Here is a 72,089-nt window from a genome sequence, read left to right as displayed (position 1 = left end):
CTGATCACCAGGTTAATCTGAATTAACACCACCATGCATAGCCTACTAATTAGACTCACAAGCTTACTCCTCCTTAATCAATGATAACAGCTTGAATTTCTCATTAGTTTTCTCCCACTCCCTATGGACACCACCACTGATTTTAACTACATGGTTATGACCCCTTATACTAATAGTCAACACCAAGTATTAAAAGAATCTCTGCCAGAAAAAGAAATATTGTCACTGCTAGTCATACTATAATTACTTTAATTATAACATTTACTGCCATAAAAATAGTTCTTTTATATATTCTATTTGGAGAAACACTAGTTTCAACACTCATTATCATTACCCAAAGAGGAAATCAAGCAGAACATGTTAATGCAGGTCTCTATTTATTTTATACCCTAGTAAGGTCTCTGGCCCTCTTAGGAATACTTGTCTACATTCAAAATACAGTAGGACCTTAAAATATTCTAGTGCTGAGCCCAATCAGTATCCAACTCTTGATCCAACGGTTTCATAGGGTTAGTATGCATAGTTGCCTTTATAGTAAAAACACCATCTTATGGCCTCCACCTTTGACTACCTAAAGCACATGAAGAGGCCCCTATTGCAGGCTTCATAGTTCTGGCTATGCTGCCAGCACTACTAAACTTTGGATGCTATGGTATACTACGAATTTCGAATTACAATAATTTGAAACCCACCAACAGACTTCATAGGGTATCCACTCATTCTATTTTCTTTATGAGGCATAATTATACCCAGCTCCATTTGCTTATGCCAGACAGACCTAAAATCACTCACTGCATACTCTTCTGTCAGCCACATAGCACTTTGCCATCCTTACCCACACACCTTGAAGTGGTATAGGAGCCACAGCCCTAATAATTGCCCATAGTCTTACATCCTCTGTATTGTTCTGCCTGGCAAATTCAAATTACCAGGTCCACCGCCAAACAATAATCCTAGCCTAAAGCCTACAAATACTCCTACTAATAGCAACCTGATGATTACCAGCAAGTTAAACAAACCTAGCTCTACCCCCAACTATTAACTTGATTGGAGAGCTATCTGTAGCAATATCCTTCTCGTGATCAAACATTGCAGTTATTTGAATAGGAATTCATATAGTAATTGTTGCCCTATACTCTTTATATATACTCATTACAACACAGTGAGGCAAATACACACACCACATAAACAGTATCTCTCCATCTTTTACATGAGAAAATGCTCTCATATCATTACCCATCCTACCTCTTCTACTCTTATCCTTAAACCCAAAAATCATTCTAGGCCCCCTATACTGTATATATAGTTTAGAAAAAAACACTTGATTGTGAATCTAGTAAGAGAAGACAATACCTTCTTATTTACAATAGAAGTATATAAGAATTGCTGATTCTATATTCCCATGACTAACAGCATGGCTTTTTCAAACTTTTATCCATTGGTGTTAGGAATCAAATAATTGGTGCAACTCCAAATAAAAATAATAAATTAAATTTCCTCTTTCACTCTAGCCTCACTATTTATATCATCCATCATAAAAACAAGCACTAACACTTATAAGACCACCACATACCTTCTATATGTAAGATTATCTCATATGCCTTCACCATTAGTTTAGTTCCAACAATAATATTCACATATACAGGCCAAGTGATAATTATCTCAAACTGGCACTGAATCACACTACAAACCCATAATCTATCATTCAGTTCTAAAATAGATTATTTCTCAATAATGTGTGCTGGTGGCCCTATTTGTCACATGATCAATTATAGACTTCTCAATATGATCCATTCACTCAGACCCCAACATGAACTGATTCTTCAAACACTCCTTTTCCTTGTTACAATACTAATTCTTGTTACCACTAATAATCTCTTCCAATTACTCACTGGCTGAGAAGGAGCAGGGATTATGTCCTTCCTGCTCATTGGATGATGGTGTGGATGGCAGATGCAAACACAGCGGCACTACAGACAATTTTGTATAACTCCTCAGTCACTCAGCTGTGTCTGCGTCTTTGCGACCCCAAGGACTGTAGCCCACCAGGCCCCCCAGTCCATGGGATTTTCCAGGCAAGAATCCTGGAGTGGGTTGCCATTTCCTTCCCCAGGGCCAAAACACCTCAGCGAAGCCCAATGACTGACTGGAAAGAGGAGGCAGACTGCTGGCTTGCGCTGCGTGGATGTGGGGATGCAGGGCACGGGGCGTGGATATGAGAAAGCGGGGCCGGGGGTGTGTGGACCTGTTTCGTATAACCCCGTGCTGCTGCTGCTGCTGCTAAGTCGCTTCAGTCGTGTCCGACTCTGTGCAACCCCATAGACGGCAGCCCACCAGGCTCCTCCGTCCCTGGGATTCTTCGGGCAACTACACTGGAGTGGGTTGCCATTTCCTTCTCCAATGCGTGAAAGAGAAAAGTGAAAGTGAAGTCACTCCGTCGTGTCTGATTCTTCGCGACCCCATGGACCACAGCCTACCAGGCTCCTCCATTCATGGGATTTTCCAGGCAAGAGTACTAGAGTGGGGTGCCATTGCCTTCTCCAAACCCTAGGCTGATACAGGTTTTATTAAAACAACAGCATGATTCTTATTTAACTTCAGTGCATGACACTTACAACTAATTTTTATCCTCAGTTCAGTTCAGTTGCTCAGTCGTGTCCAACTTTTTGCGACCCCAAAACCTCAGCACGCCAGGCCTCGTCGTCCATCACCACCTCCCAGAGTTTACTCAACCTCATGTCCATTGAGTTGGTGATGCCATCCAACCATCTCATCCTTTGCCGTCCCCTTCTCCTCCTGCCCCCAATCCCTCCCAGCATCAGGGTCTTTACCAATGAGTCAGCTCTTCCCATCAGGTGGCCAAAGGATTGGAGTTTAAGCTTCAACATCAGTCCTTCAAATGAACACCCAGTGCTTACTTCCTTCAGGATGGAATGGTTGGATCTCCTTGCAGTCCAAGGGACTCTCAAGAGTCTTCTCCAACACCACAGTTCAAAAGCATCAATTCTTCAGTGCTCAGCTTTCTTTATAGTCCAACTCTCACATCCACACATGACTGCTGAAAAAACCATAGCCTTGTCTAGACGGACCTTTGTTGGCAATGTAATGTCTCTGCTTTTTAATATGCTGTCTTGGTTGCCCATAACTTTCCTTCCAAGGAGCAAGCATCTCTTAATTTCATGGCTGCAATCACCATCTGCAGTGATTTTGGAGCCCTGTTTCCACTGTTTCCCCAACTATTTGCCATGAAGTGATAGGACCAGATGGCATGATCTTAGTTTTCTGAATGTTGAGTTTTAAGCCAACTTGTTCACTCTCCTCTTTCATTTTCATCAACACGCTCTTTAGTTCTACTTCACTTTCTGCCATAAAGGTGGTGTCATCTGCATATCTGAGGTTATTGATGTTTCTCCCGGTAATCTTGATTCCAGTTTGTACTTCTTCCAGCCCAGCATTTCTCATGATGTACTCTGCATATAAGTTAAATAAGCAGGGTGACAATATACAGCCTTGACATTCCTCTTTTCCTATTTGGAACCAGTCTGTTGTTCGAAGTCCACTTTTAACAGTTGCATCCTGACCTGCATACAGGTTTCTCAACAGGCAGGTAAGGTGGTTTGGTATTCCCATCTCTTTCAGAATTGTTCACAGTTTATTGTGATCCACACAGTCAAAGGCTTTGGTATAGTCAATAAAGCAGAAATAGATGTTTTTCTGGAACTCTCTTGCTCAACTTAATTCAAATTTGCCTATATTAGTTTTAGTATTAGCTGCAATGGGAAAATTTGCCAATTTGGGCTACACCCACAATTACCCTCAGCAATAGAGGGCCCACATCAGTCTCAGCCCTACTCCACTCAAGCACAATAGTAGTAGCAGATATGTTCCTACTCATCCACCTCTAGCCTCTGACAGAAAGCTATAAATGTACCCCATCGGTTACATTATGCCTAGGGGCTATCACAACATTTATAGCAATATGTGCCATTACCGAGAATGATATCAAAATAAACCAATGCTTTCTCCACCTCCAACCAATTAGGCCTCAGTATAGTAACAATTGGCATCAACCAACTCTACCCAGCACTCCTCTTTCTCCAAAACAATGCTCTTGCCTTTTTCAAGGCCATTCTATTTATGTAACCCAGATTATTCACAACCTAAATGATGAACAAGATATTCAAAAAATAGGAGGCCTGTTTAAAGCTATGCCTTTTACTACAACTGCACTTATCATTGGCAGCTTAGCATTGACAGGAATGCCTTTCCTCACTGGATTCTACTCTAAAGACCTAAATATTGAAACTGTGAATATGCCTTATACCAATGCCTGATCCCCTGCACAAACTGCCACCTCACTCACAGCCGTCTCCAGCATCCTCACTATCTTCTTCATGCTACTAGGACGGCCTCAATTTTCTACTCTGATTATCATTAACAAGAACAACCCCCTCCTCATCAATTAAATGCCTACTAGTTGGAAGTATTTTTGCTGGCTTTATTATCTCCAACAATATTCCCCCAACAACAATTCCACAAATAACCATACCTTACTACCTCAAAAGAACTGCCCTGGCCCTGAATGTTCTAGGCTTCATCGTGGCACTCAAAACTATCAGTAACACGAAACCTGAAGTTCAGCTATTCAAATGTATTCAAGGATACTTTCCCACTATCATACACTGCCTGACCCCTTATTTAAACTTAACCAGCCAAAAGTCAGCATCCCCCTTCTAGACTAAATCTGAGGAGAGGATATTTTGCCAAAAGCACATCCCTTATTCAAATAAAAATGTCTATATTACTATCAGATCAAAAGGGGCTAATCACACTGTATTTCCTCTTTCCTTATCACCTTACTCATCAGCATAATGTAAATTTCCACAAGTAATTTCTGTAATAACAATTAATTATGACCAACTAGTAACATGGTTGGTTCCCCTTCTCTACAAGCTCATTTATTGCAGCACTTACTATACTCCACTTACTATCTCTCCATGAAACAGGATCAAATAACTCAGTCGGAATTTCATCTGATATAGACAAGATCCCATTTCATCTATATTATACATTTAAAGACATCTTGGGTGCCTTGCTACTAGTTCTGGGGTTAAAAATACTAGTCCTATTTTCACCTGACCTACTAGGAGACCCAGATAGCCACACCCCGGCAAACCTCTCAACACACCTTCACACATCAAGCAAGAATGATACTTCTTATTCACATATGCAGTCCTACGATCAAGCCCTAGCAAACTAGGCAGAATTTTAGCCTGAATCTTTTCTATCCTAATCTTAGTATTAATGCCATTACTTCATACATGCAAACAACAAAGCATGACATTCTCAACATTCAGCCAGTGCCTGTTCTGAATTCTGGTAGTGAACCTCTTAACACTCGCATGAATTGGAGGACAACCAGTAGAACATCCCTTTATCATCACTGGACAACTAGCATCTATTATATGTTTTTCCTTATCCTACTATCAATGCCAGTAACTAGCATTATCTAAAATAATCTAAAATGAAGAGACGTCTTCGTAGTATATCCATGCTTCCGGTCTTGTAAACCTGAAAAGGAAAACAATAAAACTCCCTAAGACTCCTTGCACAACTTTGTGTCAGCAACTAGTATTATTCCTTGATGGTGAAGAGTAAATAAAAATAAACTAATATTAGATTATTAATTGCACTGTTAACCCAACAGAGAGAGGCATTTACTCAAGCAAAGATGAAAAGAGGTAAAAGAACTCGGCAAACATAAACCCTCCTGTTTACCAAAAACATCATCTCTGTCATCACTAGTATTAGAGGCACTGCGTGCCCAGTGACATCGTTAAACAGCTGTGGTGTCCTGACCGTGCAAATGCAGCCTAATCATTGGTTCTCTAAATAAGGACTTGTATAAATGGCCGCACAAGGGTTTTACACTTACTTCTCATCAGTGAAACTGCCCTTCCCATGAAGTCAGGGGAAAAAAACCAATGAGACGAGAAGACCCTATGGAACTTCAATAAATTAGCCCCCCAAATAAAGTTAAACCAAGGGATAACAGAACTTTTAATGAGCTAATGATTTTCATTGGGGTGACCTTGGAGAACTAAAGATCCCCCAAGTGACTTTTAAAGCCAAGACCACCCAGTCAAATCAAATTATCACTTATTGATCCGAGAAATTGATCAATGGGACAAGTAACCCTAGGGATAATAGCACAGTCCTATTTTAGAGTTCATATTAACAACAGTGTTTACAACCTTGATGTTGGACCAGGACACCTGAATGGTGTGACCAGTATTAAAGGCTTGTTTTGTTCAACAATTAAAGTTCTATATGATCTGAGTTCAGACCAGAGTCATTCAGGTCGGTTTCCATCTATTATACAATTTTCCCAGTAGGAAAAGACAAGAGAAATAAGGCCAACGTTAAATAAGTGCCTTAAAACAATGAATAATTTTATCTTAATGGATAAGTAAAACATTTCCACCCAAAAACAGGCCTTATTTAAGGTGGAAGAACCTGATAATTGCATAAAACTTGAACCTGTATGATCAGAGATTTAAATCCTATCCTTAACAAACTGTTCATAATATTCTAATAGTTATTATGCCCATCCTCCTAGCTATAGCATTCTTGACACTAGTAGAATGAAAAGTTCTAGGCTATACACAATTCTGAAAAGGCCCAAATGTTGTAGGGCCATACAGCCTACTCCAAACTATTGGTGATGTAGTCAAACTACTTATTAAAGAAGCCCTATGACCAGCCACATCCTCAGTTTCTGTACTTATCCATGAACCTATCTTTGCCTTGAGCCTAGCTTTAACCATATGAATTCCTCTACCCAAACCATCACTTAAGTCGTTCAGTCATATCTGACTCTTTGTGACCCCATGAACTGCAGCACGCCAGGCCTCCCTGTCCACCACCAACTCCTGGAGTTTGCTCAAACTCATGTCCATGGAGTCAGTGATGCCGTCTAACCCTCTCATCCTCTGTTGCCCCTTTCTCCTGCCGCCTTCAATCATTCCCAGCATCAGGGTCTTTTCCAATGAGTCACTTCCTCACATCAGGTGGCCAAAGTATGGGAGTTTCAGCTTTAGCATCAGTCCTTCCAATGGATATTCAGGACTGATTTCCTTTAGGATGGACTGGTTAGATCTCCTTGCAGTCCAAGGGACTCTCAAGAGTCTTCTCCAACAACACAGTTCAAAAGCATCAATTCTTCAGCTCTCAGCTTACTTTATAGTCCAATTCTTACATCCATACATGACTACTCTATAGTCCAACTCGCACACCCATACATACATGAAAAACCATAGTTTTGACTAGACGGACCTTTGTTAGCAAAGTAATATTTCTGCTTTTTAATATGCTATCTAGGGATTCTTTTCTTCTTTTCTTTTCTTTCTTTTCCTCCAAGGAGCAAGCGTCTCTGAATTTCACAGCTGCACTCACCATCTACAGTGATTTAGAAGCCCAAAAATATAAAGTCAGCCACTGTTTCCACTGTTTCCCCATCTACTTGCATGAAGTGATGGGACCAGATGCCATGATCTTAGTTTTCTGAATGTTGAGTTTTAAGCCAACTTGTTCACTCTCCTCTTTCACTTTCATCAAGAGGTTTTTTAGTTCTTCTTCACTTTCTGCCATAAAGGTGGTGTCATCTGCATATCTGAGGTTATTGATATTTCTCCCAGCAATCTCGATTCCAGTTTGTCCTTCATCCAGTCCAGCATTTCTCATAACGTACTCTGCATATAAGTTAAATAAGCAGGGTGACAATATACAGCCTTGACGTACTCCTTTTCCTATTTGGAACCAGTCTGTTATTCCATGTCCAGTTATAACTGTTGCTTCCTAACCTGCATACAGATTTCTCAGGAGGCAGGTCAGGTGGTCTGGTATTCCCATCTCTTGAAGAATTTTCCACACTTTGTTGTAATCCACACAGTCAAAAGTTTTGGCATAGTCAATAAAGCAGAAATAAATGTTTTTCTGACATTCTCTTGCTTTTTTGATGATCCAATGGTTGTTGGCAATTTCATTTCTGGTTCCTCTGGCTTCTCGAAATTCAGCTTGAACATCTGGAAGTTCATGGTTCATGCTCCATTGAAGCCTGACTTGGAGAATTTTGAGCATTAATTTGCCAGCATGTGGATGAGTGCAGTTGTACCGTAGTTTGAGCATTCTTTGGCATTGTCTTTCTTTGGGATTGGAATGAAAACTGACCTTTTCCAGTCTTGTGGCCACTCCTAAGTTTTGTAAATTGGCTGGAACATTGAGTGCAGCACTTTCACAGCATCATCTTTTAAGATTTGAAATAGCTCAACTGGAATTTCATCACCTTCACTAGCTTTGTTCATAGTGATGCTTCCTAAGGCCCACTTGATTTCACATTCCAGGATGTCTGGCTCTAGGTGCGTGATCACACCATCGTGATTATCTGGGTCGGGAAGATCTTTTTTGTACAGTTCTTCTGTGTATTCTTGCCATCTCTTCTTAATATCTTCTCCTTCTGTTAGGTCCCTACCATTCCTGTCCTTTATTGTGCCCATCTTTGCATGAAATGTTCCCTTGGTATCTCTGATTTTCTTGAAGAGATCTCTAGGCTTTCCCATTCTATTGTTTTCCTCTATTTCTTTGCACTGATCACTGAGAAAGGCTTATCTCTCCTGGCTCTTCTTTGGAACTCTGCATTCAAATGGGTATATCTCTCTTTTTCTCTTTGCCTTTCACATGTCTTCTCTTCAGAGCTATTTGTAAAGCCTCCTCAGACATCCATTTTGCCATCTTGCATTTCTTTTTCTTGGGGATGGTCTTGATCACTGCCTCCTCTACAATGTCACAAAGCTCCATCCATAGTTATTCACACAGTCTGTCTAGCAGATATAATCCCTTGAATCTATTTGTCACTTCCACTATATAGTCATAAGGGTTTTGATTTAGGTCATACCTGAATGGTCTAGTGGTTTTTCCTATTTTCTTCTATTTAAGTCTGAATTTGGCATTAAGGAGTTCATGGTCTGAGCCACAGTCAGCCCCCAGTCTTCTTTTTGCTGAGTGTATAGAGCTTCTCCATCTTTGGCTGCAAAGAATATAATCAACCTGATTTCGGTATTGACCATCTGGTGATGTCCATGTGTAGAGTCTTCTCTTGTGTTGTTGGAAGAGGGTGTTTGCTATGATGAATGCATTCTTTTGGCAAAACTCTATTAGGGTTTGCCCTGCTTCACTCTGTACTCCAAGGCCAAATTTGCCCATTACTCCAGGTATTTCTTGATTTCCTGCTTTTACATTCCAGACCCCTTTAATGAAAAGGACACCTTTTTTGGGTTTTAGTTCTTGAAGGTCTTGTAGGCCTTCATAGAACCATTCAATTTCAGCTTCTTCAGCCTTATTGGTCGGGGCATAGACTTGGATTACTGTGATACTGAATGGTTCACCTTGGAAATGAACAGAGATCATTCTGTTTTTTTTGAGATTGCATGCAAGTACTGCATCGGACTCTTTTGTTGACTATCGGGGCTACTTCATTTCTTCTAAGGAATTCTTGCCCAAAAGACATAATGGTCATCTGAATTATACTCACGCATTCTCATCCATTTTATTTTGATGATTCCTGAAATATCAATGTTCACTCTTGCCATCTCCTGTTTGACCGCTTCTAATTTGCCTTGATTCATGGACCTAACGTTCCAGGTTCCTATGCAATATTGCTCTTTACAGCATCGGACTTTACTTCCATCACCAGTCACATCCACAACTGGGTGTTACTTTTGCTTTGGCTCTCCCTCTTCATTCTTTCTAAAGTTAGTTTCCACTGATCTCCAGGAGAATACTGGGTACTTACCGACCTGGGGAGCTTATCTTTCAGTGTCCTATCTTTTTGCCTTTTCATACGGCTCATGAGGTTCTCAAAGTAAGAATACTGAAGTGGTTTGCCATTCCCTTCTCCAGTGGCCCATGCATTGTCAGAAATCTCCACCAGGACCCTTTCATCTTGGCTGGCTCTACACAGCACGGTTCATAGTTTCACTGACTTAGACAAGGCTGCGGTCCATGTGATCAGATTGGTTAGTTTTCTGTGATTGTGGTTTTCAGTCTGTCTGCCCTCTGATGGAAATCCAATTTTCTGTTGAAGGGTGAGGCTGTGTTCCCTCTCTGTTTTTTGACCTGAGGCCAGACTATGGTGGAGGTGATGAAGATAACGGCGACCTCCTTCAAAAGATGCCATGCGGGCCCTGCTACAGTCAGGGCCTCCAGTCCTGCAGCAGGCCACCACCAACCCACGCCTCCAGCAGAGACTCCTGCACACTCACGGGCACGTCTTGGTCAGTCTCCTGTGGGTCACTGCTCCTTTCTCCTGGGTCCTGGTGTGCACTAGGTTCTGTTGTGCCCTCCAAGAGTCTGTTTCCCCAGTCCTGTGGACGTCCTGGCGGCTCTGTGGTGGGTTAACGGTGTACTTCTCCCAGAGGGCTTATGCCATACCCAGGTCTACTGCACCCAGAGTCCCTCATCCTGCAGCAGTCCACCTCTGACCCGTATCTCCTCAGGACACACCCAGACACAGTTCTGTCTCAGTCTCTGTGTGGCTGAGGTCCTGGTGTGCACAGGGTGCGTTTGAGCCTCTGAGTGTCTCTGGCAGGTGTGGGATTTGATTCTGAATGTGACTGTGCCCCTCGTACCATCTTTCTGGGGCTTCTCCTTTGCCCCTGGACGTGGGGTATCTCCTCAGAGTCACTCGAGTGTGACGCAGTTGCTGCTCCAGCATATGATAGAAACATCAGTCAGTTCAGTTCAGTCGCTCAGTCATGTCCGACTCTTTGCGATCCCATGGACTCTAGCACACCAGGCCTCCCTATCCATCACCAACTCCCGGAGTTTACTCAAATTCATTTCCATTGAGTCGGTGATGCCATCCAACCATCTCATCCTCTGTCGTCCCGTTCTCCTCCTGCCTTCAGTCTTTCCCAGCATCAGGGTCTTTTCCAGTGAGTCAGTTCTTCACATCAGGTGGCCAAAGTATTGGAGTTTCAGCTTCAACATCAGTCCCTCCAATGAACATTCAGGACTGATTATGTTTAGGATGGACTGGTTGGATCTCCTTGCAGTCCAAGGGACTCTCAAGAGTCTTCTCCAACACCACAGTTCAAAAGCATCAATTCTTTGATACTCAGCTTTCATTATAGTCCAACTCTCACATTCATGCAGGATTACTGGAAAAACAATACCCTTGACTAGACGGATCTTTGTTGGCAAAGTAATGTCTCTGCTTTTTAACATGCTGTCCAGGTTGGTCATACCTTCTCTTAACAGCAGTAAGCGTCATTTTATTTCATGGCTGCAATCACCATCTGCAGTGATTTTGGAGCACAAGAAAATAAAGTCAGCCACTGTTTCCACTGTTTCTCCATCTATTTGCCATGAAGGGATGGGACCAGATGCCATGATCTTAGTTTTCTGAATAGTGCTGCTACTGCTGCTAAGTCACTTCAGTCGTGTCCAACTCTGTGCAACCCCATAGACGGAAGCCCACCAGGCTCCCACATCCCTGGGATTCTCCAGGCAAGAACACTGGAGTGGGTTGCCATTTCCTTCTCCAATGAATGAAAGTGAAAAGTGAAACTGAAGTCGCTCAGTTGTGTCCAACTTTTCGCGACCCCATGGACTGCAGCCTACCAGGCTCCTCCAACCATGGGATTTTCCAGGCAAGAGTACTGGAGTGGGGTGCCATTGCCTTCTCTTCTAAATATTGAGCATTGAGCAAACTTTTTCACTCTCCTCTTTCAGTTTCATCAAGAGGCTCTTTAGTTCTACTTCACTTTCTGCCATAAGGGTGGTGTCATCTGCATTTCTGAGGTTATTGATATTGCTCCCAGCAATCTCGATTCCAGCTTGTGCTTCCAGCGTTTCTCATGATGTATTCTGCATATAAGTTAAATAAGCAGGCTGACAATATACAGCCTTGACATGCTTCTTTCAAATTTGGAACCAGTCTGCTGTTCCATGTCCAGTTCTAACAGTTGTTTCCTGACCTGCATACAGGTTTCTCAAGTGGCAGGTCAGGTGGTCTGGCATTCCCATCTCTTTCAGAAATTTCCACAATTTATTGTGATTCACAGTCAAAGGCTTTGGCATAGTCAATACAGCAGAAATAGATATTTTTCTGGAACTCTCTTGTTTTCAATGGTCCAGTGGATGTTGGAAATCTGGTCTCTGGTTCCTCTGCCTTTTCTAAAACCAGCTTGAACATCTTGATGTTCACAGTTCACGTATTATTGAAACTATTATATCTACTACTGTGGGCAAGAATCCCTTAGAAGAAATGGAGTAGCCATCATAGTCAACAAGAGAGTCTGAAATGCAGTACGTGGATGCAGTCTCAAAAACGACAGAAGGATTTCTGTTCATTTCCAAGGCAAACCATTCAATATCACAGTAATCCAAGTCTATGCCCTCACCAGTATTGCTGAAGAAGCTGAAGTTGAACAGTTCTATGAAGACCTGCAAGACTAGAATGCAAAAGAAGGAAGTCAAGAAACACCTGGAGTAACAGGCAAATTGGGCCTTGGAGTACAGAATGAAGCAAGGCAAAGGCTAATAGAGTTCTGCCAAGTGAATGCACTGGTAAAAGCAAACACCCTCTTTGGAAAAAAGTGTACTTAAAACTCAACAATCAGAAAACTAAGGTCATGGCAAAGAGTCCCATCACTTCATGGCAAATAGATGGGAAAACAACGGAAACAGTGACAGAATTTATTTGGGGGCAGGGGGTGCTCCGCCAGGATTCAGCAATACATAAACTGTGAAATTTCAGATGGTCAAGCTGGTTTTAGAAAAGACAGAGGAACCAGAGATCCAATTGCCAACATCTGCTGGATCATCAAAAAAGCAAGAGAGTTCCAGAAAAACATATATTTCTGTTTTATTGACTATTTGAAAGCCTTTGACTGTGTGGATCACAATAAACTATTGAAAATTTTGAAAGAGATGGGAATACCAGACCACTTGACCTGCCTCCTGAGAAACCTGTATGCAGGTCAGGAAGCAACAGTTAGAATTGGACATAGAACAACAGACTGGTTCCAAACATGAAATGGAGTACATCAAGGCTGTATATTATCGCCCTGCTTATTTAATTTATATGCAGAGTACACCATGAGAAACCCTGGGCTGGAGGAAGCACAAGTTGGAATTGAGATTGCCAGGAGTAATAACTATAACCTCAGATATGCAGATGACATCACCCTTATGGCAGAAAGTGAAGTAGAACTAAAGAGCCTCTTGATGAAAGTGAAAGAGGAGAGTGAAAAAGTTGGCTTAAATCTCAACATTCAGAAAACCAAGATCATGGCATCTGGTCCCATCACTTCTTGTCAAATAGATGGGGAAACATTGGAAACAGTGACAGACTATTTGGGGGGACTCCAAAATCACTACAGATGGTGACTGCAGCCATGAAATTAAAAGATGCTTACTATTTGGGAAAAAAACTATGACACATCTAGACAGCATATTAAAAAGCAGTGACATTACTTTGCCAACAAAGGTCCGTCTAGTCAAGGCTGTGGTTTTTCCAGTGTTCATATATGGATGTGAGAGTTGGACTATAAAGAATGCTGAGTGCTGAAGAACAGATGCTTTTGAACTGTGGCGTTGGAGAAGACTCTTGAAGAGTCCCTTGGACTGCAAGGAGGTCCAACCAGTCCATCCTAAAGGAGATCAGCCCTGTATGTTCATTGGAAGGACTGATGCTAAAGCTGAAACTCCAATACTTTGGCCTCCTGATGCGTAGAGCTGACTTATTTGAAAAGACCCTGATGCTGGGAAAGGTTGAAGGCAGGAGGAGAAGGGGACAACAGAGGATGAGATGGTGGGATGGCATCACCAACTCAATGGACCATGGGTCTGGATTGACTCCAGGAGTTGGTGATGGACAGGAAGGCCTGGTGAGCTGCAGTGTATCGGGTCACAAAGAGTCGGATAGTACTGAGCAACTGAACTGAACCAAATCACTGTTATTAACAGTCTCCTTCCTATCAATTTGAGCATTAGACCCCTGATTCCAATATGACCAATGAATACATTTACTCTCAAATATTTTCAATCCCTAACAATAAGCCCTATGCATATGACACATATCCATATCCATCCTATTATCAAGACTCTTCCACAAGCATAAGAAATGTGTCTGACTAGAGTTACTTTGAGAGAGTAAATAATAGGGATTTAAATCCTCTTATATCTAGAATCATAGAAATTGAACAGACCCCTAAGACTCCAAAGTTCTTTGTGCTACCAAATTACACCACATTCTATAAGTAAGGTCAGCTAATTAAACTATTGGGCCTGTACCCCAAAAATGTTCATTTATACCCTTTCTGTACTAATAAGTCCCATCATCTTTATCATTATCCTATCAACTATTTTCTCAGGATTTATTGTCACTACAATTATCTCCATTGATTACTTATCTATTTGGCTTTGAAATAAATATATTAGGCATCATCCCCATCATAATAAATAAATTTTACCCAGGAGCAACAGAAGCATCAACTAAATACTTGACACAATCCACCACATCAATATTACTCATAATAACTGTCATTGTTTATTATTCTCAGGCCAATGGAGTGTCACAAAACTATTTAATCCAACAGCATCCATTTTAATAACAATAGCCTTATGAAAACTGGAAATATCTGCATTTCACATTGCAGTACCAGAAGGTATACAAGACATTTTACTAATATCTGGCTTCATCCTATGAACATGACAAAAACTTGCACCCATGTCTGTGCTATACCAAACTTCACCATCAATTAATTTAATAGTGTACCGTGTGCTGGGCTTAGTCGCTCAGCTGTGTCTGACTCTTTTTGACCCCAGGGACTGTATTCCACCAGGCTCTTCTGCTATGGGCATTCTCCAGGCAGGAATACTGGAGCTGGTTGCCATGCTCTCCTTCAGGGGATCTTCCCAAGCCAGAGATCAAACCCAGGTCTTCCACATTGCAGGCAGATTCTCTATCATCTGAGCCAGCAGGGAAGCCCAAGTTGATACAAGCTATATCTACATTACCCATTATAATTGAAGGCTGAGGATGGTGAAATCAGATGCAGTATGAAAGATCACAGCCTAGTCATCAACGGCCCACATAGGATGTATAAACGCCATCCTATTATGTAATTCCACTCTGACAGCACTAAACATGGTTGCTGCTGCTGCTGCTAAGTTGCTTCAGCCGTGTCCGACTCTGCAGTCCCATAGACGGCAGCCCACCAGGCTCTGCCGTCTCTGGGATTCTCCAGGCAAGAACACTGGAGTGGGTTGCCATTTCCTTCTCCAATGCATGAAAGTGAAAAGTGAAAGTGAAGTCACTCCATCGTGTCTGATTCTTCGCGACCCCATAGACCACAGCCTACCAGGCTCCTCCAACCATGGGATTTTCCAGGCAAGAGTACTGGAGTAGGTTGCCATTGCCTTCTCCACTAAACCTGGTTATATTATCTTAACTTCCACCATATTCAGAATGTCCATAACCAACTCCACCACCACCACATTATCACTATCACATACATGCAACAAGATACCAATCATAACAACCCTTATCCTCATCATTTTATTATCAATAGGAGGCCTCCCACCACTATTAGGATTCAGACCCAAGTGAACAATTATTGAAAAAATAACAACAACCAAAAAGAGCATCCTTTTACCAACAGTAATAGCAATCATGGCACTAATATACTTCAACATATGACTCACACCCTCCACGGCGCTAACCTTATTCCTCTCCACAAATAACAGAGAAAACATGATGATTCTACACTATGAAACAAATAACACTGTTATCCACAATAACTGTAATAGCCACAACAATTCTACCCATAACACCAATTCTCTCAGTGCGGGAATAGGAATTTAGGTTAACTAGACCAAGAGCCTTCCATGCCCTGTGTGCTGTGGGTTTAGTCGCTCAGTCATGTCCGACTCTTTACGATCCCATAGACTGTAGCCCACCAGGCTCCTCTGTCCATGGGTTTCTCCAGGCAAGAATCCTGGAGTGGATTGCCATTCCCTTCTCCAGAGGATCTTCCCAACTCACAGATGCAACCCAGGTCTCCTGCATTGCAAGCAGATTCGTTATTGTATGAACTACAGGAAAATTCCTGTACTACAGGGATGTTCCTTATACTTCAAAGCCCTAAGCAAGTATAATTTACTTAATTCCTGTTCATAAGGTTTGCAAGATTATATCTTACATCAATTGAATGCAAACCAGCCACTTCAAGCTAAACCCTCTCTAGACTGGTGGACTATAACCCCATGAACTTTTAGTTAACAGCTAAATACCCTGGTCAACTGACTTCAAGCTACTTCTATTGCAAAAGGAAAAAAGAAAAAAAAAGCGGTATAAGTCATAGCAAATTGAACCGGCTTCTTTGAATTTGCAATTCAACGTGAAATATTCATCACAGGACTTAGTAAAAAGAAAAAGTGGATTAAACTCCTGTCTTTAGATTTACAATCTAAAGCTTACTCAGCCATTCTGCCTATGTTCATTAACTGCCTATTATTTTCAACTAACCGTAAAGATATCTGTACTATATACTTACTATTTGGTGCTTGAGCCAGGAAGGCAGTGTTGCAGTGAAAGGGAAAAAGGAGGAATGAGTTTTTCTCCTTTCTTTTCTGACAACAAAGAAGATAAAGAGAAGAGTGAGCAGGCCTGAACATTCCTAACTTTTCTTTTTCCTGTAACTGCTCCTCACGCTGAATGTCTGGGACTAAGTTTGCTTTTCTGTCCCTAAACTCTGCAGAAGCTACACTTGGCACCTATGTTCCTTTGACTCTGCGCTAAATATATCCCCTATCTGGTGTTTACCCTCAGAACACTCTTCCCCTTGTAGTTACATATCAGAAAGAAGGCCACAGAGTCACCGGGTGCCAGACTCAATTACTGGGTTATTGACGTCAGTCTCCTACTGTCTTTGAAACAATGCAAAAGGAAGAAATCAAGATCCTATTCCCTTTGCTCCTCATCACTGATTCCTGACTGTGAGCTCTTGCCTTCTATAAGCCCCTAGATTCATCTCGGGGGGCAGGGCACAGCTCTCGAGGCATAAGCCCACAGCCTTTCTCCTCTCTGCCAGATAAGAACAAAAGCCACCTTTCTATTTCCTCCAAGCCCGGTCTCCATATTTTTCGTTCAGCGTCAGTGGGCAAAGAAGGCCAAGATTTTGGCTGGCAACAGTAGGCACAGCCCCAAGGTTCTTTATCTGTGCTGGGTTGGGCCAACCTGGAACTCGACTTGAAGATGACCAAATTTACAATGTAATTGTAACAGCTCATGCATTTGTAATAATTTTCATTATAGTACTCCCTATGATGATTGGAGGCTTTGGTAACTGATTAGTTTCCCTAATAGGTGGAGCTAATGACATAGTTTTCCCTGAATAAATAAGCTTCTGACTTCTCCCTCCCTCTTTCCTCTTACTGCTTGCATCACCAATAGCTGAAGCAGGCACTGGCACAGGCTGAGCTGTCTACACCTTTAGCCAGAAATCTAGCTCATGCTGGAGCTTAAGTAGACTTTACTATTTTTTTTTCTACACCTAACAGGTGTTTCTTCTATCTTAGGTGTTATCAATTTTATTACTACAACTATTAATATAAACCCCTGCCATATCCCAATATCAAACACTGTTATTCATGTGATTAGTCCTAATCACAGCCATATTACTATCACTACCTGTATTGGCAGCTGGTATTTTTACTATGCTATTAACAGACTGAAATGTAAATACAGCTTTCTTTGATCCTGAAGGAGGAGGGGACCCAATACTGTATCAACATTGATCTGATTTTTCAGACACTCTGAAGTATATCTTTTGATTTTGCCAGGATTTATGATGATTTCACATATTGTAACCTATTACTTAGGGGAAAAGAAACTTTCAGGTGCATGGGAATGGTCTGAACTATAGTGTCAACTGGATTCTTAGGATTTATTGTATGAGAACATTAGATATTCACAGTAAGGATGTATGTTGACACACAAGCCTATTTCACATCAGCCACTATAATAATTACCAGGCCAACAAGAGTAAAAATATTCAGTTGATTAGCAATGCCTCATGACAGTAACATTAAATGACCCCCAGCTATAATGTGAGTGCTAGGTTTTGTATTTCTTTTCACAGTCAGAGGGTTAACAGGAATTTTCCTGGCTAATTCACCTTCAGATATTTTCTTCATGATATACACTATGTAGTTACATAGTTGCATTATGTACTTTCAGTGGGAGATTTGCTATTATAGGGGGCTTTCTGCACTGAATCTCATTATTCTCAGGCTATACGCAACTTTACATGAGCAAAAAATCACTTCATAAATGCATTTGTAGATGTTAACATAACCTTTTTCAAAAATGCTTTCTAGGCCTGTTTGGAATACCACAACAATATTCTGACTACCCAGATGCATACACAGTGTGAAATACTATTTCATCTATAGGCCCATTCACTTCTTTAACCACAGTAATACCAATAATTCTTATTACCTGAGAAGCATTTGCATCAAGACGAGGTCTTAACAGTAGACCAACAATATCACACACTCAAAGAACCTATGCACATCATTTGAAAATAAGTAAGGAAGGAATCGAACCTACAACTACTGATTTCAAGCTAAAATCATAACCATGATTTCTTTCTCTATTTAGGAGATATTAGTGAAATATTGTATCACTTTGTTGAAGTTAAGTTATAGGTGAAAAATCTGTATATATCAATGGCATATCCTCTACAACTAGACTTTCAAGATGCAACACCAGCCATCATAGAAGAATTCTTACACTTCATGATAACACATTAGTAATTGTTTTCTTAATCAGCTCACTGGTAGTTTATATTATCTCACTTATTCTGACAACAAAACTCACACACACTGGCACTATAGACACACAAGAAGTAGACTATCTGAACAATCTTACAAGCTATTATTTTCATCTTGATTGCCTTTCCATCCCTATAAATTTTATACATAATAGACAAAATTAACACTCCATGCCTTATGCTATAAACTATCAGTCACCGAAGATATTGAAGCTATGAAGATACAGTTGAGGAAGACTTGAATTTTGACTCCTATATAATTCCAACATCAGAGTTAAAGCCAGGGTGTTTGGAAGTAGATGATTGGGTTGTTTTACATATAGCGATAGTTAAACAAATGTTAATTTCCACAGAAGATGTGCTACGCTCATGAGCTGTGACTTCTAGAACAAAAATCAGATGTGATCCCAGGGCACCTATACCAAACAATTTTTTCTAACACTAATTCAGTTCAGTTCAGTCGCTCAGTCATGTGTGACTCTTTGCGATCCCGTGAACCATAGCACACCACACCTCCCAGTCCATGACCAACTCCCGGAGTCCACCCAAACCCGTGTCCATGAAGTCGGTGATGCCATCCAACCATCTCATCCTCTGTCGTCCCCTTATCCTCCTGCCCTCAATCCCTCCCAGCATCAGGGTCTTTTCAAATAAGTCAGCTCTTCCCACCCGCTGGACAAAGTATTGGAGTTTCAGCTTCAACATCAGTCCTTCCAATGAACACCCAGGACTGATCTCCATTAGGATGGACTGGTTGGATCTCCTTGTGGTCCAAGGGACTCTCAAGCATCTTCTCTAACACCACAGTTCAAAAGCATCAATTCTCCTGTGCTCAGTTTCCTTTATAGTCCAATACTCACATCCATGCATGACCACTGGGAAAAGAATACACTTGACTAGACAGACCTTTGTTGGCAAAGTAATGTCTGCTTTTTAATATGCTGTCTAGATTGCTCATAACTTTCCTTCCAAGGAGCAAGTGTCTTTTAATTTCATGGCTGCAATCACCATCTGCAGTGATTTTGGAGCCCAGAAAAATAAAGTCAACCACTGTTTTCACTCTTTCCCCATTTATTTAACATGAAGTGATGGGACCAGATGCCATGATATTAGTTTTCTAAATGTTAAGCTTTAAACCAACTTTTTCACTCTCCTCTTTCACTTTCATCAAGAGGTTCTTCAGTTCTTCTCTTTGTGCCATAAGGGTGATGTCATCTGCATATCTGAGGTTATTGATATTTCTCCTGGCTATCTTGATTCCAGCTTGTGCTTCCTCCAGCCCAGCATTTCTCATGATGTACTCTACATATAAGTTAAATAAGCAGGGTGACAATATACAGCCTTGACATACTCCTTTTCCTATTTGGAACCAGTCTGTTGTTCTATGTCCAGTTCTAACTGTTGTTTCCTGACCTGCATACAGGTTTCTCAAGAGGCAGGTCAGTGGTCTGGTATTCCCATCTCTTTCAGAATTTTCCACAGTTTATTGTGACCCACATAGTCAAAGGCTTTGGCATAGTCAATAAGCAGAAACAGATGTTTTTCTGGAACTCTCTTACTTTTTTCATGACCCAGCGGATGTTGGCAATGTGATCTCTAGTTGCTCTGCCTTTTCTAAAACCAGCTTTAACATCTGGAAGTTCACGGTTCACCAATTGCTAAGCCTGGTTTGGAGAATTTTAAGCATTACTTTGCAAGCATATAAGATGAGTGCAGTTTTGGGCTAGTTTGAGCAGTCTTTAGCATTGCCATTCTTTGGGATTGGAATGAAAACTGACCTTTTCCAGTCCTGTGGCCACTGCTGAGTTTTCCAAATTTGCTGGCATATTGAGTGCAGCACTTTCACAGCATCATCTTTTAGGATTTGAAATAGCTCAAGTGGAATTTCATCACCTCCACTAGCTTTGTTCGTAGGGATGCTTCCTAAGGCCCACTTGACTTCACATTCCAGGATGTCTGGCTCTAGGTGAGTGATCACACCATCATGATTATCTGAGTCATGAAGATCTATTTTGTACAGTTCTTCTGTGTATTCTTGCCACCTCTTCTTAATATCTTCTGCTTCTCTTAGGTCCCTACCATTTCTGTCCTTTATTGAACTCATCTTTGCATAAAATGTTCCCTTGGTATCTCTGATTTTCTTGAAGAGATCTCCAGTCTTTCCCATTCTATTGTTTTCCTCTACTTCTTTACACTGATTGCTGAGGAAGGCTTTCTTATCTCTCCTTGCTATCCTTTGGAACTCTGCATCAAATGCATATATCTTTCCTTTTCTCCTTTGCTTTTCACTTCCCTCTTTCACAGCTATTTGTAAGGCCTCCTCAGACAGCCATTTCACTTTTTTGTATTTCTTTTTCTTTTCTGTATTTTTGGGGATGGTCTTGATTAGTGTCTCCTCTACAATGCCATGAACCTCCATCCATAGTTCATCAGGCACTCTGTCTATCAGATCTAGTCCCTTAAATCTATTTCTCTCATCCACTGTATAGTCATAAGGGATTTGATTTAGGTCATACCTGAATGATCTAGTGGTTTTCTCCACTTTCTTCAATTCCACTCTGAATTTGGCAATAAGGAGTTCGTGATCTGAGTCACAGTCAGCTCCCAGTCTTGTTTTTGCTAACTGTATAGAGCTTCTCCATCTTTGGCTGCAAAGAATATAATCAATCTGATTTCGGTGTCATACATCTGTTGATGTCCATGTGTAGAGTCTTCTCTCGTGTTGTTGGAAGACAGTGTTTGCTATGACCAGTGCATTCTCTTGGAAGAACTCTACTAGCCTTTGCCCTGCTTCATTCTGTACTCCAGGGCCAAATTTGCCTGTTACTCCAGGTATTTCTTGACTTCCTACTTTTGCATCCCAGTCCCCTATAATGAAAAGGACATCTATTTTGGGTGTTAGTTCTAGAAGGTCTTGTAGGTCTTCATAGAACTGTTCAACTTCAGCTTCTTCATCATTATTGGTTGGGGATAGACTTGGATTACTGTGATATTGAATGGTTCGCCTTGGAAATGAACAGGGATCATTCTGTCGTTTTTGAGATTGCACCCAATTACTGTATCTCAGATTCCTTTGTTGACTATGATGGCTACTCCACTTCTGCTAAGGGATTCCTGCCTGCAGTAGTAGATATAATGGTCATCTGAGTTAAATTCACCCATTCCAGTTCACCTTAGCTTGCTGATTCCTAGAATGTCGATGTTCACACTTGTCATCTCCTCTTTGACCACTTTCAATTTGCCTTGATTCATGGACCTAACATTCCAGGTTCCTATGCAATATTGCTCTTACAGCATCAAGCCTTGCTTCTATCACCAGTCCCATCCACAACTGGGTGTTGTTTTAGCTTTGGCTCCATCCCTTCATTTTTTCTGGAGTTATTTCTCCACTGATCTCCAGTAGCATATTGGGTACCTACCCACCTGGGGAATTCATCTTTCAGTGTCTTATCTTTTTGCCTTTTCATACTGTTCATGGGGTTCTCAAGGCAAGAATACTGAAGTGGTTTGCCATTCCCTTCTCCAGTGGACCACATTCTAAACCTAACACTAACCCATCCAACTAGGGTCACTTATTCTTCAAATGTCAATGTTCACTCTTGCTATCTTCTTCTTGACCACTTCTAATTTACCTGGATTCACAGACCTAACATTCCAGGTTCCAATGCAATATTGCTCTTTACAGAATCAGACTTTACTTATACCACCAGACACACCCCCAACTGTTTCTGTTTTTACTTAGCCTTTTCATTCCTTCTGGATTTATTTCTTCACTCTTCTCCAGTAGCATATTGAGCACCTACAAACCAGGGGAATTCATCTTTCAGTGTAATATCTTTTTGTCTTTTCATACTGTACAGCTGAATATTAAATGCCAGCTGAATTGCTAGGCAGTTAATATTCACGAGGATTCAGGTTTTTGTAGTTGTTCAGTTGCTAAGTCATGTCTGACTCTTTGCGACCCCATGGACTGCAGCATGCCAGGCCTCCCTGTCCCTGACTATCTCCGGAGTTTGCTCAAACTCATGTCTGTTGAGTGGGTAAAGCCATCCAACCATCTCATCCTCTGCTGCCCACGTCTCTTCCAGTCCTCAATCTTTCCCAGCATCAGGGTCTTTTCCAATGAGTCAACTCTTTGCATCAGGTAGCCAAAAGATTGGAGCTTCAGTCCTCCCAGTGAATATTCAGGGTTGATTTCACAAGAACTTTCTCTTCAACACATACAAATTATTAGTACAGCTCAATTAAAAAAAAAAAAAACTCAACAAAAAAATCAGCCAAAGGTCTAAATGCATGTTTCTCTAAAGAGGTCATAGAGATGGTGATAAAAGCACATGAAAAGATGCTCAGCATCACTAGTGCTTTGAGAAAGGCAAATCAAATGTACCATGAGGTATCACCTCACATTGGTCAGAATGGCCACATCAAAAACATACAACAATAAATTCTGCAGAGGGTGTGGAAAGAAAGAAACCCTCCTACACTGTTGGTGGGAATGTAAATTGGTACACCCATTAGGTAGAACATTATGGAGGTTCTTTTAAAAACTAAGCATAGAGGTACCCAGTGACCCAGAAATATAATACCTAGAAGTAAATCCAGAAAAAAAGCAAAATGTTAAAAGACACCTGCACTCCAAAGATCATGGCAGCACTAGGTACAATAGCCAAGACAGGGGAGCAGCTTAAGTGTACAACAACAGACGAATGGATACAGAAAATGAGGTATATATACACAAAGCAATATTGCTCAGACACAAAAAAGGATGAAATAATGCCATTTCCAGTTACAGGGAAGAAACTAGAGGTGATCAAACTAAGTGAAATAACTGAGAAAGGGAAAGATAATAGAGAGTATCACTTCTGTGGGATCTAAAAATGGATACAAATGAGCGTCATTACAAAATGCAAACAGATTCACAGACTCAGAAACTTACGCTTACCAAAATGGAAAGGTGGCAGGGGGTGGGGGGAGTAATTAGCTGGTACAGATCAATATTTACATGTCAAAACTGGTGCAGTTTTTGTTGTTTAGTTGCTCAGCCTGTCCGACTCTTTGCAACCCCATGGACTGTACCCTGGCAGGACAAAGGATGTCCATGGGATTCTCCAGGCAAGAATACTGGAGTGGGTAGCCTTTCCCTTCTCCAGGGGATCTTGCCAACACAGGGATCAAGCCCAGGTCTCCCACATTGCAGGCAGATTCTTTACCAGCTGAGCCACAAAGGAAGCCCAAGAATACTGTAGTGGGTAGCCCATCCCTTCTCCAGTGGATCTTCCTGTCCCAGGAATCGAACTGGGGTCTCCTGCATTACAGGCGGATTCTTTACCAACTGAGCTATAAAGGGAAGCGCAGGTCCACAGAAAATCACCTTTCAAAATGACACGTGCACCTTGATTTTCAGGGCAGCACCCCTTTCAATAGGCAAGACATGGAATCCACCAAAAGGTCCAGTGGAAGAAAAGTGAAGACAAGGCGGAACACCTGTAACTGGAACACCACTCAACCATAAAACAGAGTGAAACAGGGATGATGTCAGCAGCATGGGTGTACTAAGAAATCATCACACCAGGTGAGGGAACTCAGAGACAGAAAGACAAATATCATGAGATATCACTTATGGGCACAATCTATAAATTCATACCATGTACAAAATGGACTTCACAGCCTGCGAAAATCAAATTATGAGTATCAGAAGAAAGAAAGAAAGGATAAAGAGTTTAGGATTTATATACACACTAAGATCTAACAAATTGATAAGCAAATAGGACCTAGTGAAAAGAACAGGGAACTCTACCAAAGAGACTGTAATAATCTATATGAGGAAAAAAATGGAATAAAGAATAGATTCACTTCAATGCTAAATCAAATTAAGTTCCTGTAGAGCTAAAACTAACAAAACAATGGAAATCGACCTGACTCCAATAGAAAATAAAAATTAAATTACAGAAAATCCATCTAGGGGACCCCAGACAGTGGTGACCCTACAGATTAGGTCTGTGGTACACTATGATATTAATATGACACCGCCAAAGGTTTTCACCCAGCAGAACACAGAGCAGCAACCCATTCAAAGGTGCCTGACCTCATGTGTATGTCACAAGATTAAAAGACGAAAGACCACAGGTTAATCAGGGCAACACCCTCAATTCAGAGGTTGGGGATCTCCAAGGGGCAAGACACACAGAGGTGAAGAGCAGACACGGGGTCTCTGGGCACAGGATCCGGACCCATGTGGACAGGGTGAGACCCACACGGTCCCCAAAACCTGCATCTGGGGCTGCATGATTCTTGGTTAGGATGCCAGGTCCCTGATGGCTGGGCCCCAAAGGCGGAAACGAGTGGGTTCCTGGAAACTTCTCTCGTCCCAGAGAAGTCCTCCTCTTCTGCCCTTTGGTTCTGTCTGATACTAACTGTTTTTACACCTGTCATGATAATGTTGAACAGACTGCCTTGGTTCCAGCGGGCTCCGTTCTTTGTTTTCCCACTGAGGTGTTGAGAAGAGACACCAGGCGCGGGGCTAGAAGACAGGGGCAGGTCTGGTGTCTGCTGAGCAGGGACGGCCGACGGGAAGAAAATCACATGGCAAACTCACCTGCTGCCCGTTGGTTTTTTGCCTGATCCTTGTACCCTGGAATCAATTAGCCAGGTGAACCTGCCTCCCTACTCAAACTGAATGCGCTGAAACACTGGAATAATTACCAAGTAGCCCACCTGAGGAGTCTCCATGAGCCTCAGGGCAGGTGAGCCTGGCAGGAGGAAAGACTAAGAGCCCTACTGCAGCACTGACCCCTGGGAGGGCCATGGAACCCCACTCAGAGGAGGGCACATTACCCAGAGAGGCCCACCTCAGCTCCAGACCCCAGACCTCTGAGCACTGACATTCAGACACAGGCACAGAGTTTTCCAGGACGGAGGCCAGGCCCAGTCCGCACCCAGGTCTCCACGTCCTCGTGCACACAGAACATGGTCAGGTGTTAATATTCTCATTGCAGAAAGCAAGCAGTCTTGTCTAAACATAATCAGTGCAGACAGGATTGAAAAGTCAAAGTATTCATCGTTCAGACATGTCTCACTGTTTGTGACCACATGGATTGTAGCCCTCCAGCCTGCTCTGTCCATGGGATTCTGCAGGCAAGAATACTGGATTCAGTCGTCATTCCCTTCTCCAGGGGATCTTCCCAATCCAGAAATGAGCCCAGTTCTCCTGCACTGCACGCAGATTCTTTACCATCTAAGCAACCACGGAGCATCCTAGACAAGACAGAAAGGTCTAAATCTACCATGCAGACAGAACTTGGTCAGGATTAAACTAGCATAAAGTTGCTCTCCCTGGAGACACAGATCTCTCATCATTGGACAGGGGCCTCACCCTCATGTGGGAGCTAGCAAGTAAGTTTCTCAAAGAAAAAATCATCACTGGGCCCCACATGTCACCCACATCAGGAAACCGAAAGAATCTTTGCCATTAAACACTTTAACAGGCAAAACAAAACTGTTACCAGTATCTTTGGCCATGTGGTGGTCAGGATCCAGGGAAGATCCAGGAACTTCTTAGAGTTGAGTCCAGTGTCTTGTAAAGACAGACAGACAGTGCCCTGATTCCTTCTCCCATGCTTCCAGCAGGAGGCAGCCACACTGGAAGCCTTGTAGAAAAGGATATTCTGTATCAGAATAAAAATTGTTGAAATGGAAAGCATACTAGTTATTATTTGCCAACCTAAAATATTCTTAAAAGCTTGGCCCCCAGACCTTTGCGGTTCCCACTGGTTCCTTTGTGTTCAGATTGTCAGGGTAGAAACAATCCATTGTTTCAAATTGGTTTCTTCTAATTCTGTTATTTGCTATTATATGAATGAAAGGTCACACTTGAAAAAATACATAAGAAAATTCTTGCAAAAAAAAATTGAGTCAAGGAGCCCATAAGCTGTATGAACTCTGCCTTCTAACAATTTCAGTTTCAAAGACTGAGGGCAGGAGGAGAAGGGGATGACAGAGGACGAGATGGTTGGATAGCATCACCAACATAAGAACAGGAGTCTGAGCAAACTGGTAGATGGTGAAGGACAGGGAAGCCCAGCATGCTGCAGTCTATGGGGTTGCAAAGAGTTGGACACGACTGAGCAACTGAACATCAAGCTTCAATTTTCTGCCTGGAGAAACCTGATAAAATAGGCACCCTGATTTTGTCACTTCTGTGTTTAAACTCTCCTAAAATGAAATTGATATTCATATCAACATGTAAGAGTTTCCGAGTTTTGAGATGTCACACCAAGGTAAGAGGTGCTGGTGAGAATAGAACGCTGCTGGTGGGCAAAACGTTCTTCAAATAAAGCTCTGTTTCAAACTGGATTGAAATACAACACTACATGGGTACATGAAGTATGAACCAAGAGCCTAAATATAGCAGGCAATATGTAAAAACAAGTTTGATATCCCATATGTGAGAGTAAAAGCTACTGGTTTTTGCAGTAGTCATGTATGGATGTGAGAGTAGGACCACAAAGAAGGCAGAGCACTGAAGAACTAATGCTTTTGAACTGTGGTGCTAGAGAAGACTCTTGAGAGTCCCTGGGTCTGCAAGGAGATCAAACCAGTCCATCCTAAAGGAAATCAGTCCTGAACATTCATAGGAAGGACTGACGCTGAAACCAAAGCTCCAATCCTTTGGCCCCCTGATGTGAAGAGCCGACCCACTGGAAAAGACCCTGATGCTGGGAAAGACTGAAGGCAAATGGAGAAGGGGATGACAGAGGAAGAGATGGTTGGATGGCATCACTGACTCAGCTGTCATGAATTTGAGCAAGCTTCGGGAGTTGGTGATGGGCAGGGATTCCTGGCGTGCTGCAGTCCATGGGGTCACAAAGAGTCAGATGCAACTTAGCCACTGAACAGCAACTACAACAACACAAGAGTGAATGTTTCTTGTCAAACCTGCAGCTGGTATGCACACATTGGTTTAGAATACTCTCCAACCCAGATTGTCTCTAAGCTGATGAAGTGTGTCACAAGTGTATGAACCAAAAGATAATGGATTCACTCCAGGATGGAATAGAATGTTACTTTGAACAGTCTGTAAAACTTACAGAGTCTGTAATCCACTCAAGATTTCAAATAATAAAACATTCACCTGAAATTTAAAGCCTCTTGGAAAGTTGCATCCTATCTATGAAAACATTCCAAAGATTTGTTTTCATAATCATTTTTCACAGTGATAACACTTTAACTCTTCGGTTGCTGATATTATTACCAAGATGAACTTGTCCTCATGGGTGTGGGAGATGAAGTGGATCCATTGTGATTGCTCCTGGTCAAATGACTCTCGCAATTTCTAATTATGTTCTATATCCACAATGTTTATTTTTACATCCATCGAAGTCTACTTCTCAGATCTTTATGTACACCAAACAATAGATACCTGGTGAGTTCAGATTATACTAAACACTCTTTCCATAACTTTTCCAATGTCAGTTGAATCAGAACAAGGTGAAGCAGGGAGAAGTGTTGAAATTTTAAATGATCTCTAAGGACCCTAAAAAAAAAAAAAAAAAAATAGACAGAAATCCTAACCATTACTGGTCTATACAAAAGAATCCCAATGTGTCTTTTTCATGAAATTGCAACAGATGACTAAATAGAGTTGCAACAAGTTGGAGTTATGATTGATTTTATTTGAAACAGTTTGGATGTGGGCATATGAGGATATATAGGATGATACATACTTAAGGAGGTAACAAGTATGAATCCGAAAATGTATAAGGTATACTTTGTAAACAAAGATGAAACATTTAACTAGTTTTCACTATCTCACCCTTCCAGACTTTGCCTTCATCTACTGACCCCCTGTGGACTTGTTGGCTTAGTGCCCTCAGATTAAAACTAGTCACATGCATCTTGCTTAGCTGTGTTCTCTTTGTTTGAAATTGTTTATGTTGCTCTCTCCTAGTATGCTCTTATAAATGCCACTATCTGTATCACTTATTTTGTCTATAAGGTGGTCTCCTTCATTGTCCACTGTGTAACCATCCTCCATGTATACAGATATTTACATGTCTATGTATATAGATATCTATGTCTATATGTATCTATAATATTTATATCTGTATATACGTAGTCATGTCTATATGTACATATATATTTATATGTCTATGTATATAGATATTTATGTCTCTATGAACCTAGGTATTTATACATCTATGTACCTAGAATGTATATTTCTTTTTTTTCCATTTATTTTTATTAGTTGGACGCTAATTACTTTATAATATTGTAATGGTTTTTGTCATACATTGACATGGATCAGCCATGGATTTACATATTTTCCCCATCCCGATCCCCCCTCCCACCTCCCTCTCCACCCAATTCCTCTGGGTCTTCCCAGTGCACCAGGCCCGAGCACTTGTCTCATGCATCCAGCCTGGGCTGCTGATCTCTTTCACCCTAGATAATATATATGTTTTGATGCTGTTCTCTCAAAACATCCCACCCTCGCCTTCTCCCACAGAGTCCAAAATTCTGCTCTGTACATCTGTGTCTCTTTTTCTGTTTTGCATATAGGGTTATCATTACCATCTTTCTAAATTCTATATATATATGTGTTAGTATACTATATTGGTCTTTATCTTTCTGGCTTACTTCACTCTGTATGATGGGCTCCAGTTTCATCCATCTCATTAGAACTGATTAAAATGAATTGTTTTTAATGGCTGAGTAATATTCCATGGTGTATATGTACCACAGCTTCCTTATCCATTCGTCTGCTGATGGGCATCTAGGTTGCTTCCATGTCCTGGCTATTATAAACAGTGCTGTGATGAACACTGGGGTGCATGTGTCTTTTTCAGATCTGGTTTCCACAGTGTATATGCCCAGAAGTGGGATTCCTGGGTCATATGGCAGTTCTAATTCCAGTTTCTTAAGAAATCTCCACACTGTTCTCCATAGCGGCTATACTAGTTTGCATTCCCACCAACAGTGTAAGAGGGTTCCCTTTCCAAGGGGATTTTAAAAAACAGCCACTGAGGTTCCCAAATTTCATGTGCATCACCATCAACTGAAAATCTTGTTTAGAAAACATGAATTGCAGGGCCCCACTTCAAAATTTTCTGATTAATTGAGTTTGGGTGGGGCCCATGGATTACAACAAATTGAATTCTTTTTTTTTCATTTATTTTTATTAGTGGAGGCTATAACTTTACAATATTGTAATGGTTTTTGTCATACATTGACATGAATCAGCCATGGATTTACATGTATTCCCCATCCCGATCCCCCCTCCCACCTCCCTCTCTACCTGATCCCTCTGGGTCTTCCCAGTGCACCAGGCCCGAGCACTTGTCTCATACATCCAACCTGGGCTGGTGATCTGTTTCACCCTAGATAATATACATGTTTCGATACTGTTCTCTCGAAACATCCCACCCACACCTTCTCCCACAGAGTCAAAAAGTCTGTTCTGTACATCTGTGTCTCTTTTTCTGTTTTGCATAGATAGTTATGTCTATATGTACATATATATTTATATGTTTAAGTATATAGATATTTATGTCTCTATGAACCTAGGTATTTATATATCTATGTACCTAGAATGTATATTTCTATGCATATAAACATTTGTATATCTACATACCTAGGCATTTATATCTCTATCTGGACAGTTACATATCTTTGTACCTAGATATTTACATTTATGTACACTTATGTATATACAAATAGATGTCTTACCAGTATAACAGGGCCTGTAGAAAAGGGAACGCTCCTACAAAAAGACCTGACTCTGCAACTGGACAACAACAAAATAGAAAATACATTCGGTTCACCTGCCACCAACAACACATGGTATATCAATGTTACTACAATATGAAATAAAGGTTACTTTAAAAAAATAATGCTTAGGGGGACTTCCCTGCAGTCCAGTGGTGAAGATTCTGTGCTTCAAATGCAGGGGGCGAGGGTTCGACACTTGGTCGGGGAACTAAAATTCCCACATGCCACATGGCACTGCCAGTAAACAAAAAAAATTATTAAAATAAATAAATAAGAATGTTCAGAAAGAACACACAAGCTTTTGGGTGTTTCTTCAGGTACATTCCATATTGAATTACAGTCTTGAGTTAAAACTTGAGTTTTCACTTTCAAGGTAATCACAACTGGGCCTGAAAAAGTCCTGACGCCTTGTGGCCATTCCCTGCAATAACGACCTTAAAACTTATGCTTATGAGAACATTTCACACAAAGATGGGCTCAGTAAAGGACAGAAATGGTATGGACCTAACAGAAGCAGAAGATATTAACAAGGGGTGGCAAGAAAACACAGAAGAACTGTACAAAAAAGATCTTCATGAACCAGATAATCACGATGGTGTGATCACTCATCTGGAGCCAGACATCCTGGAATGTGAAGTCAAGTGGGCCTTAGGAGACATCACTACAAACAAAGCTAGTAGAGGTGATGGAATTCCAGTTGAGCTATTTCAGATCCTAAAAGATGATGCTGTGAAAGTGCTGCACTCAATCTGTCAGCAAATTTGGAAAACTCAGCAGTGGCCACAGGACTGGAAAAGGTCAGTTTTCATTCCAATCCCAAAGAAAGGCAATGCCAAAGAATGCTCAAACGACTGCACAATTGCACTCATCTCATACACTAGCAAAATAATGCTCAAAATTCTCCAAGCCAGGCTTGAGCAATACATGAACTGTGAACTTCCAGATCTTCAAGCTGGTTTTAGAAAAGGCAGAGAAACCAGAGATCAAATTGCCAACATCCACTGGATCATTGAAAAAGCAAGAGAGTTCCAGAAAAAAATCTATCTCTGCTTTATAGTCTATGCCAAAGCCTTTGACTGTGTGGTTTCACAATAAACTGTGGAAAATTCGCAAAAGATGGGAATATGAGACCACCTGACCTGCCTCTTGAGAAATCTGTATGCAGGTCAAGAAGCAACAGTCAGAACCAGACATGGAACAACAGACTGGTTTCAAATCAGGAAAGGAGCGTATCAAAGCTATATATTGTCACCCTGCTTATTTAACTTCTATGCAGAGTACATCATGAGAAATACCGCACTGGATGAAGCACAAGCTAATTTCAAGATTGCCGGGAGAAATATCATCAATGCAGATGGCACAACCCTTATTGCAGAAAGTGAAGAAGAACTAAAGAGCCTCCTGAAGAAAGTGAAAGAGGAGAATGAAAATGTTGGCTTAAAACTCAACATTCAGAAAACTAAGATCATGGTATCTGGTCCCATCACTTCATGGCAAATAGATGGGGAAACAGTGGCTGGCTTTATTTTGGGGGGCTCCAAAATCACTGCAGATGGTTACTGCAGCCATGAAATTAAAAGACATTTACTCCTTGGAAGAAAAGTTATTACCAACCTAGACAGTATTTTAAAAAGCAGAGATGTTACTTTGCTAACAAAGGTCTGTCTAGTCAAGGCTATGGTTTTTCCAGTGGTCATGTATGGATGGGAGAGTTGGACTCTAAAGAAAACTGAGTGCTGAAGAATGGATGCTTTTGAACTGTGGTGTTGGAGAAGACTCGAGAGTCCCTTGGACTGCAAGGGGATCCAACCAGTCCATTCTAAACGAGATCAGACCTGAGTGTTCATTGGAAAGACTGATGTTGAAGCTGAAACCAATGCTTTGGTCACCTGATGTGAAGACCTGACTCATTTCAAAGGACCCTGATGCTTAGAAAGATTGAGGGCAGGAGGAGAAGGGGACGACAGAGGATGAGATGGTTGGATGGCATCACCGACTCAATGGACATGAGTTTCGGTAAACTCTGGGAGTTACAAATAGACAGGTAGGCCTGGCGTGCTACAGTCCATGAGGCTGCAAAGAGTCGGACACGACTGAGTGACTGAATTGAACTGATAAGGCGAAAGAATATGAAGAAGAATAGATATCTATATCTATATCAAGAATAGATAGCTATATGTATACCAGACCAGCTGCAATGTAAGGGATGCTGATGATGACTGGTTCTGACTCTCAAGACTTCAATCGACTGAAGCTTGGAGTCTCCCACAGGCCAAGACCCTTAATGAACATGCCTGTAAGTTAAAGTGTTAGTCACTCACTCATGTCTGACTCTTTGCAACCCCATGGACCACCAGCCTCCTCTGTCCATGGGATTCTCCAGGCAAGAATCCTGGCGTGGACTGCCCCGCCCTCCTCTTGGGATCTTCCACACTTAGGGGTTGAACCCGGGTCTTCTGCTATGCAGAGATTGTTTACCATCTGAGTCACCACAGAAGCCAGAACATGCCTGTACTCATAGATTAAAGCTTACCCAACTCTGTGGTTTACAGAGACACTGCTCTGGAAAGCTCCGTGGTGTTCTCCAGAGTTCTGCAAGTAATACACTTTTCCTTCCCATGAGCTTTGGCTGGGTTGTACCTTCTGGCTCTACACCCACCAAGAGGTAAACTCGCTTTTTGGTAACATTTCTCCATCCAGACTCCCAACCACCACTTGACACTAATTCTACACTCAGTCGCTTTGCTTCCAATACGTGGAAATCACATTATTTTTCTGTGAGCAAAGCTACCCAAGGGCCAGAAACAGTGTCCCTATTTTATCTTGTGAAGCCAGTAGGTGTCAGGCAAACTCAGCTCAGTGGATCCACAGTCCTCCAGATCGATGCCTCGGCTTACAGAAAACACTTGCAAGGCTTTGAGGTTTTACTTATACCTCATTTCTGAAGGTTTTTCATACTTACATTAAATATACAGATGGCTCATCAGTGCCACTTCCACTTTCAGGTTAAAAATCCTCCAAGTTTTTTCTAACACACTTATTACATGCGTTGTGTTTAAATCTTGGACCATACGGTGTTTATCTTGTGTCTCATCAGAATGTAGCTAATTACACCGTTTTCCCTTGAATAATGCAGTACTCACGACATAGAGTTCTTCCCCAAACTGGATGTGATAGGGTAGGGCACAGGTGGGCCTAGGATACACTCCGGGACCATGGTTACAGTCTGGTGGAGCAGATATAACAGTTGAGGGCACTGGAAAGAAACATTCAGCCTGAGGACAACCCGCCCACTTGAGGATCCAGGCCTAAGAGGCCATGCCTGAAAACAAAGAAACAAGCCAAATGCGCCTGCGCGCTGGAGCCTTGACAGACACGCCCACAGAGCAGCCAATCCCCGAGTGGAGGGGCGGGGCCTCCATCACGCTCCCCACCCTCCGGGCGCCTATTGGCCAGACTGCCTCAGTCACAACGCCGATTGGTCGCTTGTGCCTGACAGGGTACAGGCAAGCTACTGGCCCTTCACTTCACCTCAGCGCCGAAGGACTGAACTTCGTTGAACCTCTAGCGCTACTGGGGACAGGGTGAGCAGTGCGGCAGGACTGCAGGGAGACTGACAGGAATGCGCCCTGTGCAGTCCTCGTAAACCCTTAGTCTGATGGCTTCAAATTCCAGGGTGGGAGGCCCGAAATCCTGTCAACTTTGAGTAACCTGAGTCCTAATCTGAAGGGGGCTTGCGTCTGGTCAGCTTCAGGGATTACAAGTCCCTTCAGGCACAGAAACACCAAACCCCTTAGTGCTGCTACCTTCAAATACCTAGATTAACCCCAGTTCCCATCAGCCTGAGGCACCCTAAAAAATACCACCTGCAGAGACACCAAATTTCCTCAACCTCGGAGACCCTGAATCCCTCTGACTGGGAGCTCTTAAAACTCTTCCTCCTCAAGACCCTAACTGTCCTGCCTGTCGGAGACTTAAAGTCACTTAATAAGAAATCCCCGATTTCCTCAGCTTCACAGATCCCAAGTTTCCTCACCCTGCGCATTCTACATCAGCCAAAAGATCCCGAGTTCCCTCTGTCTGAGGACCCCAGTTACTTCAGCCACTGGGACCCAGATCTCCTCAAGCCTAGTGACTTGTCCCTTAGACGTAGAACCTACGTTATGCCCAGATTTTTCTGAGTCTCCAGGAGGAGATCCTCAAAACCCTTATTGGAGAAACATTCCCTCTGCTGCACTGGAACAGAGCCCTGATTTCAGCCAGACCCCAGTCCAACAGTTAGGGGTTTCCGGGTCTCCTCAAGAATCCCTCCGTCACCCACAGACACATCCCTCCCAGTGCCTTCCCTCAGAGGGGCTGAATTGTAGGGGAACGAAAGAAACCAAATCTAGTTCACTTTAGGCTGGTCTGTCATATCTAGTCAGGATCCGTCCATCCCACGAATACCCTCACCCCGACTTTCCCCTCACCTTCCTGCCCTGGACACTCCACCGAAGGAAGACACACCAGGCTCTGGACACTGGTCTGGGCTATCTCAGCACCTTCTTCTTCCACAGGCACCTTGGCCTTGAGCACTCCAATGGCCATGAGGCCGAACAGGTCTCCAGAGGAGAGCACTGAGGGAGATGCCAGGAGAACAGTGTGGAAGCCCAAGGTGAGAACTGGAGGTGGCAAAGCTGGGCTCTAAGCCAGCTCTATAGGAAGGACATGGTGCTGGTCCCTGAAGCACCACAGACTGCTTGCCTGGGCAGCTGAGTGAACTTCCCTGTGACCATACACAGGATGGGAATGCCTGGTCCTGTCTGAGATGGTGGGGTGGAGTGGGACAAAACAGGACACTAGCTTCATCAACTGCCCTGTGTCCAGGGAGAGTTAGGAAAATGCTCAGTTTGTTCAGTTAAACAGGACACAGTCGGGAAGGAAAGTCTTCATCCCTGTCTCACAGACCATCCAGTAGCTTCAGGCTACTCCCTGCACAGAAGGTGGAGGAGAAGGCTCAGCTCTAAGGTCTGACTTAGATTAGTAAATCACTGATGAAATCTATTATTTTCCTTAGGACAAAGATGCTTTCAAAGACATCTCCGTATACTTCTCCAAGGAAGAATGGGAAGAGATGGGAGAATGGGAAAAAATCCGATATAAGAATATGAAAAGGAACTACGAAGCGCTGATTGCTATAGGTAACAGGAAGTGCTGGGTTCCTGTGAGCCTGGGAAACATGAAGCAGGTCTTCACCCTCAGTGTTCACTTGGCCTGCTCTTAGGTGGCTTCATCTGCTCACAATTCCCTTTTGTGTGGAGACTAACCTGGAGGAAATGTTTACAGTTTTGTACCAGAGGGAGGTTGACCCTGCAGTGCAGAACTCACCTCTTGCCTTATTCTAGATTCCCCCAGCCCATCCTACAGATTTCCCTGACTTTGTGACACTTCCCATTGCTTCTATGCTTTGTTTCTCCTTCTTAGAACAAATATTTTGCTTCTTTCCAGGTTTCAGAGCCACTCAACCGGATTTCATGCATCACCGCAGGCAGGTCATCAAACCCCAGGTAGATGACCCTGAGGATTCTGATGAAGAATGGACACCAAGGCAGCAAGGTGAGAGGCCAGGAGGATTTGGAGGTGTCTTCGTGAAACCAGCCTGGGCTTAGGTCTCAACTACATCTCCGCCAGTAGTACGGAAAACATAATTTTCAGCATTCCGAAGTGGTTGTGGCTGAATATTGACATTAGCCTGAATGAAGATGAATGTATAGGTTTTCCAGTGTAATTCTCAAAAGTTTTATGGTTAAAATTTATCATTCTTTTTAAAAAGAATTATTTTTGCTAAACATTCTTAGTGAAAGGCAGTTAAAGAAAGCTTAGAAATAAATTCACCAAACAGATTTAATACTAATCTCATTGGTTATTGGATTAAATCTCTTCAAAGAGGAAATGATTAACATATTATGTCAAGATATATTATTTATGTTATGTATATAAAACAAAACCCATGATCTTCTTACCCTAAGGTTAAACTAATTCTTTATTTTGATTCTGGAAAGTGTTTGAGAGAACTATTTATTCTCCATGATATTTCCCACATTGCACTGACCAGAGATGGCATCAGGTAAATAAAATGAAGTACACTTATTATAAAATAGAAGTGAGCAGCTCACTTCCTCTTCTGCTGCTGAAACAGTTTAGAAGAGTTAATCTGCCTAGACTGGAGAAGACAATTTAGATAGTTCTATGATTCTCCATCTATGGATTTCTGTTCTCCCAGATTTTTAAAAATTATTTATTTAGTTTTGGCTGCACTGGGTCTTCATTGCTGTCCATGGGCTTTCTCTGGTTGCGGTGAGTGTCTTCTCATTGCAGAGCACATGCAGGCTCTGTAGTTTGTGACACACAGGCTCAGCTGCCCCGCACAAAGTGGAATCTTCCTGGACCAGCCATCGAACCTGTGTCCTCTGCATTGGTAGGCAGATTCTCATCCACTGTGCACCAGGGAAGAACCTCTCTTCCCTTAGGTTATTAAAACTAGTGAAAGGGACATGAAAACAAACATTTGGTTGTCTGCAAAGGTTTTGACATAAGGAGAGATTCTTCATAGGGAATACATACGCCTCGGTTCACCATACACCTGCACGTCTTTATTTACCTTTTTAACAATTTCTGAGTGTATGGCACACTGTTGCTAACTATGTGCACGTTAGTGTTAGTGGCCATAGTGCTAATGGCTCAGTCATGTCTGACTCTGCCTACCCATAGACTGTAGCCCATCAGGCTCCTCTGTCCATGGGATTCTCTAGGCAAGAATCCTGGAGTGGGTTGCCATCTCCTGCTCCAGGTGATCTTCCCAACACAGGAACTGGGCCTGCATCTGCTGCATCTCCTGCATTGCAGGTGGATTTTTTACCGCTGAGCCACCAGGGATATATATACACATTGCTGTACAACAAATCTGTAGAAATGTTACATCTTGCGTGACTGAAGCCCTAACCCACTGAGTAACAATTCTCCAATCCTTCCTCCTCACAGCCCTTGGCAACCACGATTTTATTTTCTGTTTCCATGGATTTAATTAATTTAGATATCTCATAGAAGTGGAATCGGGCAATATTTGTCTTTTTTGATTGGTTCATTTCACTTAGTAAAATATCATCAAGGCCCATCCATGATGTAGCATGTGACAGAATTCTTTTTTAAGGCTTCAAAACATTCCATTGTGTGCATGTGGATATAAGAGCTATAACATATATCTTATATATAATCTTTATCTTTTATCCACCAATGAACATTTAGGTTGCTTACACATCTTGCCCATTGGGAATAATGCGGCAGTGACCGTACATGTGCCCACTATTTAGTCAATATCTTGCTTTCAATTCTTTATGGAAATACACTCTTGAGTGGGATTGCTAGATCATACAGCAGTTCTAACTTTCTGTGGAAACTCCATACTGTTTTCTAGAAAGCTTGCAACATTTTACATTGCCAACAATAGTGTATAAGGGTTCCAATTTCTCCATATCCTTACCAAGCTTGCTATTGTCTTCTTATACATATTGCCCATCACAGAAGGTTTCACTTTGTATTTCCCTATTGATTAGTAATATTGAGCATCTTTTCATATGTTTGTTGGCCATTTGTGTATTTTCTCTGGAGAAATGTCTATTCAATTCCTTTTCTCACTGTTAGTCATCTCAGACTGCCATAACAAAACAGACTGCATTCCTTAAACCACAGAAATTTGTTTTCTTACAATGCTGGAGAATGAATTTGATATCAAGGTGCCATCATGGTCAATCAGGTTCTCTTCCTGGCTTGTAGGTAGCCATCATACTAGTGTATGCTTAGTAACCCCTTATCAGATGCATATTTTACAAATATTTTCTACCATCCTATAGGTGGCCTTTTCAACTCTGTTCAGTGTCCTTTGATGCACAAGGTTTTAAGATTAATCTCATTTATCTACTTTTACTTTGTTACTAATACTTGTGCACTTAGTACCATATCTAAGAAATCATTGCTGATTCAGTGTCGTGAAGCTTCACCCTTGTTGTCTTCTAAGAGTCTTATCAAGTCTTGCATTTAGGTCTTTCATCCATTCTGAATTGATTTTTCTTCAAGATGTAAGATGTTCATTATTTTGCATATGGATATTTTGTTTCCCCAGCACCATTCATTACAGGGATTAAACTTTCCCCACTATCTTGACACCCTAGATGAAGATCATTAGACCATGTATCCAAGAGTTTATTTCTGGCTGTCTATTCTGTTCCATTGATTGACATATCAGTCTTTATGCCAGCCAGCTTCCTCAGTGGCTCAGCAGGTGAAGAATCTGCCTTCAGTGCAGGAGACACAGGAGATGCGGGTTCACTCCATGGGTTAAGAAGATCCCCTGGAGAAGGAAATGGCAACTCTGTCCAGTATTCTTGCCTGAGAAATCCCCTGGACAGAGGAGCCTGGTGGGCTACAGTCCAAAAGGTCACAAAAAGTCAAGAAGACTCAGCGACTAAGCATAAATGTTTTGCCAAATCTACACTCTTTTGGTTCCTGTACCTTTGTAGTATGTTCTGAAATCAGAGGCCTCCAGCTTTGCTGTTCTTTCTAAGATTGCTTTGCCTATTTGGGGTGCTCTGAGATTCCGTGTTAACTGTTAGATGGATTTTCTATATCTGAAAAAAAATTCCATTGGGATTTTAATAGGAATTGCATTGAATCTTTAAATTGCTTTGGGTAGTATGAACAGCTTAATAATATTAAGCCTCCAAATCCATAAACATGAGACATCTATCTATTTATTTATGTCAGATTCCTTTCAGCAAAAATTTGTAGTTTTCAACATATAATTCTTTCATCTCCTTAAGTTTATTCCTAATTACTTCATTGTTTTCAATGCTATTATAAACAAGATTATTTGTCCAGTGGCTAAGACTCCACACTCCCAATGCAGATAACTTGGGTTCAGTTCCTAGTCAGGGAACTAGATCCCACATGCTGCAACAAAGACCTGGCACAAACAAATAAATAAAAATAAATATTTTTTTTAATTTAGCTCTTGATGGTGGTTTTAAAAAAATAAAAAATAAATAGGATTGTTTTCTTATTTTCCTTTGTGGAATGGTCATTCTTCGTGCATGGAAAGACATCTGAATGTTGATTTTGTACCATGCAACTTTCTGTGCAGGAATTTTGTGTGTGTGGATTTAAAGATTTTTCTGCACATAAAACCATGCCCCTGTGAACAGACATAATTTTACTTCTTTGTTTCCAAATGGAAGCCTTTTGTTTCCATTTCTAACCTAAAGCCCTGGCTAGGACTTCTAATATTATGGTGAACAGAAATGTTGATAACAGGCATCCTTGGCTTTTTTTCTTGATCTTTTTCACTGATGACTATGATGTTAGAGGTAGACTTTCAATATATGACCTTTATTACATTGCAGTCACTTCCTTCTATTTCTACAGTGTTGAGTATTTTTGTCATGAAAGACTAGTAAATTTATTAGATACTTTATGAACATCAGATGAGGAACAGATGAAGTTTTATATATTTTTTTTAATTTTAAAAATTATGTAATGCTCCCAATGGAACCATAGAAGTTGATGATACAGAATTATTTTCCATTCCTCCTTTGGTAATCATTGTCTTTGTCACTCTCTGGCTTAGAATTATGTGTCCTTAACTAGAATACCCAGAGTTTGGAAACATTTTCCAACCAAAACACCGATTCTCATCATTTATTAGGTAAACCTTCTTCGATGCCCTTCAGAGTGGAGCACAGTAAACACCAGAAGGTGAGTATTTCCCAAATCCTGTTGCCAAAATATCCTCCTCATGGATTCAGTCACAGGTGAGAACAGGAGAAAACACAGAGATCCTGGAGACGGCTGCCTTCCTTCCCTGGATCTTTAGCACACTTTCTGATATCATCACCATCTTTACAGTTAGTAAGGACAACAACAGTAGTAGGCAGTTCTGTTGTTACATTATTTTCATAATATTTCAGACGTTAAGCATTTTATGTGAATAAACTTACTTAAACCTTAAATCAATCCTACAGTACCTATAAGTAGGTATATAGCTATCACCATTATAGATCCAAAAAATGAGGTAAAAAACATTTGATTATATGCCTGAGATCACAGTATCACTGGTAGTGCAATCTAAACCCATGCACGTTCTCTAAACCCCTTACAAACTGATTAAAACTTCCATAGTTCTATGAAGCTTATTCATACATCTTTATATCATTCATCTGAGAGATGTTTTCAACCTCAGTTCTTTAGTGCTGTGCTAGGGAGGGATATGCTGAGACATCTGACTAAGGGAAGCTAAGGACATGCTGGGCAGTTTGTAGAGTGGATGGGCCAAGATGAAGAAGGAGACAGGATCCCTACCTCAGAGCCTCCCACTCCAATAAGAGGAAGCAACTCGCCACCCTGAGAAGCCTCAGGTTTATGACTGAAAAGCAACAAATAAGAAAATAACAGAAGGACTTCACATAGATTACCCACTTTTGAGTAGAAACTCACCATCTGGGCATCATTTCAAATGCTCCTTCTTGCAGGAGGAGTAACAGCTCCTCCTCTGAGCTCTAATAGGCAACTCTCCTGTTTGGAATCATTTGTTTAGCCTGCCCCTGTGTTGTGAGCTTTGGGAGGCTAGCCCACACCCATTCATTCTCAGAAGTCCAGGCCCAGCTCAAAGCCCTGAGGGCCCCCTGAATGTTTTGTGAATGAGTGACTCCACATTTAAGCATTCATCTAGGAGTAGAAAGGTCAAAGAATGCTGAAGATAGTATCTGTGAGCTAGACTTCAAATATAGATGCAGTTTAGGGAATACATTGATACCAGGGATGTACGCTCACGTTCTTACTGTATTAAATAGCTCACACACCAATTTGTTGAAGATTATTAAACTTCATGTCCACTATAATATTAAGAATTAGCCTGTATACCAATTTATGGATCAGGAAATGAGGAGAACCAGCTAGTCATACAGCCTTGTTCAAGGAGAACTGATGAGACCAGCTACTTTAATTCCAAATATTGTCTCTAGGACATGGCAACCTGCAACTTTCATCTCATTTTCTTTATTGTCTAAATGTGTTTCTGCTGATCGTCTTTTCTCTTCTTAATCTCACTGCTTTGTCACCTTATTTTCCAGATGTGTTTTGTCCCCTCTGTAATTTTCCATACTTCCTCATCCATCAAAGGGCCACTAATTAATAGAAACCCCGGAACTCTCTACGAGCCCTTACCCTCTTCTTTCCCTGACCTCCAGCTATTCTCCCTGCCTTGCTCTCACTTTTATGCAGAAAGTTGAAGGGGAAGAACCTTAAGATATGAATTCTAGTTTTGATTCACTATCCACCTAGGTCCTTTTATTACTCTCCAGTGTTCAGACCCTCCCCCCAAATCAGGTATTTCCAAGAATTGTCAAAGTATTAACTAAAGTCATGCATGTGAAAACACTTCATAAAGTCCTAAAGAACTAAAGAAATGCCTGTTGTCTTTTACTCACATGGAAGAGAATGGCCAGGGCACCATTAAGTAAGGAATCTAGTTTGAAGGAATTGCCAGGAGCAGCAAAATCGCTGAAGACAAGTGGCTCCCAGCAGGCTCAGAAACCAGTGCCCCATCACAGAAAAGCAAGGACCCCTGGACAGCACCCCAGACAAAAAGTCGGTAAGAGAAAATTTGGGGAGCTCCTCTAATTAGTTCCTTTAATCCCTGTAGAAAAACTAATAAGTATGGCCTAGGTGTGTGGCATGGACTTTGGGTAGGCATGGGTTTAAGATGGACTGATCTGAGACATGAAGTTAGCACTGGGGCCTTGGGAAAATCTTATTCATTTTCTGAGGTCCTGATTGCTATCTGTAAAGTGAAGATAAGGATACATAACTCATAGTGCTTGAAAGCCTTACATTAAATGCAAAAGTCTGACACCTACAAGTAGTTCAATAAACCCATCTCTGATGATGGGAACCGTGCTTTGTTAGTGTTTATGCCCAGACCTCTGCTCAGTGCCTTACATGTCATGTGCCCTTAGCATATATTTTCTGAGTAGATGTGTTGGTGAACTATTTCCTAAGTAGGAAGGTTGGGAAGTTAAACCTACTAACGGGAAGTGCAGGATGCTATCACTGAACTGGGCATCTGTGGTCAGTGGAGCCTCAGTATCCTGAACCAGTAGTTAAAGGGAGAAGAAACAAAGTATAGAGAAGGGACTTCCTGGGGGTGAAGTGCTTAAGGCTCCCCGCTTCCACTGCAGGAGGTGTGGGTTCCATTCCTGGTCAAGAAACTATGATCCCACAAGCCATGCAGTGTGGCCAAGAAATAAATAATGTAACATGAAAACATAAAATTACAAAAGTAAAAGTTTGAAAAATACATGTAAGAAAGTTTTAACAAAGTGTATAGATGGACAGGTAGGAGATCTCACACTTTCTGATAAAACAGGGACTAACTCCCCAGACCCCGCCAGCCTTGCTTAGCTTCTGTTCTCCATCTTAGAACTCAGAAGAAAGGAGACTGGAGTGAAGAGGTACAGTTTACGAGAAAGAAAGGGCCACGTGTACCAAGAGGTCAGCGAGCCCCAGGATGATGACTACCTCTGTGAGTGACCCTGTTGGCCCACTCACGGAGAAGGGGCTACGAGGCCTTGGTCCACTAACCTCACCTCACCATTTGGTCCCCCGGCCATCCCCTTCCTCTATGACTTGGGGTGCAGGATCAAGGCCAAATGCCATGAATGCCCCAGTTCCTTCTGAAGGGCGTTACGACCAGCAACATCACGATACCTCCTCTCATCCCTGTTCTCACCTCCAGATTGTGAGGAGTGTCAGAACTTCTTCATCGACAGCTGTGCTGCCCATGGGCCCCCAACCTTTGTAAAGGACTGTGCAGTGGGAAAGGGGCATGCCAACCGCTCAGCCCTCACGCTGCCCCCTGGGTTAAGCATCAGACTGTCGGGCATCCCTGACGCTGGGCTTGGAGTGTGGAACGAGGCGTCCGATCTGCCGCTGGGCCTGCACTTTGGCCCCTATGAGGGCAAGATCACAGACAATGAAGAGGCCGCCAAGAGTGGATACGCCTGGCAGGTGAGAAGCACCCGTTTCCCTGTCCTCTGGCCTCTAACCGCTTGTGTGTGGTGGGGGGGGTACTTCATGTCTACATGCGAGGACGCAGATGGTGATAACATGGATGGCAATGACACAGTCAGCCCTGTGTACTGTGTGCCCTGGGCGTGAACACAGGACTTCCATCTAAAGGTCAGAGGAGAGGTGGGACCACAGTGTACAGACACACAGGAGTTCCATCTAAAGGTCAGAAGAGAGGTGGGAACACAGTGTACAGACACTCCGGACTTCCATCTAAAGGTCAGAAGAGAGATGGGAACACCTTGGTACACACTCACAGGACTTCTATCTAAAGGTCAGAGGAGAGGTGGGAACACAGTGTACAGACACTCCGGACTTCCATCTAAAGGTCAGAAGAGAGATGGGAACACCTTGGTACACACTCACAGGACTTCTATCTAAAGGTCAGAGGAGAGGTGGGAACACAGTGTACAGACACACAGGACCTCTATTTAAAGGTCAGTGCAGATGTGGGACCAGAGTGTACAGACACACAGGACCTCTATCTAAAGATCAGAGGAGATGCGGGACCACAGTATACAGACACTGAGGACTTCTATCCAAAGGTCAGAGGAGAGGTGGGAACACAGTGTACAGACACTCAGAACCTCTATCTAAAGGTCAGATTAGCAGTGGGACCACAGTGTACAGACACTCAGGATCTCTATCTAAAGGTCAGAGGAGAGGTGGGACCACAGTGTACAGACACTCAGGACCTCTATCTAAAGGTCAGAGGAGAGGTGGGAACACAGTGTAGAGACACTCAGGACCTCCATCTAAAGGTCAGAGGAGAGGTGGGAACACAGTGGTCCAGGCACACAGAAGTGACTCCTCCCTTGTGGAGCCCTTGCCTTCAATGAACCAAGAGACTCAGACTTGGAATGATGAGTAAGGGCTTACCGTGTGGTCCAACTGGCAGTTGAATCCATGCAGGCTCAAAAGCATCAATGACTACAGAGGGAAATAGCTCTTCTATTGCTTCCTACCGATAAAAAAAAAAAAAAAGACATCTTGTAACTCTTTTTCTGACACTCAGATAACCAAAGGGAGGAACTGCTATGAGTATGTGGATGGAAAGGACACGTCTTGGGCCAACTGGATGAGGTGAGTGCAGTGAGGCTGCAGTGTGTAGACATCAAGACTCCCTCCATCCCATGCCCCTTTCCTTCTCAACCCAGCTCCCTCAACAGCTTTCACATATTCTTTCCTCTTTTCCCTCCATATCATGTTCTTTCATTTCAAAAGACACTAGAAAGAGGGAAATAAAAATATGGCATGTGCCGTCAAGATACAAGTCTATCTGCTGAACAAAACTGGTGGACTTGAAAACAACTTGAGGAGTCTAGATTCACCAGGGACACTTTAACTGACTTAGTGGACACTTACCACACACTTTATGTTTCAGTTTAGACAGTGCACTTCGTTACTGAAGCTGATCACACAACCCATGTCCTTTTGGAGAACATACTGCATACAGACATTAGCCAATTGATTTTAGGAACAGTAACCTTATTTTTTTCTCTTTGAGTAACTACACAGCGCCAGGAAAACCTAATACAGGAGACCTTGACTCTATGTGGGCAACAACCTCCTCAGGCTTGGTTCCAGTGAGAAGTGGGCCCTGAGGCCTCAGAAGGAATGGGGGGCAGGATGGCTCTGAGTGGGGCCATTCTCTGAAGGCCTCTCCTTTCATCAGGGCAGGCAGACAGTGAACAAACAATTACTGTTCCATGTCTCAAGCTATATCAGAGCTCTCTCCAAGTGTCCATGGGAGAGGGTGGGCAAGTGAATAGGACACTGGATACACGTGGGGAGATGGGAGAAAGCCTCGGGAGAGAAGGCAGGCTGGGGTGAGTGCTGAGGACTGCGTGTTAGCCAAGGAGCACCAAGTCCTGTGGATGGAAGAGAACTTAATTCAGAGTTTAGAGGAGCTGGAGGTCACCAGCCTCACGGAGAGTCCAGGTGGAGACGAGTCTGGAACTGGGCTCCGGAAAATGGCTAATTAGGTAAGGAGAGAAAGGCATGGGAATTCACATGGCCTGGTCGAAGGTGTGAATAGAAGGTCCACATGAGGGGCGGCCTCGGGGGCGGAAGGCAAGGAGCTGGGCATGGTCGGAGAGTGGAGGGCACTCATCACTTGAGGTTTCTTTCCCGTTCCCGGCCTCGCCCCCAGGTATGTGAACTGTGCCCGGGACGATGAGGAGCAGAACCTGGTGGCCTTCCAGTATCACGGGCAGATCTTCTACCGAACCTGCCAGGTGGTCAGGCCGGGCTGTGAGCTGCTGGTCTGGTACGGGGACGAGTATGGTCAGGACCTTGGCATCAAGCGGAACAGCAGGGGGAAGAGTGAGCTCGCGACCAGGAGAGGTGAGTGTCAGCCCTCTTCCAGCACCCCACCCCATCCTGGAAGCCTCCATGGTCCGATTTAGAAGCAGAGGACAATCCAGTCCAAAGTCAGTTGAGTTGCAAATAAAATGCCTCAGTATTTGATTCTTTTCATATGATTATTAGGAAAAATTTTTATATTAAAAATGCTAGTTCTAATTTTTAATATTTCATGCAAAATAATATGTAACATCTCCTTCTGCTGAAAGGCTTAGGAGCAAAAGGCAAGTTTTCTAGCACCTACCAGCTCTCTGCCCTTTATCTCTTTCTTCCTTAATTTCTCCCATTATTTTTTTTTAAACTAAAATAAAGACATTTTATTTTAAAATATTTATAGGGCAAAGATATTTTAAGAGTCACACTAGGAAATTTATGAATGACATCTGCCAATTTAAAGAAAGTAAGTGGAATTCCTTAGTCATCAGTATTTTTTTAATTAATTAATTTATTTATTTATTTCATTTATTTTTATTAGTTGGAGGCTAATTACTTTACAATATTATAGTGGTTTTTGTCATACATTGACATGAATTAGCCATGGATTTACATGTATTCCCCATCCCGATCCCCCTTCCCACCTCCCTCTCAACCAGATCCCTCTGGGTCTTCTCATTGCACCCGGCCTGAGCACTTGTCTCATGCATCCAGCCTGGGCTGGTGATCTGTTTCACCCTAGATAATATACATGTCTCAATGCTGTTCTCTTGAAACATCCCACCCTCGCCTTCTCCCACAGAGTCCAAAAGTATGTTCTGTACATCCGACTCTTTTTCTGTTTTGCATATAGGGTTATCATTACCATCTTCCTAAATTCCATATATATGTGTTAGTATACTGTAATGGCCTTTATCTTTCCGCCTTACTTCACTCTGTATAATGGGCTCCAGTTTCATCCGTCTCATTAGAACTGATTCAGATGAATTCTTTTTAATGGCTGAGTAACATTCCATGGTGTATATGTACCACAGCTTCCTTATCCATTCGTCTGCTGATGGGCATCTAGGTTGCTTCCATGTCCTGGCTATTATAAACAGTGCTGCGATGAACATTGGGGTGCACACATGTGCAGTGATGTGCATTCAGTTACTGTTCCAGTCTGTTGTCATGTGAGTTCACACTCTGTGCCAGACAGGGCTCCACGCACCGAAACAGACAGAACCACTGCCCTGGGGCAGCAGGGGCTTCATACCAGACAGGGGCTGGTGCTCTGAGGAAAACCAGCGCAGGGAGCGTGCCTCGGGTCAGCGTGAGCAGAGGGTGGGGTGTGGTGCAGGACGGTGCGGCAGGGTCTCTGCAGAGATAACACCTGCGGGGAAGGATTCCAGGCAGGGGAGCAACCAGTGCCTCAGACCCAGGGCCGGGAAGAGAGGCCATGCCAGGGGTCGCAGGAGTAAGCACAGAGGGAGAGGAAGGAGGCTGGATGGGGCACGGAAGCCTCAGGGCCTGTGTCCACGTGCAGGCCCCAGGGGCCTTCCTGGGTAACACAGAACAACCGCGAGGCTTTCAGCTGCAAGCGGCATGTTCTCTGTGCTAAGACGATACTTTGGTTCACTTTTGGGAAGAGACAGCAGCGGGGAGTCCTCTCAGAGGTCAGTTCATTGCCAGACATGAGGGGAGAGTGGGCTGGCTGAAGATGCTTGGGACTGAGGGTGTGAAGAATCTGGCTGGAGATGTATTTTTAAACAGGGCTTCCTAGTGCATGCTAAGTGGACTAAGCCTGAATGAAATAAATGAGGTATGAATACTGCTGAAGCTTGAGAAAGGATATGCCTTTATTTTATGATTTATGGGAAACTGAGAGAGGAGCAATTTGTGAACCAACTGGGGCAGCAGGAGCCAGAGACCTGTGGTCAGTGGGACCTGGGCCGCTCAGTCTCATCCAGTCTCAAACCCACTTCCTGCAGAGATCGGCACAAAGGCTGCTCTTTGAACAAGGAGCCACAAAGTCAGATTTACCCACACCTGCTCTAACCACCCCCTGTGCTGCCTCCCATATGCAGAGAGCTCCAGGCCAGGCACCCCTAACTTAACAGACCCTTTACCCTCACAGGAAGCCTCTCAGGAGATTCCACCTAAGTCATCAAGTCTTATCTCTCAGTAGGGTAAATACCTGTGGCCACTGTGATGTAACTTTTCAGATAACTACAAGCAGGGAAAGTCCCTGTGATCCAACTCTATCAGGAGAGACACTGCCTCTGATGCTGCTGGAAGGTCCCTATCTGGGTGATATGTAGAAAAGGCCCTTGACACAAGCTTCCTGGATTTCTGTAGATGTAGAGAATAAGAGTGGAATGGAAAAGTGGACTGTAAAGACATTTGATGGGAGACAAATCGTGCACTGTCAACACTTAGATGATTACTGGCGAGGGCCTGACCATGGCAAACCAGCTACCTGACCAAAAGCTTCCTCTTTCCGCAGAACTGAAGCCCAAGATCCACCCATGTGCCTCCTGCTCTCTGGCCTTCTCCAGTCAGAAATTCCTCAGCCAACACACCCAACGCAGTCATCCCTCTCAGACCCTCCTGAGACCATCTGAAAGAGACCTCCTCCAACCAGAGGATCCCTGCCCAGGCAATCAAAATCAGCGATATTCAGATCCGCACAGCCCGAGCGAAAAACCTGAGGGCCGGGAGGCCAAGGACAGGCCCCAACCTTTGCTTAAAAGCGTAAGGCTGAAGAGGATTTCAAGGGTCTCTGCCTACTCACCCAGAGTAGAAATGGGGGGTTCTGGGGTGCATGAGAGAATGAAAGACGAGCCCAGCACAAGCCAGAAACTGAATCCAGAGGACACAGGCACATTGCTCACGGGGGCAGGGGTCTCAGGGATTATGAGGTTCACGTACGGAGAGTGTGGGCAAGGCTCCAAGGACAGGTCTCAGCACACACGAGAGGACACACACAGGGGAGAAGCCCAAGTCTCAGAACTTCAACCTCATCACACACCAGAGGACACACACAGGGGAGAAGCCCTATGTTTGCGGGGAGTGTGGGCGAAGCTTCAGTCAGAAGTCCGTCCTCGTCAGACACCAGAGGACACACACAGGGGAGAAGCCCTATGTTTGCAGGGAGTGTAGGCAAAGCTTCAGTCAGAAGTCCGTCCTCATCATACACCAGAGGACACACACAGGGGAAAAGCCCTATGTTTGCAGGGACTGTGGGAGAAGCTTCAATGATAAGTCAAATCTCATCTCACATGAGAGGACACACACAGGGGAGAAGCCCCATGTTTGCAGGGAGTGTGGGCGAAGATTCAGTCAGAAGGCCCATCTCATCATCCACCAGAGGACACACACAGGGGAGAAGCCCTATGTTTGCAGGGACTGTGGGCGAAGCTTCAATGATAAGTCAAATCTCATCTCACACGAGAGGACACACACAGGGGAGAAGCCCCATGTTTGCAGGGAGTGTGGGCGAAGATTCAGTCAGAAGGCCCATCTCATCATCCACCAGAGGACACACACAGGGGAGAAGCCCTATGTGTGCGGGGAGTGTGGGCGAAGCTTCAGTCAGAAGTCCGTCCTCATCAGACACCAGACGACACACACAGGGGAGAAGCCCTATGTTTGCAGGGAGTGTGAGTGAGTCATGACCTACAACCCACACCTTAGCCACAGGAGGATTACTGCAGCCACCCCATGCCTCAGCTCTAAGGGGGCCTCAGAGGAGGCTTGTGACCCGTTACTGTCCCCAGGAGTATGAGGAGAGACTTCCCAGGTGGTCCAGTGGCCAAGACTCCAATGCAGAGACCCACGTTCAATCCCTGATTGGGGAACTAGCTCCCACAGGCTGCAACTAAGACACAGCACAGCCGAATAAATAAATATATGATAAATATTTTAAAGAAAGAGTGTGATAAGCACAGAATTACTTGATTAAATAGACCTTCCACTTTCGTGACAGGAGAGGAGGTAGATAAACAGCAGAGGGTTTCTTAAGTGTTCTGGAGATGTTCATGCCAATTGCCTTCGTGGTATTTTAGGTCTCCTTTTCTAATAAATTTTGTCTCCAAACAAATCTGAAGCCCAGACTATGTACTCATTCCCCCCTTATCACTGACAGCAGTGGGGTCCAGTCATAGCTGAACCCCGGGGAAGGCATAATTCTGGAGCCAAGTCAGTTAGGTCACTGGACAGTCAATCCTGGGTCCAAGGAGAGGAATGCAGAGTGGAGTCAGACTCACCAGAGAAGGGAATTCCTTGGCCTCCTGGGAAGTGCGGCCTCTCCTCCTTATAGACCTCGGCTCTCCTTTGGCCTCTCCTGGTGGCCCTCTGGTTCCCTCTGACTTCTGTAGCCGCAAAGGTGAAGGCCACGTGCACGTGTGTGTGTGAGCGCGCGCGCCTGACTCAGCATGGTCCGTCTGGTCTCTGCCGCTCCTTCGGGGTCATCACAGCATCTGGACTCCAGATGCGACCACAAGGGTCCAGTTCTCAGCCCTGCCCCCAGCAGCTGCGTGAGCTGGGGCAAGATGCTGAACCTCTCTGTGTCTCTAATCTCACTGTGATACAAGGTGGGAGCACCAGCATTTTGGTCTGATGCGTAAGCACAGGCGGAATCTGGCAGAGGCTAGCTGAGAACGCAAGCCCCACCTTTGCTGTCTTTTGTGTTTTTTTCTTTAATATTTTTTATTTTTTTAATAGAAGGATAATTGCTTTACAGAATTTGTTTTCTGCATGTCCCTCAGCCCCCACAACTTCCAGGTCTTCAGAGCTAGACGAGGAAGGGGCCGTTTAGGCACTGGGCTGCCCTGATGAGGGGGTGTGAGGTCAGGGGTGCTAAGGGAGGCCGACCTCCCTTCCCTCCCCTGCCGTTCCTGCTGAGCTGGGCAGCCCCAGAGCCCGTCCACAGACAGGCAGTCCCCACATTCGTCCCCCTGCCGAGAACAGAGCCTGGAGCCGCGTTTGCATGAAATCCCTGACCGTCCCCCATCCTACCCCCACACGGAGGGTCCTTGAAGACCACACCGCGGCTTCTCTCTGCATGGGCCTCGTACCTGTGCCGGTGCGCTCTGGGCAACGCTGTCGCGACCCTGAAATTCTTAACCATGGAATACTTCATCCTTACACTTCCCTTTCATGAGTGAAGTCTGATGGGCCCCGGGGTGAGCTATGAGCAGAGCAGATGCACACACAGCACGGGTCCTGGGGTGACCAGGTTGCACAAGGGGACAAAATGGACACAAAGCCCCCCCCCCCACCCTGGGTGAGTGAGGGTGGGGACAGCACCAGGAAGCCACGCTTGCCTAGACCCGGAACCGAGCTCCGACACAGAGAGGAGGCAATGGGGTTCTTAAGGTCGACCACACCCTCCCCTCTGTGAATGACCTCTGCCCTGGCCTGGTCCTTCCAGAAGGGGCTCAGGAGGCTGAAGTCCGCCAGGCCACCAGAAGACACCAAGGGGAGAGTAGGCCACAGGGCGGGGGGCGGAGGGTGTGAAGTCCAGGACTCGGGGCAACGGCCCTCAGTTCCCTCCATGTGCCAGGCTTGTGAAGCATCTCTACATGAACCACGTCAGTGATAACCACCCACTATTATTTTCTGGTTTCTATGCTTTCTTAAAGGAAAGTGTTTGTCTGTGGTTTGGCTTCCCTACAGGAAGGGAAGCCACGTAAACTCCCCATCTTCTATGACTTCAGGCCGGGGCCACGATAGGGAGATTTAGGGGTGGTGTAGGCAGAGGGGCTTCAACTGAAAAACGGTGGGGATCCAGAAACCTGCAGGGGCTTCTCACCTGCACCTCCGACCAGAGCTGGGCCTGGAATCCCCTGGAAGGCTGAGCAGGTCAAACCTTCTCCCTCCCCTCCCCTCCGCTCCCCTCCCCTCAAAAAGCTGACTCCTGGGGCCAGCCCACAACACCCCCAAATTCCCCATCACCCAAGCCCCACACAGGCCCTCCCTCACAGATGTGGGATTACCTGGATGGTGGCACAGATGGTGTGTGACCCCAGAGCTGGGGGTCTCAGCTGACCTTGACAAAGGGGGTGGATGCTTTACACAGCCTCCCAGCCCAGGGAGCTGCCAGCAGCCACAAGCCATGATCTGAAGCGGAGCTGGGAGATGGGGAGTGGGGATGCGAGCTCTCTGAGGTCCCATGCTGTCCCAGGACAGTGGCCAGGCCCCGCCTGACACCGTGACTGCCCTGCACGGTCACACAGGACACCAGCAGTCACGGGACGGACAGCCAGCTGCCTCCGCCGCACGCTCCACCCTGACCAAGGTGGCCCCGTGGCTGTACCAGCCCCACCTGCGCGCGGCTCTGCTAGGCTGCCGGGGCTCGGGGACCCTGGGTGAGTCGGTGAGGGCAGAGCTCCAGAGGCCAAGCCTGTCTTCAGCCACCAGACCTGCCCTACTTACTGGACTCATGCGCCCAGCCAGTATCTGAAGCCAAGATGCCTTTGGGAGAATGACTCCACAGACGCTGACCTCAGAGCTCAGACTCCTGAAAACTTACTAAACAGATTATTTACAGTTTTTTTTTAAATAGGATGTTGGCAGGAAGCGGGGAGGGGAATGACTCCCTTGGTGGTGCTGTAGTTAAAAATCCACCTGCCAATGCAGGAGACACCGGTTCAATCCCTGATCTGGGAAGACCCCACGTGCCGTGGAGCAACTAAGTCCGTTCACAACAACTGCAGCCCAAGAGCCTAGAGCCCCTGCTTCCCAACCACAGCAGCCACCACAGGGAGAAGTTCAGCGCAGAAACGAGAGAGCAGCCCCCACGCCGGACAGCCAGAGAAAAGCCCGCAGAGCAGCGAAGACCCAGCAAGCCGAAAATAAATAAATAACCTTGCTTTAAGTAGGAGATCGCAGCATTCTCTGCTGACCAGAGCCTAGGACTCTGAGCTCCCTACACAGGGGGCCACGTTCAATCCCTGGTCAGGGGACTAGATCCCACATGCTGCAACTGAAGGCCCTGCATGCCACAGCTAAGACCCAGCGCAGCCAATTAAATGAATACTTAAAAGTAGGAGGCTGTTCATCTGTCACCATAGAAAACTGCAACATTTTAGGAAAAGAAAAAACAAAAGATCTTATTTTGCAAGTGCTCATGGTTGATTGCAAAAATTTTCTCATGATATGCAGCTGTTTAAAAAAAAAAGAAATTTAGAAAATACAGAAACTAAAATCCACCCATAAATGTGTGGGGAGCATCAATTACTGCAGCATCCGGCCACCACACACGGGAACACACGTCCGTGTTTTTCCTCTACAAAGAGGCTTTCAGCCTCCACCCCTCTTCCTACCGGCCTCTGCTCTGCTCACCAAGAAGACTGCGCTTTGGCCTCATGACCGGGGGGTTTCTGTTGAACTCAGGGAGGCGGAGGAGCAGGGCTGTGTGGTTGGGGGCACCGTCTGGCCTGCAGTGAGGAGAGAAGCGCGAGTACTCCGCCTCTGGGTCCAGTAACTCCAGGGGCCTCGGGGAGCCGCCCGGGAAGAAGCCTCTCAAACACCTTCCCTGCAGTCTCCACAGTTACAGCACGTCCCATGTATCGGGGTTCAGCTGTGGGTTAACAAGTCCTCTCTTGTTGGACAGAAAAGTGTTTCCACAGAGAATCTGCCTGGATCTTGGCCTTGGTTGGTACAGATGTAACAGGCAGTACGTTCAGGGCTCAGGGAAGTTACTCCTCAAGCTCTCTGGGTTTAGGGCTACAGCACCTCCTCACCTACACCGCTTCCACGGTCATGGAGCCTTCTCTTCCAGAGGAAGGTGTTTGGCAACATCAGCCACAAAGACACATACTGAAGAGGAGCAAGGCCACGGCAGGCAGGGCTGGGTGTTCCTGGGGGAGCAGAGAGGCCTTGGACACTCCATGCTGGACACCTGCCCCACCGGCTTCTCCTCCTTCTCGCTGGGCATGCAGCTTTCACCTGCTGGGTGCCCGCCAGTGAGGGGCTCCCAAGACACCAAGCTGGGGTTGGCGATGGGGGAGCTGGATGCCAGGGAACCCGAGACCCTGCAGCAGGTCAGTGCACTGTGGACGAGGGATGGCCTCACTGAATGGTTAGGCCCTGTGCATTCAGGACACGCTCTCTGGACCCCAGGTGGAGGTGCTGCTGCCCCCAGGGCCCACCTGGGTCTTAGGAGGTGGAAGAGAGACCGGGTTGTCCTTCCCACCTCCTGCCCAGAGAATGACAAAGGCCAGTTCCCAAAAGTCAGAACAGGGTGGGCAGAGTGAGTCTTGGGTCTCACAGGGTCCCTGTGAAGAGGTGTTCACTGCACCCTGGATCCTTCTTAGGGCTGGTCCTCCTTCTGTGTTGTCTAAACACCAAATCTCACAAGGACGAGGCAGTCCAGGTGCCCACAGCATCACTTGCCCAGGGGCTGAACCCTCCTTATTTATTATGGGCAGGGAGACAGGGTGGCTGGTGTGATGCTCCCCTGGACCAGAGAGGAGACCCCCCAGGCTGTTTCTCTTCTACTCATGAGACCCAGATGGGCACTGAGGGCAGAGCACCTCCACCGGGGTCTGGAGAGGGTGTCCTGAATGGACAGGGCCTATCTGTCCAGTGTGTCTTCAGGGGGTACAGGCAAGAGGGGCACTAACTCCTTTCTAAATATTTCAGACAACCACTGAGTTCCTTTTGGTTTTTGGTTTCAGATCTTTTTATATGGTCCATTTTCAGAGTCTTTATTGAATCTGTTACAATATTGCTTCCATTTTATTTTTTTATTTTTTGACTGCAAGGCATGTGGGATTGTTACCAAGTCCAAGCTCACTCTGCATGCCTCACAACAGGCCGATAAATCAGAGGCGAGGTACTGAGGCAAGGAATATGACTTTACTTGGAAAGCCAGCAGATTGAGAAGATAGCAAACTAATATCTCCAAGAAACCATCTTGTCAGGGTCTGGATGCCAGTGTCTTTTATAAAACACAGAGCTGAGAGGTGATGAAATACAGTAAAAAGGCCATTAATCTGGCAAATATCTCCTGGAGTGGCCAGTCTCGGGAGGAGATGTGTTACTTTCTCCCTCCTGTAGCCATCCACAGGTGGACAGGTCCTGGACAGAGGCAGAGGGGCGGGGTTTCCTGAGGCAGGCCATTATGTATGGACAGTATCCCTGTAGCAAACAGATCAACAGGAAGCAAAGGTTAGAGTAAAACATTCAACATGGAGTCAGATTTTGTTCTTCCCTGTAACAATTCCCCAGTGTCAGCGTCCATTCCACAATCTTATGGGAAAAGGGGTGATGAGTGTTCTAATTGTCCCACTAGTTGCATCTTTTGGGGAGTGCCCACCACTGGTGCCAGTGTGCTGAATGTTGAGATTTGTCTCTTGTTGTTCTTTGGAAAGTCTCTACTTCATATGTATAGACATAATAATATTATAATACAGGTGTTGAGAGTTGTTTTATACAGTACAAATCTTTTAGGATTTCAAAACCAGGGGGCAGCATCTAAAGTTAAGGAACTTAGCACTTTTCTGTGTGTGGGAAGATGCACCAGCCATCTCACTGAAATCATCCCCTTTGATACACACCTTACCACCTGGCAGCAGCATCCTGTCTTCTCCTTCCTGAGTTTCCTCGGGGATCACAGTGGGGAGTGGCTGCAGTCTGATGGCTGCTGGAAAGCAGGTATTCTTCTCTTTGCTGAGGTTCCTCAGAGCTCACCATGAGAAGTGGCTTCAGTTTGATAGCTTCTAGAGAGTAGGAGGGGGAACCTGGGTCCCCATTGAGATCATCTCAGCAGAGAGAGCAAGCAGGTCCTTTGACTCCAGGCAACCTTCCAACGTTCAGGGCTCAGCATTCAGCCTGCAGGATCCACATTCGTCAGCTCAGCCACCATGCTCTGCACTTAGTTGCTATGTAGCCCTGAAACCTGCACTGCAGGAGGCCCTCTAAATGTGGTGTCCTGTCCAGCAAACTCTCGGTCACACCCTCCAAGCCTGACCCAGGCTCAGCTCTGCTGAGAGGGTCTCACTGGGGACCCAGGTTCCCCCTCCTGCTCTCCCACATTCCATACCTGAGTGGGGAGAAGGCAGGGGCTGGGGACACAGTGCCTCCAAGCAGGTAGGGCAGACATTCTCCCATCATGCCTTGTGGTCCATCCATGGGAACACAGTCTAATGTCACTGTTAGCAGCAGAGGACATGTGTCCCCAGATCCGGCCCACCCTATAGGAAATGTGAGCTGTGAACACTAACACAGGAAACCCCAAGTGACCTGCTTAGGCTGGAAGACTAGTTCCTGGCATGTGAGCTGAAGTCTGAAAGTAGCTTCTCATTGGGATTAGCCTTCTCCAGACATAGCTTGGGGGCAGCAAGAGTGCAATAAGTGGCCCCCAGCTGGGGCAGCCACACAGTGCCTCTCGACAGCCCTGTGGAAACTGTGCACCAGAGTGACCAGGAGCCCACATTCACCCAGCAGATGGCTTCTGAGAGGTCCGTGACAGACTAAAGCAACCATGAGCCTGTACTCACAGCAGACAGCCTCTGAGAGGTCTGTGACAGACCAGAGTGACCACAAGCGTGTATTCACCCAGCGGACAGTCTCTGATAGGTCTGTGACAGACCAGAGTTACCACAAGCATGCATTCACCCAGCTGATGGGCTCTGAGAGGTCTATGACAGACCAGAGTGACCACAAGCATGTATTCACCCAGATGATGGCCTCTGAGAGGTCTGTGACAGGTCAGAGTGACCACGAGCCTGCACTCACCCTGCGGATAGCCTCTGAGAGGTCTGTGACAGACCAGAGTGACCACAAACCTGCATTCACACAGAGGACAGACTCTGAGAGGTCTGTGACAGGTCAGAGTGATCGCGAGCCTGCCCTCACCCAGCGGATGGCCTCTGAGAGGTCTGTGACAGGTCACAGTGACCACAAGCCTGCACTCACCCAGTGGTGAATCCTTGACTGGAGAATCCCATGGACAGAAGAGCCTGGTGGGCTACAGTCCATGGGGTCGCAAAGAGTCAGACACAACTGAACGCCTAAGCACACACATATGAAACAGAAATGGACTCAGGGACAGAGGGAACAGACTGGCGCTCTCCGAGGAGGAGGGGGCAGTGGAGGGCCAGAGTGGGAGGCTGGGGTCAGCAGATGTAGCTTTTGTGAGTAGAATGGTTAAAGACGGCACTGCTGCATAGCAGAGAACCATATTCAGTATCCAATGATGAACTATAAAAGAATATTTATAAAAAGAATGTATATGTGTGTATAAGTGTATCTCTGAGCTATGCAGCAGAAATTAACACATTGTAAACCAGCTATACTTCAAAAAAAAAAAAAAAATACTGATAAAAAAAAACACACAAAAAAACAGACACTAGCCAATTACAACAGACACTCAACCCAGGAGCACCAAGTCCCGAGCAGTCAGAACATGGACCAACCAGTCAGAAGAGGGGCCGACAGGAGACGGGGTCCCACGGCAGCCCACAGGCTGGCTAGGAGCCCTGGGCGCCGTAAGCCACAAGTGTCGCTGGAGGAAATGAGAACTCTGCCCACACGACTCCTCCTCCAGCTCTAAACAAAGCGGCTCTGCTTCCCCTGACCCCTTAACTGAGGGGCCCCGGGATGCCCTGGCTTGGTGCTGGGACCAGGAATGTACTGGTCAGACCCCAATGCAGGGGAGGTCTGTGAGGGCAGCTCTGGAGCGGGTGGGCCAGGATGAGCGCAGCAGCTCCGCCCATTCCTCGAAGATCGGACAAAACAGAGCCCAGGAGGCCGGAAAGTGTTCTAACGAAGGGCAGGCCCCACGTCGGTGCCTCCGCTCTCAGACTGAGGCCCAGCGCTGGCCCCCTGTGCCGGTCTGCAGCGCGTTCTGCACACGCCCTGATGCCTCAGCTGCTGAGCCCCAAGGAGAAGGCTTGTGATGGCAGCCATGCCCACAGGCACCAGCAGCTCTGACCATCTGGCTCCCGGCCCAACAGCGAGGTCCAGCTGAGACCAGTGGGCACGTGGTCAGCGGTGCTCCAGGGTGGGCCCCGTGTCACCAGTAAATGGCAGTGTCACGAGGCAGGCCAGCAGGACTCAGCCTGGCGGATTGCTAGACTCAGCGGGGACACACCGACCCACGAACACTCCCGGCCCTGGGTCAGGCAGAGACCCGAACAGGCAGACAACTGCAGAGAGCAGGGTCCACGGCACAGACAAGGTGCACCCATCCACAGGCAGGGAAGGGGCACCATCTCAGGGGGCGCCCTTAATCCCCCAGCTTAAGCATAAAGGCGGTAGGAGGTGGTAGGAACAGCCTTGGAGCTGCTTTTAAGTCATGCAGGGCAGGACATGCAGGTGAGTGAAGGCCAGAGGGAATGTACCATAGAAAACAGAGTGTCTGGGGAACAGACGGGCTTGGGTGGAACTGAGCTCAAGGGGGCTGGGAGTCCGGACTCAGAAACCCTGTACGCCTCTCTCCCATCTCGGCCTCCTAATCTACTTAACCCCCACTCTGCAGCCTGAGGCCGCCTGTCCTGCGCATCTCCACACTCGGACCGTCCACTCATTCACAGATATTTGCTTAGCACCTGCCTCTGGCCAGGTCGTGTTCCAGGCACGGGACAGCCTTGAGGAGACAGACAATAACCCCAGTCCTTGGGGAGCAGAAGCTCTACCAGAGGCCAGATGCACCGCTCCTGTGGCCGAGCCCCGGACTTGCCCTCCTCAGCCACCGGCCAGACCGCTGGAGCTCTGGCGTAAGATGCAGTTCTGTCTGAGCATCCCCCGTCCTCCAAGAAGGCGCCTCTCTGGACTCGCCGCCCGTCAGCCCCTGCCTCCCCGTGTCCTGTGTCCTTCTCAGCACAGACCACCATCTGAAACGGCCTCCCCGCCACCTCTGCGACCTCAGTGTACCTGGCGATCTCATGTCCTCGGTGAAGGAAGTTCCCGGCTGCCCTCACGCCCTTCCTGCTGAGTTCCCACCACAGATTCCCGTCAGGGTGGCCTGGAAGGGCTCTCCACATGGGTGTGGAGCAGGGGCTCAGTGGGGTCCTAGAGGGTGGGCCCCCTGGGCCGCTCCAGTGGTCAGGGTAGACAGGTACCTCCCAGCAGTGGCTCGGACCGGCCGGCAGGCCGATCAGCTTCCTTCTCCCTGGGACCACGAGGGGGCAAGGCTCTCATCGCTGCTCAGGGATGGGCTGTCAGTTCCACAGTCCTGAGCAACCTGTGACCTGCTACACGTTTTTCCTGTGTGATCTCAACTCCCTCAGGCAGAACGCTCTGGGCTACACACTTGGAAGAATCTACTGGAGTGGTTTCAGTTCAGTTCAGTCGCTCAGTCGTGTCCGACTCTTCACGACCCCATGGACTGCAGCACACCAGGCCTCCCTGTCCATCACCAACTCCCGGGGTTTACTCAAACCCATGTCCATTGAGTCGTTGAGGCCATCCAACCATCACATCCTCTGTCGTCCCCTTCTCCTCCCGCTTTCAGTCTTTCCCATCATCAGTCAGACATGACTGAGCAACTGAACTGAACTGATGCGACTGTGAATAAATGCAAGAGGAAGAAATCAAAGTCCTGTCCCCTTTGTTTATCATACTGCCTCCTGACTGTGAGCCCTTCCTTCTATGAGCCCCTAGACTTCTCAAGGGGGGCAGGCAAAGGTCTTGAGGTATGAGCCTGCTGGGTTCCCCTCTCTGCCAGCTGAGAATTGAAGCCAGCTTTCTATTTCCTCCAGAGTCAGTCTCCATGTTCTTTTATTCAGCTCAGCGGGCAGAGAAGGCCAAGATTTTGGTCAGCAACAATACCACTAACCTGATCACCAGGTTAATCTGAATTAACACCACCATGCATAGCCTACTAATTAGACTCACAAGCCTACTCCTCCTTAATCAATGATAACAGCCTCAATTTCTCAATTGTTTTCTCCCACTCCCTATGGACGCCACCACTGATTTTAACTACATGGTTATGACCCCTTATACTAATAGTCAACACCTCATATTAAAAGAATCTCTGTCAGAAAAAAAAATTATCACTGCTAGTCATACTATAATTACTTTAATTATAACATTTATTGCCATAAAATTCATTCTTTTATATATTCTATTTGGAGCAACACTAGTTTCAACACTCATTATCATTACCCAAAGAGGAAATCAAGCAAAACACCCTAATGCAGGTCTCTATTCATTTTATACCCTAGTTTGTTCTCTCCCCCTCTTAGGAATACTTGTCTACATTCAAAATACAGTAGGACCTTTAAATAGTCTAATGCTGAGCCCAATCAGTATCCAACTCTTGATCCAATGGTTTCATATGGTTAGTATGCATAATTGCCTTTACAGTAAAAATACAATCTTATGGCCTCCACCTTTGACTACATAAAGCACATGAAGAGGCCCCTATTGCAGGCTTCATAGTTCTGGCTATGCTGCCAGCACTACTAAACTTTGGATGCTATGGTATACTACAAATTATGAATTACAATAATTTGAAACCCACTAACAGACTTCATAGGATATCCACTCATTCTATTGTCCTTATGAGGCATACTTATAACCAGGTCAATTTGCTTATGCCAGACAGACCTAAAATCAATCACTGCATACTCTTCTGTCAGCCACATAGCACTTTGCTATCCTTACCCGAACACCTTTAAGTTCTATAGGAGCCACAGCCCTAATAATTGCCCACAGTCTTACATCCTCTGTATTGTTCTGCCTGGCAAATTCAAATTACCAGGTCCATCGCCAAACAATAATCCTAGCCTAAAGCCTACAAATGTCCCTCTTACTAATAGCAACCTGATGATTACCAGCAAGTTAAACAAACCTAGCTCTACCCCCAACTATTAACTTGATTGGAGAGCTATTTGTAGTAATATCCTTCTCGTGATAAAACATTGCAATTATTTTAATAGGAATTCATATAGTAATTGCTGCCCTATACTCTTTATATATACTCATTACAACACAGTGAGGCAAATACACACACCACATAAACAGTATCTCTCCATCTTTTACATGAGAAAATGCTCTCATATCTTTACCCATCTTACCTCTTCTACTCCTATCCTTAAACCCAAAAATTATTCTAGGCCCCTATACTGTATACATAGTTTAGAAAAAAACACTTGATTGTGAATCTAGTAAGAGAAGACAATACCTTCTTATTTACCACAGAAGTATATAAGAATTGCTGATTCTATATTCCCATGACTAACAGCATGGCTTTTTCAAACTCTCCATTGGTGTTAGGAACCAAATAATTGGTGCAACTCCAAATAAAAGTAATAAATCAAATTTCCTCTTTCACTCTAGCCTCACTATTTATATCATCCATCATAATAACAAGCACTAACATTTATAAAACCACCACATACCCTCTATATGTAAGATTATCTCATATGCCTTCACCATTAGCTTAGCTCCAACAATAATATTCATGTATACAGACCAAGAGATAATTATCTCAAACTGACACTGAATCACACTACAAACCCTTCAGCTATCATTTAGTTCTAAAATAGATTATTTCTCAGTAATGTGTGCTGGTGGCCCTATTTGTCATATGATCAACTATAGACTTCTCAATATGATCCATTCACTCAGACCCCAACATGAACTGATTCTTCAAACACTCCTTTTCCTTGTTACAATACTAATTCTTGTTACCACTAATAATCTCTTCCAATTACATACTGGCTGAGAAGGAGCAGGGATTATGTCCTTCCTGCTCATTGGATGATGGTGTGGATGGCAGATGCAAACACGGCAGCACTACAGGCAATTTTGTATAACACCTCAGTCGCTCAGCTGTGTCCGACTCTATGCGACCCCATGGACTGTAGCCCACCAGGCCCCTCAGTCCATGGGATTTTCCAGGCAAGAATCCTGGAGTGGGTTGCCATTTCCTTCCCCAGGGCCAAAACACCTCAGCGAAGCCCAAAGACTGACTGGAAAGAGGAGGCAGACGGCTGGCTTGTGCTGCATGGATGTGGGGATGTGGGGATGTGGGGATGCACGGGGGCATGGATGTGAGAAAGTGGGGCCAGGGGGGTGTGGACCTGTTTTGTATAACCCCGTGCTGCTGCTGCTGCTGCTAAGTCGCTTCAGTCGTGTCCAACTCTGTGTAACCCCATAGACGGCAGCCCACCAGGCTCCTCCGTCCCTGGGATTCTTCGGGCAACTACACTGGAGTGGGTTGCCATTTCCTTCTCCAATGCGTGAAAGAGAAAAGTGAAAGTGAAGTCACTCCGTCGTGTCTGATTCTTCGCGACCCCATGGACCACAGCCTACCAGGCTCCTCCATTCATGGGATTTTCCAGGCAAGAGTACTAGAGTGGGGTGCCATTGCCTTCTCCAAACCCTATGCTGATACAGGTTTTATTAAAACAACAGCATGATTCTTACTTAACTTCAATGCATGACACTTACAACAAATTTTTATCCTTAGTTCAGTTCAGTTGCTCAGTCATGTCCAACTTTTTGCGACCCCAAAACCTCAGCATGCCAGGCCTCGTCGTCTATCACCAACTCCCGGAGTTTACCCAACCTCACGTCCATTGAGTTGGTGATGCCATCCAACCATCTCATCCTTTGCCGTCCCCTTCTCCTCCTGCCCCCAATCCCTCCCAGCATCAGGGTCTTTACCAATGAGTCAGCTCTTCCCATCAGGTGGCCAAAGGATTGGAGTTTCATCTTCAACATCAGTCCTTCAAATGAACACCCAGTGCTTACTTCCTTCAGGATGGAATGGTTGGATCTCCTTGCAGTCCACGGGACTCTCAAGAGTCTTCTCCAACACCACAGTTCAAAAGCATCAATTCTTCAGTGCTCAGCTTTCTTTATAGTCCAACTCTCACATCCACACATGACTGCTGAAAAAACCATAGCCTTGTCTAGACGGACCTTTGTTGGCAAAGTAATGTCTCTGCTTTTTAATATGCTGTCTTGGTTGCTCATAACTTTCCTTCCAAGGAGCAAGCATCTCTTAATTTCATGGCTGCAATCACCATCTGCAGTGATTTTGGAGCCCTGTTTCCACTGTTTCCCCAACTATTTGCCATGAAGTGATAGGACCAGATGGCATGATCTTAGTTTTCTGAATGTTGAGTTTTAAGCCAACTTGTTCACTCTCCTCTTTCATTTTCATCAACAGGCTCTTTAGTTCTACTTCACTTTCTGCCATAAAGGTGGTGTCATCTGCATATCTGAGGTTATTGATATTTCTCCCAGTAATCTTGATTCCAGTTTGTACTTCCTCCAGCCCAGCATTTCTCATGATGTACTCTGCATATAAGTTAAATAAGCAGGGTGACAATATACAGCCTTGACATGCTGCTTTTCCTATTTGGAACCAGTCTGTTGTTCGAGGTCCACTTTTAAAATTGCATCCTGTCCTGCATACAGGTTTCTCAACAGGCAGGTAAGGTGGTTTGGTATTCCCATCTCTTTCAGAATTGTTCACAGTTTATTGTGATCCACACAGTCAAAGGCTTTGGTATAGTCAATAAAGCAGAAATACATGTTTTTCTGGAACTCTCTTGCTCAACTTAATTCAAATTGCCTATATTAAGTTTAGTATTAGCTGCACCAGGAAAATTTGCCAATTTGGGCTACACCCACAATTACCCTCAGCAATAGAGGGCCCACATCAGTCTCAGACCTACTCCACTCAAGCACAATAGTAGTAGCAGGTATGTTCCTACTCATCCACTTCTAGCCTCTGACAGACAGCTATAAATGTACCCCATCGGTTACATTATGCCTAGGGGCTATCACAACATTTATAGCAATATGTGCCATTACCCAGAATGATATCAAAATAAATCATTGCTTTCTCCACCTCCAATCAATTAGGCCTCAGGATAGTAACAATTGGCATCAACCAACTCTACCCAGCATTCCTCTTTCTCCAAAACAATGCTCTTGCCTTTTTCAAGGCCATTCTATTTATGTAACCCAGATTATTCACAACCTAAATGATGAACAAGATATTCAAAAAATAGGAGGCCTGTTTAAAGCTACGCCTTTTACTACAACCGCCCTTATCTTTGGCAGCTTAGCATTGACAGGAATGCCTTTCCTCACTGGATTCTACTCTAAAGACCTAAATATTGAAACTGTGAATATGCCTTATACCAATGCCTGATCCCCTGCACAAACTGCCTCCTCACTCACAGCCATCTCCAGCATTCTCACTATCTTCTTCATCCTACTAGGATGGCCTCAATTCTCTACTCTGATTATCATTAACAAGAACAACCCCCTCCTCATCAATTAAATGCCTACTAGTTGGAAGTACTTTTGCTGGCTTTATTATCTCCAACAATATTCCCCCAACAGCAGTTCCACAAATAACCATACCTTACTACCTCAAAATAACCTCCCTGGCCCTGAATATTCTAGGCTTCATCTTGGCACTCAAAACTAGCAGTAACACAAAATCTGAAGTTCAACTATTCAAATGTATTCAAGGATACTTTTCCACTATCATACACCACCTGACCCCTTATTTAAACTTAACCAGCCAAAAGTCTGCACCCCCCTTCTAGACTGAATCTGAGGAGAGGATATTTTGCCAAAAACCACCTCCCTTATTCAAATAAAAATGTCTATATTAGTATCAGATCAAAAGGGGCTAATCACACTGTATTTCCTCTTTCCTTATCACCTTACTTATCAGCATAATTTAAATTTACACAAGTAATTTCTGTAATAACAATTAATTATGACCAACTAGTAATATGGTCAGTTCCCCTTCTCTACAAGCTCATTTATGGCAGCACTTACTATAGTCCACTTACTATCTCTCCATGAAACAGGATCAAATAACTCAGTAGAAATTTCATCTGATATAGACAAGATCCCATTCCATCTATATTATACATTTAAAGACATCTTGGGTGCCTTGCTACTAGTTCTGGGGTTAAAAATACTAGTCCTATTTTCACCTGACCTACTAGGAGACCCAGATAGTTACACCCCGGCAAACCTCTCAACACACCTTCACACATCAAGCCAGAATGATACTTCTTATTCACATATGCAGTCCTATGATCAAGCCCTAGCAAACTAGGCAGAATTTTAGCCTGAATCTTTTCTATCCTAATCTTAGTATTAATGCCATTACTTCATACATGCAAACGACAATGCATGACATTCTGACCATTCAGCCAGTGCTTATTCTGAATTCTAGTAGTGAACCTCTTAAGACTTGCATGAATTGGAGGACAACCAGTAGAACATCCCTTTATCATCACTGGACAACTAGCATCTATTATATGTTTTTCCTTATCCTACTATCAATGCCAGTAGCTAGCATTATCTAAAATAATCTAAAATGAAGCGAAGTCTTCGTAGTATATCCATGCTTCTGGTCTTGTAAACCTGAAAAGGAAAACAATAAAACTCCCTAAGACTCCCTGCACAACTTTGTGTCAGCAACTAGTATTACTCCTTGATGGTGAACAGTAAATAAAAATAATCTAATATTAGGTTATTAATTGCACTGTTAACCCAACAGAGGCATCCACTCAAGCAAAGATGAAAAGAGGGAAAAGAACTCGGCAAACATAAACCCTGCCTGTTTATCAAAAACATCATCTCTAGCATCACTAGTATTAGAGGCACTGCGTGCCCAGTGACAATCGTTAAAGAGCTGTGGTACCCTGACTGTGCAAATGTAGCCTAATCATTGGTTCTCTAAATAAGGACTTGTATAAATGGCCACACAAGGGTTTTACTCTTACTTCTCATCAGTGAAATTGACCTTCCCATAAAGTCAGGGGAAAAAACCAATGAGACGAGAAGACCCTATGGAACTTTAATTAATTAGCCCCCCAAATAAAATTAAACCATTAAGGGATAACAGAACTTTTCATGAGCTAATAATGATTTTGATTGGGGTGACCTTGGAGAACAAAAGATCCTCCAAGTGACTTTTAAAGCCAAGACCTCCCAGACAAATCAAATTATCAATTATTGATCCAAGAAATTGATCAATGGGACAAGTAACGCTAGGGATAATAGCACAGTCCTATTTTAGAGTTCATATTAACAACAGTGTTTACAACCTTGATGTTGGATCAGGACACCTGAATGGTGTGACCAGTATTAAAGTTTTGTTTTGGTCAACAATTAAAGTTCTACATGATCTGAGTTCAGACCAGAGTCATTCAGGTCGGTTTCCATCTATTATACAATTTTCCCAGTAGGAAAGGACAAGAGAAATAAGGCCAACGTTAAATAAGTGCCTTAAAACAATGAATAATTTTATCTTAATGGATAAGTAAACATTTCCACCCAAAAACAGGCCTTATTTAAGGTGGCAGAACCTGATAACTCCATAAAACTTGAACCTGTATGATCAGAGATTTAAATCCTATCCTTAACAAACTGTTCATAATATTCTAATAGTTATTATGCCCATCTTCCTAGCTATAGCACTCTTAACACTAGTAATATGAAAAGTTCTAGGCTATACACAATTCTGAAAAGGCCCAAATGTTGTAGGGCCATACAGCCTACTCCAAACTATTGGCAATGCAGTCAAACTATTTATTAAAGAAGCCCTATGACCAGCCACATCCTCAGTTTCTCTACTTATCCTTGAACCTATCTTTGCCTTGAGCCTAGCTTTAACCATATGAATCCCTCTACCCAAACCATCAGTTAAGTCATTCAGTCATGTCTGACTCTTTGTGACCCCGTGGGCTGCAGCACGCCAGGCCTCCCTGTCCACCACCAACTCCGGGAGTTTGCTCAAACTCATGTCCATGGAGTCAGTGATGCCGTCTAACCCTCTCATCCTCTGTCGCCCCTTTCTCCTGCCGCCTTCAATAATTCCCAGCATCAGGGTCTTTTCCAATGAGTCACTTCCTCACATCAGGTGGCCAAAGTATTGGAGGTTCAGCTTTAGCATCAGTCCTTCCAATGGATATTCAGGACTGATTTCCTTTAGGATGGACTGGATCTCAGTGCTGTCCAAGGGACTCTCAAGAGTCTTCTCCAACACCACAGTTCAAAAGCATCAATTCTTCAGCTCTCAGCTTTCTTTATAGTCCAATTCTTACATCCATACATGACTACTCTATAGTCCAACTCCCACACCCATATATAGATGAAAAACCATAGTTTTGACTAGACGGACCTTTGTAAGCACAGTAATGTCTCTGCTTTTTAATATGCTGTCTAGGTATTCTCTTCTTTTCTTTCTTTTCTTCCAAGGAGCAAGCGTCTTTGAATTTCAAGGCTGCACTCACCATCTACAGTGATTTAGGAGCCCAAAAAATATAAAATCAACCACTGTTTCCATTGTTTCCCCATCTACTTGTCATGAAGTGATGGGACCAGATGCCATGATCTTTTTCTGAATATTGACTTTTAAGCCAACTTTTTCACTCTCCTCTTTCAATTTCATCAACAGGTTCTTTAGTTCTTCTTCACTTTCTGCCATAAGGGTGGTGTCATCTGCATATCTGAGGTTATTGAAATTTCTCCCAGCAATCTCGATTCCAGCTTGTGCTTCATCCAGTCCAGCATTTTGCATGATGTACTCTGCATATAAGTTAAATAAGTAGGGTGACAATATACAGCCTTGACGTACTCCTTTTCCTATTTGGAACCAGTCTGTTATTCCATGTTCAGTTATAACTGTTGCTTCCTGACCTGCATACAGATTTCTCAGGAGGCAGGTCAGGTGGTCTGGTATTCCCATCTCTTGAAAAATTTTCCACACTTTGTTGTAATCCAAACAGTCAAAGTTTTGGCATAGTCAGTAAAGCAGAAATAAATGTTTTTCTGACATTCTCTTGCTTTTTTGATGATTCAATGGTTGTTGGCAATTTCATCGCTGGTCCCTCTGCCTTTTCTAAATCCAGCTTGAACATCTGGAAGTTCATGGTTCATGCTCCGTTGAAGCCTGACTTGGACAATTTTGAGCATTAATTTGCCAGCATGTGAGATGAGTGCAGTTGTACCGTAGTTTGAGCATTCTTTGGCATTGTCTTTCTTTGGGATTGGAATGAAAACTGACCTTACCAGTCCTGTGGCCACTCCTAAGTTTTATAAATTGGCTGGAACATTGAGCACAACACTTTCACAGCATCATCTTTTAAGATTTGATATAGCTCAAGTGGAATTTCATCACCTTCACTAGCTTTGTTCATAGTGATGCTTCCTGAGGCCCACTTGATTTCACATTCCAGGATGTCTGGCTCTAGGTGAGTGATCACACCATCGTGATTATCTGGGTTGGGAAGATCTTTTTTGTACAGTTCCTCTGTGTATTCTTGCCATCTCTTCTTAATATCTTCTCCTTCTGTTAGGTCCCTACCATTCCTGTCCTTTATTGTGCCCATCTTTGCATGAAATGTTCCCTTGGTATCTCTAATTTTCTTGAAGAGATCTCTAATCTTTCCCATTCTATTGTTTTCCTCTATTTCTTTGCACTGATCACTGAGAAAGGCTTTCTTATCTCTCCTGGCTCTTCTTTGGAACTCTGCATTCAAATGGGTATATCTTTCTTTTTCTCCTTTGCCTTTCGCTTCTCTTCTTTTCAGAGCTATTTGTAAGGCCTCCTCAGACATCCACTTTGCCTTTTTGCATTTCTTTTTCTTGGGGATGGTCTTGATCACTGCCTCCTGTACAATGTCACAAAGCTCCATCTGTAGTTATTCAGGCACTCTGCCTAGCAGATATAATCCCTTGAATATGTTTGTCACTTCCACTATATAGTCATAAGGGTTTTGATTTGGGTCATACCAGATGGTCTAGTGGTTTTTCTTATTTTCTTCTATTTCAGTCTGAATTTGGCAATAAGGAGTTCATGGTCTGAGCCACAGTCAGCTCCCAGTCTTCTTTTTGTTGACTATAATCAGCTTCTCCTTCTTTGGCTGCAAAGAATATAATCAACCAGATTTCGGTATTGACCATCTGGTGATGTTCATGTGTAGAGTCTTACCTTATGTTGTTGGAAGAGGGTGTTTGCTATGATGAATGCATTCTTTTGGCAAAACTCTATTAGGGTTTGCCCTGCTTCATTCTGTAGGCTAAATTCCAAGGTTATTGGGAATTCCAAAAATTCCAGGGTTTGCCCTGCTTCATTCCAAGGCCAAATTTGCTTGTTACTCCAGGTATTTCTTGATTTCCTACTTTTGCATTCCAGTCCCCTTTAATGAAAAGGACACCTTTTTGGGGTGTTAGTTATAGAAGGTCTTGTAGGTCTTCATAGAACCATTCAATTTCAGCTTCTTCAGCCTTATTGGTCGGGGCATAGACTTGAATTACTGTGATATTGAATGGTTCACCTTGGAAATGAACAGAGATCATTCTGTCATTTTTGAGATTACATCCAAGTACTGCATCAGACTCTTTTGTTGACAATCAGGGCTACTCCATTTCTTCTAAGGAATTCTTGCCCAAAAGACATAATGGTCATCTGAATTATACTCACCCATTCTAGAAGTCCTTGTTATTTTGCTGATTCCTGAAATATCAATGTTCACTCTTGCCATCTCCTCTTGACCACTTCTAATTTGCCTTGATTCATGGACCTAACATTCCAGGTTCCTATGCTATATTGCTCTTTACAGCATCGGAGTTTCCTTCCATCACCAGTCACATCCACAACTCGGTGTTGCTTTTGCTTTGGCTCTGTCTCTTCATTCTTTCTAGAGTTATATCTCCACTCATCTCTAGAAGCATATTGGATACCTACCGACCTGGGGAGCTTATCTTTCATTATCCTATCTTTTTGCCTTTTCGTACTGCTCATGGGGTTCTCAAAGCAAGAATACTGAAGTGGTTTGCCATTCCTTTCTCCAGTGGCCCATGTTTTGTCAGAAATCTCCACCATGACCCGTTTGTCTTGGCTGGCTCTACACAGCATGGTTCATAGTTTCACTGAGTTAGACAAGGCTGTGGTCCATGTGATCAGATTGGTTAGTTTTCTGTGATTGTGGTTTTCAGTCTCTCTGCCCTCTGATGGAAATCCAATTTTCTGTTGAAGATCGAGGCTGTGTTCCCTCTCTGTTTTTTGACCTGAGGCCAAACTATGGTGGAGGTGATGAAGATAACGGCGACCTCCTTCAAAAGATGCCATGCGGGCCCTGCTACAGTCAGGGCCCCCAGTCCTGCAGCAGGCCACCACCAACCCACGCCTCCAGCAGAGACTCCTGGACACTCACGGGCAAGTCTTGGTCAGTCTCCTGTGGGTCACTGCTCCTTTCTCCTGGGTCCTGGTGTGCACTAGGTTCTACAGTGCCCTCCAAGAGTCTGTTTCCCCAGTCCTGTGGACCTCCTGGCGGCTCTGTGGTGGGTTAACGGTGAACTTCTCCCAGAGGGCTTATGCCATACCCAGGTCTACTGCACCCAGAGTGCCTGTTCCTGCGGCAGTCCACTGCTGACCCGTATCTCCTCAGGACACACCCAGACACAGTTCTGTCTCAGTCTCTGTGTGGCTGAGGTCCTGGTGTGCACAGGGTGCGTTTGAGCCTCTGAGCGTCTCTGGCAGGTGTGGGGTTTGATTCTGAATGTGACTGTGCCCCTCGTACCATCTTTCTGGGCCTTCTCCTTTGCTCCTGGACGTGGGGTATCTCCTCAGAGTCACTCGAGTGTGACGCAGTTGCTGCTCCAGCATATGATGGAAACATCAGTCAGTCAGTTCAGTTGCTCAGTCACTTTGCGACTCCATGGACTCCAGCACACCAGGCCTCCCTGTCCATCACCAACTCCCGGAGTTTACTCAAATTCATGTCCATTGAGTCATGATGCCATCCAACCATTTAATCCTCTGTCATCCCCTTCTGCTCCTGCCTTCATTCTTTCCCAGCATCAGGGTCTTTTCCAGTGAGTAAGTTCTTTGCATCAGGTGGCCAAAGTATTGGAGTTTCAGCTTCTACATCAGTCCTTCCAATGAACATTCAGGACTGATTACCTTTAGGATGGACTGGCTGTGAGAGGGTAACAGGCAGAAAGGCCAGGGGTCTCCAAATGGAGAAAAGAGGCTGCAAGTGCCAGACATTTTTATCTCTCTTAAGTGGCAGGAGGAAAAAACCTAGTGATATTTTTCTTCTCTATACAAATTTAAAAGGAGGTTTCTCTTAAAATGCTGTGTTGCCATGACACCTGGTTTCATCTGAAGCTAACTATTCTCAAACCTTGATTTAACCAATACCTAGCTTTTTCTTATGGAAATATTGTCTTAAGCTATGTTAATGTACCCCAGACTCTATCTTCAAGTTAGTTCTGACAAATGGCCCAACCTACTTACTCAGGTATTGTTCCCCTAATCTATGTAAACAAAACTATTTGTTGGTATTCTGCTCTTCTACAAGATTCAGGTCAGTCATTTTATGGCCAGGGATGAATTATCTGGTGCCATTCTAAATTTTATGACACTCCTTTCTTTTCATTAACAGACTGTGAGTGACTATATAACATACAGCTAAAGAGAAGGAGGAGGGTACTCTTTTGCCCCCTTCTGACGCCTATGTCAGAAGCTTTCTCTATCTCCTTTATACTTTAATAAAACTTTATTACACAAAAGCTCTGAGCAATTCAGCCTCGTCTCTGGCCCCGGATTGAATTCGTCTCCTCCGGAGGCCAAGAATCCCGGCGTCTTACTTTCAGAAACAACCTTTCAGCTGGATCTCCTTGCAGTCCAAGGGACTCTCAAGAGTATTCTCCAATACCATAGCTCAAAAGCATCAATTCTTCAGTGCTCAGTTTTCTTTATAGTCTAACTCTTACATCCATACATGACTACTGGAAAAACAATTCCCTTGACTACATGGATCTTTGTTTGTAAAGTACTGTCTCTGCTTTTTAACAGGCTGTCTAGGTTGGTCATAACTTTTCTTAAAAGGAGTAAGCGTTGTTTTATTTCATGGCTGCAATCACCATCTCCAGTGATTTTGGAGCACAAGAAAATAAAGTCAGTCACTGTTTCCACTGTTTCCCCATCTATTTGCCATGAAGTGATGGGACCAGATACCATGATCTTAGTTTTCT

The 72,089-nt window shown here is 44.3% G+C and overlaps 1 protein-coding gene across 1 annotated transcript; it reads left to right on the top strand.

Annotated features, from left to right (window-relative positions):
• The first annotated feature begins 35,250 nt into the window (after positions 1-35,250).
• Positions 35,251-54,946, top strand: LOC122448951 (histone-lysine N-methyltransferase PRDM9-like). The gene is made up of 15 exons (XM_043480606.1): positions 35,251-35,319; positions 35,722-35,845; positions 36,153-36,260; positions 40,402-40,451; positions 42,189-42,345; positions 43,174-43,275; positions 43,489-43,760; positions 44,836-44,903; positions 45,973-46,166; positions 48,604-49,060; positions 49,113-49,339; positions 50,477-50,635; positions 52,337-52,468; positions 54,069-54,145; positions 54,920-54,946. The coding sequence occupies exons 1-15, from the start codon at positions 35,251-35,253 to the stop codon at positions 54,944-54,946; spliced, it is 2,223 nt and encodes a 740-aa protein (XP_043336541.1).
• Positions 54,947-72,089: the final 17,143 nt, after the last annotated feature.

This window comes from Cervus canadensis, chromosome 10, assembly GCF_019320065.1.
Source record: "Cervus canadensis isolate Bull #8, Minnesota chromosome 10, ASM1932006v1, whole genome shotgun sequence".
NCBI lineage: Eukaryota > Metazoa > Chordata > Mammalia > Artiodactyla > Cervidae > Cervus > Cervus canadensis.
The sequence above is the reverse complement of the archived record's forward strand: the minus strand, read 5'-3'. Positions and strand labels throughout refer to the sequence as shown.

Bases quoted from the DNA above. Each gene is read 5' to 3' on its own strand.
- LOC122448951 (XM_043480606.1), top strand. From the start codon at position 35,251: ATGAGGCCGAACAGGTCTCCAGAGGAGAGCACTGAGGGAGATGCCAGG. The intron at 35,846-36,152 runs GTAACAGGAAGT...GCTTCTTTCCAG, and splicing joins CGAAGCGCTGATTGCTATAG to GTTTCAGAGCCACTCAACCG. The intron at 52,469-54,068 runs GTGAGTCGGTGA...GGTGCCCGCCAG, and splicing joins CCGGGGCTCGGGGACCCTGG to TGAGGGGCTCCCAAGACACC.